Source organism: Choristoneura fumiferana, chromosome 24 (assembly GCF_025370935.1).
Source record: "Choristoneura fumiferana chromosome 24, NRCan_CFum_1, whole genome shotgun sequence".
Taxonomy (NCBI): domain Eukaryota; kingdom Metazoa; phylum Arthropoda; class Insecta; order Lepidoptera; family Tortricidae; genus Choristoneura; species Choristoneura fumiferana.
The window spans coordinates 11,477,844-11,536,101 of record NC_133495.1 but is presented as its reverse complement, the minus strand read 5'-3'; the positions used below and the strand labels follow the sequence as shown (position 1 = coordinate 11,536,101).

Sequence of the window (58,258 nt, the reverse complement as noted above, 5' to 3'; positions counted from 1 at the left end):
GATACACACTTTTTTTTGCATAAAGTACCCTGTGGCATATAATATTTCAATTATGGCATCTATGAAAAATTATTTTGTATTGTAACAATATAGATATTAAATGAAAGCCAATAGTTAGATCATTCTAAATATAAGTATCTTATAATACCTTTAACCCACCGTTTTACAGAAATATGAAAAAAAAAATGCTTTGCACTCGACACGAGCACCGCGAGAGTTTCAAAGCGACACGAGTATCATAAATATTGGACGTTTCTAGGGATCCAAGAGGGCGTGTGTATAACTCTGGACGGCGCGTGCGTGGCGCCGCTGGGCGAGGGCCGGCTGGCGCTGTCGCTGAAGGGCGGCCAGCTGTACGTGCTGACGCTGCTGGCTGACTCCGTGAGGAGCGTCCGGAGCGCCCATCTTGACAGGGCCGCTGCCTCCGTGCTCACTACTAGCGTATGTATCGCTGTCTCTCTCCTGTGTAACGCTCGACGGTACAGGGAACCTGTGAATTCTAATTTAACCCACCTTTTCTTTCAAAATGTATTTTCACATCTTATGCTCGTAAAGTTCGTGTTTATGCTGTATCAAGGCGACATAAAATTACTTTTTATGCTCTTGTGCATAAAATCAAATCTTCTTCTTCTAAGACCAACTTAAGACCAAGATAATCAGATGTTAACAGCCACAAACAAAAAAGTTTCTACACATTTTTTAAATATTTTTTTAATTTATATAAAACTAAAAATCAATCAAATCAATAAAAATAAATATTAAAATTAAAAAAATAGAATGATTATAATTTTTATGTATTAAAAAATAAAAGGAACATAGAAAGTGAATTACTGTTTCCACTGTTGCTATTTCATTTCCTCGCAATCTAAGTGAAAAGCAGAGTGTAAATCTCGAGCATTAAACCCATTTTCCCCTCGACGTACCCGTATCGTACCGGCTCGGGTGGCTATATGAACGTCTTGGGAAAAATGGCTCGTTTTATGCTCTTGTTGTACAATCTGCTATTTTTTTTCATACAAATTTTATGAGTCAGTTGTGACGCCCATACCGAGTGTATGAAAGAAACGTCACAAATCTGTTATTTTTTGTTTGGGACATTTCATCGATTGTGCACTTGATTGTGATTAGGAAACGCCATATTTTTTCTAAAATAAAAAAAGGTTTTTTGTGAAAATGCCCACTAACGCCATCTAGCGATATTTCGCCTTTCTCGACAGGCGACGACGACAGACTTTCGCCCACCCCCTGTAATGGGAGCACCCTATCCGGTCTTATAAACACACACACACACTCACACAAACATCACGCCTGTATTCCCAAATGGGGTAGGCAGAGCACACGAAACGTTACCGCTTCGGAGCCACTTTTAGCAATTAGGTTCTAAGGTTGACAAAAACGGTACAATAGTGACAGGTTGCTAGCCTGTCGTGTACCTTAACCTATCCTCAGTCGCCTTGTACGACATCCACGGAAGAAAAAGAGAGGCGTAATTCTAACCCGACACCACACGGGTCTTATATGTAAACAGTTGACCTTTTCCTTCTTCATACAACGACATAATATAATTGTCAACTCCTTTTTGTTCACAGATGTGCGTTATCGAAGAGGACTTCCTGTTCCTCGGGTCGCGTCTTGGCAACTCCCTGCTGCTGCGAGTGACAGAGAGGGAGAACCGTATGCTCTTCTCTGTCGACAAGCCACTTGAGGCCACCGTTGATTTGACTATTGAGAATGGTAGGTGCTATACACAGCGCCATCTATCCACTTTCAACCGAGCTAGTAGAGTTCTGATCGGCTATTGGGTGCTCTACTAGTTCGGAGCTTTGTGGATAGATGGCGCAACGGTGATGTTTTCCCTCGACAACTTTGCATAGCAAAAAGATGGCGAATTCATCTCTGTAACGAATATAATGAAATAAACGAATTTTACTACAGACTGTATTACAAACGCGTCCCTTTCAGAAATGTCTACTTGAATGTTGGTATTTTTTATATTACCTGGTTCTAATGATCTTCTCTCTCTTTCCAGACAAAGAATACGAAGCCCAGCAACAGAAAGAGAAGGAGAAAGAATCCGACCCGGCGGCAAAGAAGCGTCGTTTGGACTCCCTCTCCGACTGCATAGCGACAAACGTGATAGAGATAAGCGACAAAGATGAGCTGGAAGTGTACGGGAGCGACATACGGACTTCGACACAACTTACTAGTTACGTGTTTGAGGTTTGTATGAAACAGATAGATTGTGACATTTATTTTATACTCTAGTGCATAAAGTAAAATCATCGTCAGAGTGAGGCAGTCTGGTGTCAGCAGCCATAAACTCGAGCATTAAACCCATTTTTCCCTCAACGTATCTATCAACCCTCGCCGTGCCGACCGCCTATATGAACGTTTCGGGTGAAATTTGTCGTTTTATGCTCTATTATCCTTCAGGTATGCGACTCCCTCCTCAACGTGTGCCCAATCGGTGACGTGTCGATGGGCGAGCCGCAGCTGCTGTCTGAAGAGTACGGGCGCGGGGAGCCCGCCGTGGAACTGGTGGCGTGCAGCGGACGGGGCAAGAACGGGGCGCTCACCGTACTGCAGCGGAGCGTGCGGCCGCAACTCATCACCGCCTTCAACCTGCCCGGTGAGTCACTCGCCTGCCCAGTACGTCATTAAGCCATATCATCTTTATATAGATGGTTTAGTAACCTTTCCGTTTTTGATGCCTGCGTACATTACGCGTTATCATCGCGTTTTGACAGATTTTGCACGTTTTAGTCGCAAGTGAAACGCTGTAAGCTCGCGTTTGTATCGATACAAACGCACTGTGCCTCAGCGAGGGGGCGCGACGGGTGGGGGCGGGGGAGACAGACGCTACAACAAAACGCAATACAAATGCTTGCATTCTTTAAAACGTGGCGTCTTCCTTGCGTTTGTTGAGCGTTTGACTTGCGTTTGTATCGATACAAACGAGCACAAAAAAAACGTCGTGTGGAAGGTCCCTTATGCAGCGGCTATGGTGGTGCGGCATTTACGCACATGGCATGTAAGGCCGATTCGGGAGCAAGAAGGGATTTGGCAGCCAGTACAGTCCACGTATTTGTAAAAGTTAATATTTATATTTTTTGTTGTGTCTTTTTTAATACAGAACTAGTGAATAATGTTTTTTCATTGTATTTCATCGGATCAATTCTGCACCCTTCATCTATTTATCATTGTATTTAATCAGATAAGTTCGAATTTATCATTGTATTTAATCGGATGAGTTCGTGTTTATCTTGCTCAGAAAGGCAGTTAACCTTAGTGAGCTAGTTGAGAAAGTAAGATAGAGAAGATAATAAGATAGAGTGAGAGAGAAAGTAATAAATATGAACTTTTCAAATAAAAATACGATAGGAAACATTTGTTCTCGCCTTGGTAGTACTCGCCCGTTGGTTTGAAGCTCTCCGCACTGGGCGTGGGCCATAGTCCAAGCCTTCTCATTCTCAGAACGAGAGAGCAAATATTTTCTGAGCTGTCGGTAGGCCTCCAACAAGATGGAGCGACGACCTGGTTAAGATCGCGGGATCGCGGTGGATGCGGAAAGCACAAGACCTGAGTGATGGAATGTGATGATGGAATGTTGTGTGAGTGTGTGTCGTCTGTGGCAGGCTGCATCGACATGTGGACGGTGATCGGGGAGCAGGCGGAGGGGCGGGGGCGGCGGCGGGGGGCGCGGGGGGGCGCGACGTGCACCGCGACGCAGAGGGTTCCCACGCGTACCTCATACTCACGCAGGAGGACTCTAGCATGGTGACTATAAAACTATATGATTTTCATCCATCACACTTGCTCGTCAATGATGTTATTTCATGTCTGTGTACTTAAGGAAAATAGCCTAAATTGTTTTACGGGAGTTACCGTAAACTGCTTCAACTTTGCCCTCTGGCCCCAACATTGCCTGAGTTGATTTAGAGTCGATAACTTAGCACTCTTATAGGTTTTAAACTTTTATCTACACGGGAATTATTATTACGGGGGGATAAAAGTTTTAAAACAAATCGAATCTGGCAATGTTGGGGCCAGTGGGCAAAGTTGAAGCAGTTTACGGTATGGATTTACGAATAGTTTTTCCTCCCAATCAAGCTCCCAATGGTGTAAATTGTATTATTTGCCAGCCAGTTCCTTTTGTCGGAGGCATCGCATTGCAAAAGAAAATGTTTTAAGGTTATTTATTGCAACGAAAGCAGTAAGTACAGTTTTATCTTTTACACTGAGCTACGTCACTTCTCCCTTGTCTATGGTTTTAATTTTTTTATTTTTCTCCGTCTGACTGGGGCAAAGGAACTGGCTCATGCATACATGTTTATTTAACGTTTGGGCTCCACAGAAAACCAGCGTTCCTGCACATACATGTTTAGTTACAAAATTCCTGTGGGAAATCCCAAAATTTATATCGCAATCTTCATTGAGGTGCTGTTTTAAGAACAACTATCCTATGTGTTATTTCAGACATCCAGCTATCTACATACCAAATTTCAAGACTCTAAGCCCAGCGTAATCTGGCGCGCGGCAATGAATGGGTAAAGAGCTTACAGACTGCAATGCAGGATAATGAATATATTTCTTTTTACCTAAATGGCAACATTGGCATAGATAATAAATAGATCGCTCGTTTTTGGCTCGAAATTCAAACTTGTGATTTTATTTTGCTTAATATACAAAATGTACACACCAATATCATCTCAAGTTTTTCGCGATTCCCAAGGTCAAAGAATCGAATTCCTTTAAAATTCCAGAGAAATAATGCGTTGTTTGGGAGAAACGTGTCAAAATGGTTTTGTAGAGCGCCATCCTGCTCTGTCTCGTTTTTTTGTCCCGTTCTGGCGGTTCACTTTTATATTATAGATGAAAAGTGCAGTAGGCCAAAGGTATATTTGAAAAGCATGTATACGTTATGTCGTCAGATACTGCAAACGGGTCAGGAGATCAACGAGGTGGACAGTTCCGGGTTCATGACGGGCGCGCCCACCGTGTTCGCCGGCAACCTCGGGAACTGCAAATTTATGGTGCAGGTCACCACCACCGCCATACGGCTTATCAAAAGTGAGTCCATATCATCATCATTAGTGCTGGTACGTCACGTGCTTCTGCGGCACGGGCTCCTCTCATACTCCATGGCCCAGCGCGGATCGACTGGATACTCACAAGGGCCCAGATCGGGTATACATATGAATGAGGGATATCGCGTATGAATTCACCGCTAGAGGCGCTAGTGTAGCGTGAGGTCTCCGAAATGTCAAATCTCATAGTTTTTGGGTGAGCTACGCGGGTTTATTTATAATTAGAATAATTTTGTGAATATTTTGCAATATCTGAAATTAATTATGGCAAATATGCTTTCCGGGGCAATGAATGTCTGTGTTTTGAGACAGTTTTGTCTTTCGGAAACCTTTGTCCTCCCTTTTTTCCGAACAAAACGGGGACTATGCAACACTATGGCATGCTCGATATTTTTATGGCACGGTTTTAAGGTGTATTCAATATGATTTTAATCTAAACTTTGTTTTCACGCCCGTAATAACAGACTTTGAAAGCCATACTTAAAAACCTCACGCAACAGTGCGCCATCTGGTGAGACAAAAAACGATAGCCCTCATTGCTTCGAAGGTTTCCTGACGTTTCCTTTCACTGTAAAGCTCGTGGTGAATTTCAAATGTAACTTCGCACGTGAGTTTGGAAAAACTCGGAGGTGCGAGCCCGGGTTTGAACCTACGATCCTCTGCTTGAGAGGCGATAGGATAAACCACTAAGCCTTCATATATGTACATCCCTGTTTAGGGTTTCATATATATCTGAACGAAACAACTGGTGAAATTCGGATATCCCACTTCACACTAATATAATAAATTCGAAAGTTTGTCTGTTTATTTGTTGGTTTGTTACTTCATGACGCATAAACCGCTGAACCGATTTAGATGAAATTCAGTATACAGATAGTTTGCATCTCGAGGAAGGCCATAGGATAGGTTTTATCCCGGAAAATTCTATACTTCCCGCGGGATAGTGAAAACCGAATTTTACGCGGACAAAGTCGCGGGTAACGGTTAGTAATATTATAAATACGAAAGTTTGTTCGTCTGTTACTGTTACGTGTTACGTGTTTGTTCTGAACCGATTTAGATAAAATTCGGTATACAGATAGTTTGAGTTTCGCGGAAGGACATATAGCATAGTTTTATTCCGCAAAATTGCATAGCGATTGAGGCATTCGATGCAGACGAAGTCGGAAGCCCCTTTACTATGTGTGGTGTTCTATGAGGATTCATTTGATTGTATTGTATTGTATTGTATTGTAGACGGAGTGCAGTTGCAGTCAATCCAGCTAGAGTGGACCGCGCAGTACGCATGCGCGGCCGACCCGTACGTGTGCGCCGTCTCCACCTGCGGCCGCGCGCTGGTGCTCGCGCTCCGAGAGTTCCGCGGCAAGGACGGCATGGTGAGGGAACACCTTTTGATCACTTGAAAACTATACATAACTTCATAAATCTGATCTTAGAGGGAAAAGTGGAAGGGAAGCGGAAAAGAGGGAGGCCTAGGATTGACTAGAGTACGGTCGCGGTACTCTGTCACTCGCGCGTGAATATTTGACGTCGCAATCAAATTTCTGAACATTCGCGAGCAACAGAGACACATAGTGAAAGGTCGTTGTACGAAAATCTTCGTGCTCCGCGACCAGTTCTTATACGAAGCAAATAAAGGAGAAGATAGTCTTGTCGTTTAAGGAGGTTAAGGAGGCAGCTTTGAGTAGAGAGAAGTGGAGAGCTGTTCCTCGGCTACACTGACTAGAGTGTAACTCTTAAATCAGAAGAAGAAATATTTACTTTGCTGACCCTGCTAGCTTATGATAGCTCTACGTCTATGCAACAATGCGTCCGTCTCCACACTGTAAGAACACACATCCACAAACCCAACTATCAACACCACCACACTACGCCGACGCGTTTCGAACTCAACCAGAGTTCATCATCAGAGCAACACCACCGTTCACCATGCTACAAGAAATGAAATGTTTTAGTATAATGACAGCGTAGTGTGGTGGTGGTGATAGATTTGTGTGATACGTGTGCGTTCTTACAGTGTGGAGGTAAAGGTGCTGCGTGAACAAACATTTGTTGCATAGACGCAGCTATCGTAAGGTCACGGGTGAGCAAAGTAATTGTTTATAGTTCACTATTATTTATCGCTAAAGGCTACCTTTCTACCAGAGATGTGCGAGGAGCTTTTCTATTGTTTCACAAACGCATTCCTCGCTACGCATCTTCGCTCATCTTTGGTTTAAACGCGGCCTAAAAGTGCGGCCACATGAAGTCGCTCGTCGCTCGTTTGCAGCGTTAAATGTGGCCATGAACCCATTTTGAATTTTCCGCGACTCGAAAAATTAGCGTAAAGAAGGCTGCTTTCAGGAATGATCTTGGTCTTGGAAGGTGATTTCTTAATCTTATTTAGTAGCAGTCGCGGCAGTGGCACAAATAAATGGAATTTGAGTATTTTTGCCGAAATTGAAGAGGTTTTTTTTTTGCCAGCGATAAAGCTCAACGTTTTCAGCTTTATCGCTATATGTCAGGTGACCAGATTAGACGCTGGAAACGAGCGTCGAGCGACTGCATGTGGCCGCGTCTTAACGCAGGACACTGCAACTTTACCCCCATTTGACATTGTCCTCTGTTTAATACAACGTGTGTGTGTGTGTGTGTGTGTGTGTGTCAGACGGCGCGGCTGGCGCCGACGCGTCAGCCGGTGCCGCACCGGCCGGCGCTGGTCAAAGCCACGCTGTACCGGGACCTCAGCGGGCTGTTCACTTCTGCTGACGTGGACCAAGTGCAGGTACTGACATGACAATCATGTTACACTAATCACCTACTGTTTATTGAAATTAAATTTATTGCAGACAATACATAATAAGTCTGTAGGTACACAATCAATAATAAATAAATGGAACAAATTAAATTCAATTGAATTGATTACTACAGATCAATTGAATCAAATTGAATTGAATTACATTACAAAAATTGAATTGTATTGTAAAATTAAATTAAATTACAAATGGAATAATTATTTACAAATTCTTATATGAATTGAATTAAATTACAATTAAATTGAATTTGCAAATTAAATTGAATTAAATTTAAAATTAATTAATTTTGTAAATATTATCTAAATTATTTACGTTTATTTATTTAATTAACAAAAAAATTAATTTAAATATTGAATGTAAAATTAAAATTATATAAAGTAAAAAAAAATATTTAGTAAAAAATATGATTGTGTTAAAAATGAGTCACTCAGGATTTCACTTTTTATTCCTGTTTGTTTTAATTATATAAATAATCTACTTAGGACGTCCACCAACGAGATGGACGGATAATTTGGTTAAAGCCGCGGGTCCACGGTGGACTTAGGCCGCTTCCAACCGAAAGACCTGGGGCCTATGTCCAACAGTGGACGTCCTAGAGCTAATATAAAGATGATGATAACAAATAATTGCAGGTCAAAGGCGAGTTCACGGGCAAAATGAAAGGCAAGAAAAAGAATGTGAAAGCGGAAGGCTTCCTCCCAGGCACCGTATACGAGCTGAACGACGAAGATGAACTCCTGTACGGGGGGGACCAGACCCCCGCCTCCATGGCTAGCGTTAGTTATAAACATACTATTGTTTTGATTTACAGTCATTGAGTACGAATGAAAAGTCGATAACTCGAAATTATATATCCAAGCAGAAAAATGCCAAAAAAAATAACAAGGAAAACTGAGCATCTAAAATGGAATTTTGTCCCGCGGTAGACAAATTTGATAAAGTCCGTAAGAAATAATGTCCATTTTGTATTGACTTACACTCAGAAAAATTACCATTTCGACCGCTTACTTCCTCAACCTCGTAACTACCCGAATTGAAGCTCTTTGTCGCACTGTATTTAACGCCATACGCTTGTCTCTTTCCTACAGATAATGTTAGAAGAGCAATCCCTGAACCCGGGCGTGCCGCGGCGCGTGTCGCGCTGGTGGAAGCGCCATCTAGCGGAACTGAAGCCTAGCTACTGGCTGTTCGTGGTCCGCAACAACGGCAACCTCGAGATATACTCCCTGCCCGAGATGAGACTTAGCTTTTTGGTTCGGGACGTCTGCGCCGGCGAACGGGTTAGTAAGAGACAGTATACAGTAGTAGGGTAGCTCGTTTGCATTCGAGCGAGTGACGAGACGAGTCGCAAGGCAAGTCTCGTCGCGCTTCGGGAGTTGTTATTTTGGGCACGACTCAAGGGAGCTACTACGAAAATCGATGTTCGTATCGTAACCGTTCCTCTCACTAATTTCTCTTGTTTTAAACAACGCCATCTATCGGCAGTGCGTTCCGACGCATAAGAATTTTTCTATCAGAAACTCGTGTCGTAAACAACGCCATCTATCGGCAGGTGCTAGCAGACAGCTTGGAGTCAGTCCCGCAGCCGTCGCAGACCGAAGAGGAAGAGTTGAACCTGCCGCAGAGCAGCGAAGTGGATAAGCTTAAGGAGATGCTGGTCGTGGGTGTGGGGAACAAGGGCACCAGGGTGCTTCTGCTCATGCGGTGCGACGGAGACACGCTCATGCTGTACCAGGTATAGAAAGAAAGAGAATGCTATTTAATGAATCAGGCGTTTCTTTGCGGAGGTCTTCATCAATGAACTGAAAAAATTACTCTGCCCACCCGCGACCTTATGATAGCTACGTTTATGCAAGAAATGTGTGCTCATGCAGTTCCTCCACCTCCACACTGTAAGAACTCACACAAACCCCATCTATCACCACCACTACACTACCCTGACTCGTGTTGCTCTGGAGATGAGCTCTGACTGAGTTCGAAATTTCCTTGGATGTTTGAGAAAATTATTTAAGATATCTGAACTAAATGTAACATTTATCATTTATGTCACAGGCGTACAAGTACCCGCGCGGCAATCTGAAGCTGCGTTTCTCGCGCGTGTCCGTCGCGTTTCCGTTCGGCTACCGCAGCGCGACCATCACGTCGCCCGACGATAGCTACGAAGCCGCCACGCTCCGGGAGAACGTCAGGCAGTTGCGATACTTTGGTACGTGACATCCGCAGGGGAATCATCATCATCATCATCATCTCTTATCTCGGCTTACGTTGCACTGCAGAGCCTAGCCTAGACCTCCTCTCAAAATATGAGCGCTTGGAGGGTTTGGTACGTACAACATTGCGATGGTTTTGTTGCTATGTTTCAATTGGATGGGGTAAAACTGAAACAGTGTTATTCAGCAATATAATGCTGACTGTTGTCTAATTTATAATATATACAGGGTGTAACATTCATATAGGTCAGTATGGGAAAGTCTGAAACTATAAGACATACGAAGATCTGTTCTTAGGAACGATGTCTTCGATTTTAGAAGAAAAACTGCATTCATACATTTACAAAAAAAAAACTTACTCAGTTCGGGAATCGAACCCGGTCATTTTGAAAAATAAAAAATAAATTATTTCTATTTCGATATCGGTAGTGCAGGTCATAAGCAATAAATGTTACTATGAAGTACGTATATCTATATTCTTTAATAATGTAAGTATTATTTTTAAAACATCCGGGTTCGATTCCCGAGCCGAGTACAAGTTTTTGAAAATGTATGGATGCAGTTTTTCTTGTTATTAAAATCGATGGCATGTTTCCTAAGAACGGCTCTTCGTATGTATTATAGTTTCAGATTTTACCATACTGACCGATATGAATGTTCCACCCTGTATAACTTATTGTATTTGTTGTTCTCAAATGTAGGGACCGTTTGTTCTTTTCTGTGTAGGTATGAAATAACATACGGACAACGAAAGACGAGTCATGTCTAATGTCCATGTTGTGCCAGCTCCCGTAATAGTCGGGGGCTCTGCGCTAGAAGTTGTTGACGACTATGTATACCTGGGACAAACGGTCCAGTTAGGTAGGTCCAATTTCTAGAAAGAGATCAACCCGGGATAGAATCAGAAATGATGATATCCGTAGTAGAACTAAGGTTACCGACATAGAAGAATTTCGAAACTGAAGTGGCAGTGGGCGGGGCACATTGGTCGCAGGACTGATGGCCGATGGGGTCAGAAGGTTCTCGAATGGCGTCCGCGGACCGGGAGACGGGCTGTCGGTAGGCCTCCAACAAGATGGAGCGACGACCTGGTTAAAATCGCGGGATCGCGGTGGATGCGGAAAGCACAAGACCGGTCTGAGTGGAGAGCCTTGGGGGACCGTGTGCGAAACAGACAAAAACATACTTGGTCCAAACTCTTATTTTGAATGATATTTTGGCATAACGCGAAAGTGTCAGCGACTAAAGGTTCGCGGGGAGCTATGTAACGGGTGGTCGCGCTCTCTCCGTCCGTCCCCCAGGCAACGTGGGCGGCTACAACGGCGTGTTCGTGTGCGGTCCGACGCCGTACCTGCTGGTGCTGACGGCGCGCGGCGAGCTGCGCGTGCACCCGCTGTGCCCGGAGGAGGCGCCCGTCTCTACGTTCGCGCCCTTCAACAACACCAACTGTCCGCAGGGGCTGCTCTACTTTAACGCTAAGGTAACCGTACCAGCCAGAAGCCAGAACTAGATCACCAGTGGTTCAAGTACCCGCCGATAAACGCCGTGTAAACGCTGGTCAATTATGAATGTCATTTTCGTCACACTTGCTCGTAAACAGTGTCGTAACATGCAGGCTACCTTGGTTGCAACCCTCAAATAAAACCCTCAAAGTCAAAGTCAAAATATCTTTATTCAATTTAAGCTATAACAAGCACTTATGAATGTCAAAAAAAAACTACCACCGGTTCGGAAAACCTCTGTTGAGAAGAATCCGGCAAGAAACTCAACAAGGTATATTTTTTTAAACAGATTTACAATATTATTAAATTATATCTATACATCACAAGTATTTAACACAACTTTATTTTTAATACAGTAGGTTCGCTATTTGAAGGGATCGCTAATGCGGATCGGAATTATTTCCAAATATCCCTGTCCGTGATATAATCATTAACTTTATAATACGCCTTAGATATAATGTCTTCTTGACAATAGATCTGAATTTTGTATCCGTTTCATTTAAATAGTTTTTTGGAATTTTATTATAAAAACGTATGCAATTTCCCAGAAACGACTTTTTGGTTTGGTTGGGGAACTGGCGCTGCCAAGGGCGCAATAAGCGGTATCGGCAATTTTTGAAACATATTCGTTTTGTTCAGTATTGCCAGATGTCAGGAGCCTTTACCTCTTAATATTTTTTATTCACGGTGGCCACACCTTAATTGTTTCAAACTACCGACATCCGAATAACCGCTCCCCTCCACTTTTTCGATAACAAAACCAGCTGACTCGTCAGCTGGAGCGCCATTCATTCTCTATTTTTTAATATTATTTTAAGAATTTGAATTGTAACAGCCGTTACGCTGCCCAAACCTTACAAGCTTTCCTTCAAACCATAGTTTTTAAATTTAACGTAAGCTCAGTGCTGCTGCTGAAGCCTCCCTGCACCCCTGCGCTGATCTGAAGGCTAAGTACGACACCAGAGGTAAGAGTTAACAGTGATTCCGGAGGAGCTGAAGACTTCGAGCCAACGGTGCCCGTTACCGACGACGCCTAAGATCCTGCCCTGCAGCAGACGAGGAGTTCTCAGGTGAGAGCTTCCTACAGCAGCTATTTTCGCGTGCTTTTTCATTTTATTTATTAATTTGTCGCGGGACGCCATATTTTGCTTCCGGCACGTTCCTTCACCATCCCGACTTTCCTCTCGTTGCTCTTTCGAAATTTCTATACAGTCCACTTCCCCTTTCTCGCACATTTTTTGGTCCTTCGAACCGGATATTTTGATAAGTGACCTTTTTTCGTCGTTTTTCGTTGTCACTTGTTGAAAGTTCGTTTGGTGTAACTATCCTTTAAAAATTCCTTAACCTTTGTCGGGTAAGCAAAATATTGCGTCAATAAGTTGGCGGAAGGTTTGTAAAGTTCGTTACAAAATTGTCGTTAGGGTCGGATAAATTATAGGCTGGTAACCCTCATATATTGTCGTTGGAAGCGGTTACTGGTCTGTAGTATTCCTTCCCGTTTTTTCGTTGTCGTTGGGTTCGGTAGAATATAGACTAACAACCCTCATTTATTTTATTTTTCGTTGGAGACCGTTGTTAGTCCATATTTCAAATACCTTCCCGTTATTTTTAGTATATTTACTTTAAATAATAATTTTTCGTTGTCGTTGGGTCAGGTACACAATAGACTAACAACCCTCATTTATTTCTTTCGTCGTTGAGAGTGGTTGTTAGTTGTTGTTTAAATACCTTCCCGTTATTTTAATTTAGTTACTTTAAACTAAAAATTGTCGCTGTCGTTGGGTCGGGTACACGATAGATTAACAACCCTCATTCTTTTATCGCTTTCGTTTTTTTCGTTGAGAGGGTGTTGGTCTGTGGTTATCCTTCCTGTTAATTTTTTCGTTATCGTTAAAAGGTAGGTCTAATTTAAATTTGCAACCCTCATTTATTTATATTTTGTCGTTGGGAGGGGTTTTGCTATATTTAACGTTACCACCTCTAACTATTCTTTTCGTTAATTTTCGCATTTGCGTATTTAAATTACCGGTGGTAAGGACCTTGTGCAAGTCCGCCCGGGTTGGGGACCACATCTTATCCGTGAACCTGCCGTGAAATAACAGCGTTCGCGCTGTTGTGTTTCGGTAAAGGGGATAAGACAGCCGGTTTAAATTTAACTAGCACACAGAGGCATTTTATCTGTCCTCAGGGTTAGGTAGCGTATTCGAATTTTTCATCAAAATCGGTTGTATTTACGACCCCCTCCGGTTTTGTTGGCCCTATTTATTAAACTCCGTTTTTCCTGTTCGTTTTTTTAATCTCCGCTGTACATAACCGTTTACGGTGGCGGTTTGGAGGCGGTTAAGTATATTTTTTCGAACTGGTAACATTTATATTTTCCCGTGGCGGTTGTTAGTATATTTCCGTCTACCCGTAGTTATTTCATGTCGGCGCATTTTAGTTCGTTGCTGTAGCTGTGTGTAGAAGATTAAATAAATTGAAGTAAAGTAATTCCGTGTGATATTTCGCGTGTGTTTAGAGTGAGAAGTGCGGAAAATGTCGAAAACTCAAGATACAGAGTTGAGAGCTGAATTAGCCGACCCTGCGCGCGTAGCTCGAGACTACGCGTTAATGCGTCTCGAATATTTAGTAGCGGCGAACGATGGTGAGTTTGCGATTATGTTCTGATAACGATTTTGAGACAATTTCGGGCGAATATCACAGTGCTATGCGTCAGGTTTTATGTTCTATGGCCGTTAAACATGCATCGCGAAGAAGTTTCGTACAACGCAGGTATTTGACGCGAATTTGCGAGCCGTTAGAGCGCGTTGGGCTGAGTTGCAATCGGACGAGCTGTAAAGCCGGTTCAAGAAGCGCCTCCGTCTCACGCTGCTAGACTTCCAAAAATTAACATAGCGAGACTTTGACGGAAAATTAGAAAATTGGGTGTCGTTCAGACAGTTGTATGAATCATTGATTCATAAGGCGCCCGGATTTGGCCGACGTAGAAAAACTGCATTATTTGCTAACAATCGTAAAAAACGAGGCGTATGATTTAATAAAAGAATTACCCGCTCACGAACAGGAGTTACGGTGTCGCGTATAGCGCTTTATGTAGGAAATATAATAAGACGCGACAAATCGCGACCCGTTTATTTTGAGAAACTCGTGAACTGTGAACCGGTTCGTAGTTCTCGAGACTTAGACCGGGTTATACGGACGTTTACGGAGAATTTAATGATTTTAAATTCGTACAAGCTACCGGACAAAAATTTTATGTTAGTGCACTTGCTGTGGTCGAAACTAGACAAGGCTACTAAGGAACAGTTCGAATTAGAGCATAATTCCGACGGGGTTCCGGACTTTGACGTGTTAGGACAATTTATCGAAAAGAGGCGTCGGGCGCTCGAAAACGTAGGTACGATCTCACCGCCGGCGAGCATACCAACGCCAGCCGGGAATAAAACGAATTCTAAACATAAAACGGCTTTCGTGGCCGCTGCTGTGTCATGCGCGGTATGCAAAGGGTCGCACCATATCCTAACCTGTCCAACGTTTTTAAAATATAGTCCGGGCGACCGGTTCACATTCGCTAAACAGAGTAGACTTTGTATTTTATGCTTGTCGAGCGCGCACTCCGTGAAGCGTTGTCGCTCGAAGCAGCGATGTGAACACTGTCGGTACTCGCATCATACTCTGTTGCATTTTCATAAACCGGAGCAACCTAGCATTATGAATAAATCGGCTGGGGCGGCTGACGAGGCCATCGCCATGGTGGCCGGCCCGGCGACCGGACCCACTTTATTTGCGACTGCCGTAGTTTTGGTCACAGATCGAACCGGTAAACGGGTTCCGGTGCGTGTGCTACTAGACTGCGCTAGCGCTTGCAACTTCATATCGGAACAGTGTGTAAACAGGCTAGGTTTGAAAGCGAGTAAAGCGAAGCACATTGTTAGCGGTATAGGCCAGGCGCTGGCGGAACCTAGTGGGACTTTGTCGTGTACTATTTCATCCAATACTGATGAACATAATAGTACATTTTCGTTCGAGGCATATGTTTTGCCGACTATATGTTCCGATATGCCAACCGGACATATTAAACCGTCGTCGTGGTTAACGAATAGAGACCTGGCCTTCGCGGACCCGTGTTGGAATGAACCGGGTCCGATCGACATGCTGCTAGGCGTTGACGTGTTCGCATCATCGTTACGTCCAGGATTGATCCAGGGTGACCCGGGTCAGCCAACGGTTATCAAAACCATATTCGGTTGGATCGTGATGGGTGGTGGCGCATTGGATATTTCTCGTCCTCGTCGTGGCAGTTGTCATGTCACTACAAAAAATCACAGAAAACCTATCGTTAGATGACTCCATTAGGAGGTTTTGGGAGTTGGAGGACGATCACACCCCGACCAATGTCCTTCTATCGAAGAATGACGCATTGTGTGAGCAACATTTTGCCACGAATTATCGTCGTACGGAAGAGGGTAGGTATATTGTTCCACTACCCTTCGCCGACCTTACAAGTAAACCAATTTTCAACGGCTCTCGTGCCATCGCGCTTAAGCGCTTCTCATTGTTGGAAAAGAAGCTTCAGCTAAACTCGGAACCTTCGAAGAGTTATGCGGCATTCATGGAGGATTGCGAGGCGTGTGGTCATCTGGAAAGGTGTGACCCTCCGGCAAACGATAGCGGTCATTTTTCTTACATTCCTCATCACGGGATTCTGAGGCTCTCTTCAACTAGTACCCCTCTCCGCGTGGTATTCGACGCCAGCGCCAGGGACGTGCGAGGTATCTCATTAAACGATACATTGCTAGCGGGACCCAAACTACAAAAAAATATCTTCCACTTGCTTCTTCGTTTCCGGTGGCACGCCGTGGTTTTCACTGCTGATGTAAAGCAGATGTATAGGCAGATATTAGTGTTCCCGGAGGACGCGGAATACCAACGCATCCTTTGGCGTAGAAGGAAGCCACCGGAAGCTAGGATCCGGGTCAGTTCTGCCGAAGCTGACGCTTGGCCACGGTCAGCCTCCTCAGTCGATACAGATTCTTATCTCGGTGAGCAAAAACTGGTCCCTCTGGTCGCACGTTCTAGTGAAGAAACCCCATCCGTAATATTGTTGAATAAATTCTCGTCGTTAAAAACTTTAGAACGTGTGGTGGCATACTGCCTACGTTACATCCATAACTTAAAACACCGCTTATCTAAAAATAAGGCCATCACCGGCCCCATAACCCCGGCGGAGGTCACGCGAGCCCTTATGGCTTTAATAAAGTTTTCTCAAATGAATCACTTCTCGTCGGAAATCGAACTTTTGAAAGCTCATAAATTTAATTCTCTATCGAAAACTTTTAAAAAATTATCGCCTTTCGTAGATGATGCGGGCCTCTTGAGGGTGGGCGGTCGCCTATCTCGCGCATTCGTCGACTTCGATATAAAGCACCCGTTGCTTCTACCTCGAGACGACCGTCTAACCGTGCCTTTAATTGAAGAGTACCACCAAAAATTTATGCATCCGGGAGTACAAACGCTTCAAAACTTGCTCGCTAAGAATTTCTGGATACTCTCGCCAAAGCGCGCGATCCGGTCAGTCGTATCGAAATGTTTAAAATGCTTTCGCGTTCGTCCTACAAGCGCGTCTGCACCTTTCATGGGGGACCTCCCTTCTTACAGAATTAACGCATTAAAACCGTTCTTAAGCGCCGCCGTCGACTACGGCGGACCTTTCGACGTATCTCTCGGTCGTGGGCGGGGAAATAAAACGTACAAAGCGTACATTTGCGTCTTTGTATGCACAGCTACTAAGGCCGTTCATGCAGAACTCGCCACCGAACTTACGACAGAAGCGTTCCTCGCCGCACTAAGACGTTTCGTAGCACGCCGCGGACACTGCCGCAAACTAGTTTCCGATCAAGGAAAAAAAATGCATCAAGATTTCTGGGCAAGGTGGTCCCAAGAATACATGCATACGCTGCAGCAGCGAATGAAATGGCACGATAGGCAGGTTGCCCTAGAAAAGGGCGCACTAGTCCTTGTCCTTAACGAACAAACCAGCCCCATGAAGTGGCCTTTAGGTCGCATCGTAGATACCCATCCTGGAGCTGACGGCATAGTGCGCGTCGTGACCGTGCGCACCGCTTGCGGTCTTTATAAACGACCAGTCGTAAAGCTTTGCCCCCTGCCTACCTAACTCCATCGCTACTACCGCTCGTAGTAATCCTACTTTCCATCTCTTTATTTACTTTTTATTTATTTTTATCGTTTAACCTAGTTAAAATACAGCGTATTTTGGTGGGCGGAAATGTTCAGTATTGCCAGATGTCAGGAGCCTTTACCTCCTAATATTTTTTATTCACGGTGGCCACACCTTAATTGTTTTAACTACCGACATCCGAATAACCGCTCCCCTCCACTTTTTCGATAACAAAACCAGCTGACTCGTCAGCTGGAGCGCCATTTCATTCTCTATTTTTTAATATTATTTTAAGAATTTGAATTGTAACAGCCGTTACGCTGCCCAAACTTTACAAGCTTTCCTTCAAACCGTAGTTTTTAAATTTAACGTAAGCTCAGTGCTGCTGCTGAAGCCTCCCTGCACCCCTGCGCTGATCTGAAGGCTAAGTACGACACCAGAGGTAAGAGTTAACAGTGATTCCGGAGGAGCTGAAGACTTCGAGCCAACGGTGCCCGTTACCGACGCCCTAAGATCCTGCCCTGCAGCAGACGAGGAGTTCTCAGGTGAGAGCTTCCTACAGCAGCTATTATTTCGCGTGCTTTTTCATTTTATTTATTAATTTGTCGCGGGACGCCATATTTTGCTTCCGGCACGTTCCTTCACCATCCCGACTTTCCTCTCGTTGCTCTTTCGAAATTTCTATACAGTCCACTTCCCCTTTCTCGCACACACGGATTCCAATTTCATTTTATCTCAGCAATCTCTAGTAACTTGGTTATGTATATTTTTTTGCGTTTAAATAAATAAAATAAGGTCTTGTTCATTGCGCGGCCGAAACGCTCACCGCACAGTCTTTACCTGGCAGGACACGCAATGAACAGAATAAACGCTGGCATTTCATTGGTTGTTAGGGACCGCATGCGGATGCAGGGTGCGGGAGATTTATGTGTGTAGCATGCCATATACCCGCATGCGAGAACCGTTTTCATAGGTCGATGAAAAACGCATGAGGGAGATTTTATATTTAAACATGCCATCGCAAGTAATCGATGAATTTCATAGGTCGAGAAGCAGCATCATACTTGGGTCGTTATCTCGCATGCTGGGAGTCCTCGCATGCTCACATCGACCGACTTATCGACCAATCGAAATGAGCCTTTACGGATGCAGTTTTCAAAACGCCCGCGCCACCACCAGCAGCGGCCACCCCGCTCCCCGCTCGCCACTCCCACGCGGCGCGTGACATAACGATCGATTTGTCCGTTACAACATGTTGATAGAGCTCGGCGTTTAGTGGCTGTTGGCACATCGCGGGGAAATAGAATCTTTCTTTCTTGTTTGTGTTTCGTTTTATTAAACAAAACACTTTCTATCCGCAGACGTTTGTTTAAAATAATCGATACAAAACATTTTTTTTTTCGTACTTTATTAAAGCGCCACATCTGGGGAAAATTTTAGTATTTATTCATAGTTTTTTAACCCCCGACGCAAAAAGAGGAAAAGAGGGGTGTTATAAGTTTGACCGCTATGTGTCTGTCTGTGGCTTCGTAGCTCTTGAACGGGTAAACCGATTTGAACGCGGTTTTTTTATTTGAAAGAATATTTTCTAGCGATGGTTCTTAGACATGTTTTATTAAAATCGGTTCAGCCGTTTTTTAAATATTGAACTTTGAAGTGACAATGTCGGGGGTTTTAGTTGGTTAGGTTATATTGAAACATTGACATTATATAGATCGATTAAGTATTCAAATTACACCGACGTGCCGATAAAACGAGTCATTTTCATCCCCCCCCCCTTTTTTCGGGTTGGAATGTTTTCTGCTTGCCCTCTTCTATTTTGCAATACTCGTATTAAACCGCTTTACTACACAAACCCACAACAATCGAATATTTGAAATAGCATTAGGTTTCGCAAGCGGCACTTGCAGCTCTAATGAACGCCGGATGGATGCAGCATCGCTCGAACCGCAAGTGTTGCAAGCGGCAAGTGGCGGGCCCGCGCTCGCGGCTCGCGGCTCGCGGGTCGCGGGTCCAGCCGCGCCGCCACTTGTCTTCCGTCACGATGTCAGAGGGCCAGTTTCAATGCTCTAAGAAGTGATCTTTAAAATATAAATAGAGACGGCGTCACAAATTTAAATAACTGTCACGCAAAGTACCAATAACTTGTACAAAAGGTTGTTATTTAATGGTGCTTTCTTCGATGTTTGATCTAGCTACTCCATGTAAAGTCGACCAAAATGTTCTTTCTTATCACGATTATTCTTATAATTATAAAACAATTACGAGTATTACACGTGAAGAGAAACTCTTTACGAGTAAACTAAGAATTAATTGTAGCTAAATTAGTTTTACAGATGCGCTAATGTCCAAAACTAGCTTGTGTTATTTAAGTGTCTGCATTGTTTCAGGATGCGAGTGCAGCCAGCGCGCCGGCGCAGCGACCGCGCGCTCTGACGTCACCGCGTGCACACACGCGCACGCGCACACAGGTACACACGGGGACACGCACGACTAACTTGTGGACAATGATGTCATCCGCGACAACTTATATCGAACGGATAAAAAATATACTTGATGGTGCTATTACATTGTCATTACGAGAATCGCAGGTTAGGATGCTAACACACATGCTGTTAGTTTGTCTTGGAAACACGTAATTATTGCAAAAAAACTGTGAAGGATGAGTCGAACTCGAATTGAAGATGTTTAGAAGTCACTTTTGTCGCGGGGTGTGTGCTCCTCGCGTTGTTTAGTCATTTAGTTATCTTTGTAATGTAAATAATGGTGATGTAATAGCAATTTCAGTGTTACTTAATTTCTAATTTGGTCACGAGCGAAAAAAAGATTAAAGTACCGTTTGATTTTAATGTAAACTACAAATAACTCTTTGTAACAGCTTTTTTTTTGTCTCACGTTCTCGTGAAATATGTAAATGCAGTGCGTTACTAAAAAGCATTCGTTTTTTTCTGCTCGTGACTCTAAATACAATGTGCAATCCTTTATGATGTCATTATTCATGAATTTCATTTGAGTTACTCTAATTCTATAACCGTGCTTAATATTTACAACTGCCTTCTCGTACATAATTTAGACAGACCTGACAAAGTGTAGCTGTCAAGGTAATCCTTCACCCCAGACTGAAGTCAGCCACTGTTCACAGATAATACCGATGATACCGAAACCACATTAAAAGAAACCGATACCGTGGTACCGCACGGTGCCGATAAACCAATGACCGATGAAACTGGTACCACAGACAAAACCGAAGATGGCGAAAACATAAAAAAGCCCGAAAACGAAACAAAGGAACCGAAAAGAACAGTTTCATTTAACAGAGACGTACACGTGAAACGATTCGGTGAGTCGCGGGCAGACTCTTCTCGACTCTGACTCGTTCCGGCGGACTGAGGGCGTATTGAGGGGGTCGCAACTGACGTGCCAGGCAAAGCTGATGCTGCGTGTCCTGCCCGAGCCACTACAGCTAGTGCTACGAATATTTAATAGGCGCTGTAGCAAAAAAATACAACAAAGACACACAGCAGCAGTTTTGGATACATGAATGTGTAGTTGAACTTCTCACGTAATGTAAAGTCACTGCAGACAGTGAAATGGGGGTTACTGTGGTAATTATTTCGTCAATGATAAAGCGATGGCAATCAGTTACAGTTGAAATGGCAAAAAACATATTTCACTATCAGAGGTTCTCATTGCAAAATGCACCCTCAACACTTGACACCAGTCTGCCCAGCCGCCCTCACCTCACTGCGTCTTCTCGTTCCGCCGGCAATGACTCGTCTATCCATTAACCACTCACACTTACTGAAAGTGAAAAGGACGGGGATACATATAATGTTAACACACTAATTTTCAATTAACGTCTGCGTCTAATTGGTATGTCTGTGAAACTCTGACGCTTCTAATAACACTTGGCAGTTTATAAAATGTATCCTTAGTGTATTATTTATAATCGTATAGTTCTTTATACTCAAGAATGGATTTCAATTTTAGTTATGCGACTTTTTCAAACATTTTAATTCGAAAAAAAATTTCGACGACGTACAATCTCATATTGGTTTTATTAACTAAAGTGACACGGAAAATGATAAAACTTATTCTTCTTTATAATATGGATCTAGAAAACGTAGATCTAAATTTACAATTCACATCTTTGTATTTGTTCAAACAATTATCATCTGCCGACTCATGCAAAACCAAGGAAATGATCAATTCACAAATAGATCCTGTTAATTGTTGGGAGCGAACAATGCCGCGTAGCACTAGCTCAGGAGGTCCGTTGGCGGTATCGTTGCGGATACGCGGCGAATTGGGGCAGGCAGTAGACGCTGATGATGATGGAGATAAGGATAGTATTGTGGCGGCGAAACAAGGTCAGCGCGGGCACGAGGCGCGGCGCTCGGGACGGGACCTACAAGACGGTGTTGTCGTTGCACATTTTTTGTCCCTTTTGAGTCTGAATTAAATTCACTTTCCTTGTTTAAAGCATTGGAAGGCATATCAAGTGCCCTGAATTCATTACGGTTAGCTTTTTTTACTCAATTACAGAACACAATGATACTTACCTACTTTGAAAGAATTGTTGGCTATTAAAATTACTCAGCGATCGCGATTCGCGGACTATGGAAAATGTGATTCAAAATTAAAACCAAACGAGGTACTTATTTAAACCAACCGTTGTTTCAATTACTCAAGGTGTCAACGCTAAACGACTTCACGTAAGTCTTGTTGATAACCTAACAAAGTAAATTCACAAAGCCATATTCAAATGCCAAATTTGGTGTGTAAAATATTTGTGCAGCCGAGCGTCCGCGCTCAGCCTACTCCGTCCGCAAAAAATACTGATAACAAATTCAAATACTGAATTGCCCGCACAAAAACGAGGCGGTCGAGAACAATGAAAAAAAAACTGCCGTCGTAAAAAAAACATAATTTACGACATATACAACAGCAAGAGTAAAAAAATGAATAAATTCTCGTAATGATTCAGTTGATAGATGATAGACCAAAAGGTGGTAACAAGTTTGTTTGTAAAAGTAAATTTTAGTTAGTTCTTGTACTATGTAGTGTATCATTTGATTCCAGTGATACACTTACGCTGAAGTGTAAGGCAACTCCAGATTATTGCCCAAGGGCCTCTTCTTCTACCTCCTCATATTTTATGTGACAAATATCAATGAAGCTGTTTCTGTTTGTTCTGTTCGAATAAACAAAGAAGGCGTCACCGATGTCTATTTCATAAAACATGTAGAACGTTTTCAGTGTGGTCAATCAGTCCCCAAGCAGTCACGATCCAATAGCGAGATACTTCTCTCTCATCACTAGGCCTTGATTCCGACCATAACAAATATGTCTTCAATATAAAACATTTTTTAATTTTAACCAGGGTTAACAATAATATCAAATGTTCCCATACACCGATTGACGTTCAAACTTTCGATAAAAACCCTATACAGGTGCGTTTGGTTTGGTCATTGGTCGAACAAAGCCCACAACCTCCTGAATTACTCCGGAAGAATTAGAAGGCACCCCGTATAATCGAGCCTCAGGATAAGCTAATGAAGCGATGTTCAGATTCGCAAGAAGTCTTCCGGCGACATTCCTCGCGCGATAGCATCGTAATGTCGACGCGTTTTTGCGCGTCTGCGCCAGCGCCGTCGCTGAGAATCTTTGACAATGTAAGAGAAATGAGCCGGCTCAAGGTCAAGGCGTGTTTACTACATAACAGGTTATAAGAGTTTTTCTGTAAAACTTTACGCGTTAGCTCGTGTAATTTTATCTTCAACTATGATCTCCTAAGTATTAAGTATTTTTATTACTGGCGATAGCGTCTCGGTCCTTTACACTGTCTATTTATTCATTTAGTTGGGGCTTCTTAACGTAAACTCGAGATTCAAGAATAATATCGGCGAAAATACAGCTTTTGTTGTAGTTACGAGACGAAACTAGTTATACCATCGTGAACTTTAGTAAAATCTTTTCCATGTCAAAAGTCAGGCTGCTCCGGTTATATCATGCGTTGCGTCAGAGAGGCGCAGCGCTGATGCCTGGCGAACGGCACCGGCTCTGACAAAAGGTAATTATGACTTGGTCGAATTAAGTAGTATCTTATCTTCGTTGAAAATTTTCCCGAAAATGCCCTGAGGAATACAGTAATTTTTTTATGGACAATGTTCCATAGGTTCTTTATAATATTTGCTGAAATCAGTGTCTGCTGACACCTGGCCACATTTAGTCTCTGCAGTTCCCAATAGAAGATCCCGATGGAAGTCAAACTAAAATTAAAAGTTACGAGTTTTTCATAATATTCTCGGTGGCAACGAGACTTTTGAATTGTGGCTATAAGCATCAAATGAAAGTAACTAAGCTACTTCCAAATCCTATGAATATCAAAGGCATTCTCCGCACCACCCTTACCTTACCTGCTGTAAATAAGACACTTAACAAAGGTTACAATATTTTTGACAGACGTTAATTGATATTGATTGACTAATCGAACTACCGATGCATGGTTTAAATAAAGGTTTAGCCTTTTTTATTACCAACCGTTTACCAGCGCTTGTTCTCGTACCGTAATGAAGACACGCGTCTTAATAGACAACAGATATGTCAGTTTAAACACGATTGGAAGAAACCGCGCCCGATGTTTTTCAATGACTACTTTAACGCCGCTAGTCAATTGAGATGTCATTCACAATTATGACAGCTGCGATACAACATTGACATTCTCCAACATTAAAACGTCATTATGTAAATAATGATAATAATAACTACATCCATCACTGTATTTAAATGTATTTCTTTACTTATTAATAATCATGCAAACGATAATATCAAAGATTTGGTTGTAATTTTTAATCATGTCTACATGAATCTTACACGTAAATCATGCAACGCAGTCAACCGTTGATAAAAAACTGTAAATAACGATTATTAAGACACAATGTAATCCACATCCATTAAATGAATTTTAACTTAAACCAATGATAGTGTTTAATCGTGGTAATTCCAATTCATTACGGTCTCATGTGTTATGTAATCGTCGCTATAAATCACCAGTCAATTCATGCGATCATGAGTATTGCGCGCATTAGAGCATATTTCAATGACCTAAAAACTTCACCAAATACAATCCCAACAGAATTTAATTGAAATCTTAAAGATAGCAATCAAATTTATTAGCATAATAAATGATTGTTAATCATTCGGATCTGTCCGAGGCTTTTGCAAGCGATGACCACAAAAGGAATCCTGCGCAGGTCAATGCCGCGCGATGTGTGTCGCGCCCCGTCATCGGCGACGGTTTTGGTAACATCTGAGTAACGAGAAATTCAGGACGCTGGCACCCACCCGCCTGCGCGAGCGGCTTTTTGAGTAAGAGTGCCGCAGGGCACTGCCCTTGGACCTTTTTTATTACTAAATGTTGATTGGCGCGATGGCGATGTGTAATTTGAGTAATTCGATAATGCGGGAAGCTGGTTCCATCTTTTTTTTGCAGTCCGAAAAACGAGTAAACCATTTGGAACGTCCTCCTAATTTATGTAAGAAATGAGATGCAAGAGCGGATTTACAAAAATGAGTTAAGTACTTCAGACCGGTTTAGGATAAAGACTAAAGTCAAATTATTGTAATAATCGTCTTACTTACTAGATTTGATAAAACATTTCATAAGTCTCTTGATTTACGAGTTAAACGAGGTTTTGAAGATGCCTAAAATAATTGTTCTGCCATTACCAAGCTCTTCAAGGCTCATAAATTCATCTTTGTTGCATCAATTAGCATCATTTTAATTGCCTGTAACTTGTGCAGTGTGTCATCGCCTGCGCCTGCGCACTAGATGTTCGACGAAGGCAGCACCTTGTCCTTCGCATTCTCTCGCAGATATTTAGGAGCACGTGGGCGCGTGCGAACCCTGTCATTATTTGTTGTGAGCAGGTTGCTAACGTCTATTGGGGTTACGCAGGCAGCAGCCAAAAACCGTGCTCTGCATATCGACTGGTTTAAAGCAGAATATGTTCAATCACATTATTTAATAACGGTATTCGACAGGTTACTTATTAAATCTTCGTTGTAAGTTGGTCACCAGATAATTTGGAATATAATTTGTTATTATTATTAACGTTATAGGATTTTCAAATATATAATCTAACCAACAAAAAGTTGGAAAGCCCCCGGCTTTATCACTTCAAAGCTCCATATCTCAAAAACGACCATACCGATTTTGATGAAACATGTCTTATAACCATCGCTAGAAAACCTGCTTTCAAATAAAAAAAAACGCATTCAAATCGGAGTCCACCTGACAGATACACATAGCGGTCAAACTTACAACACCCCTCTTTTTGCGTCGGGGGTTAAAAATAAGAATAATTCAGCGCCATTTTTGAAGGCTTGATAAAGGTTGTCGTCTAGCCCAAACCGCCAGATGGAGATTTCGTGAATGAAAGCATTCTTGAATTGTTTTTAGCTTATATCCCATTTTCCACTAATATTATAAATGCGAAAGTTTGTAAGTCTGTGATCACGACTAAACCGCTGAAATTCTGATGAAATTCGATATACAGATAGTTTGAGTTAGGCTAGTTTTTAGTTCTAGCGATAACCTTGTTGCGAGTAACGGCTAGTAATATTATAGATGCGAAAGTTTGTAAGTATGTTTGTTACTTCATCACGTCTAAACCACTTAACCAATTTAGATGAAATTGTATACAAATAGTTTTTATCCCGGAAAATTGCATAATTCCCACGGGGTAGTGATAAACGAATTCTGCACGGACAGAGTCGCGGGTAGCGGCTAGTTTCGTATATATTTTTTCTACTCGACAAAGATGTTCAATCCAAACAAGTTTCTACTTCACATTGTTGGTAACGTAAATACCGGCTGCCTTCGAGAAGGCAGAAGGGGGCCACGGGCCCTTGCTGGCTGCTGCCGCGAAGCTACGGGCCCCTCCCGCGAGGCTGCGTGCTGCGTCCCACTCCCACATATAACATGGCGCTCGACCTTGGCAACTAGTTGCTGTTCCCACACAATGAGAGCATTGTTTAACGAAGACGAGTTTTTCTTCTGTACGAGAAATAGCCATTGCTTCGGGTACGAATATGTTATTTTACGCATTTTTAAGTTGCTTCTTTCAAGGTCGGGCCCTGAAGAGTACCAATGTGGCAGGGCAGGGATCCTCAGGGAGTATATAAAGTCATTCCGAGTGTACAACTGCCATTTGCACCTAAAGTTTATTGCAGCGCTGAATGTAGATGTCCCAAATGAACTAAAAGAATTACTTTGCTCACCCGCGACCTCAAAAAGAAAGAAAGGAAAAAGAAGGTCGCGTGTGAGCGAAGTACCTAATTGTTTCAAATCATTATATGGATCTCCGCAAAGTAACGCCTGATTCAATAAAGTAGTTGGTAATGACAACTGCGTCACAGATAGTAACATAATAGTTATTGTAGCTTTATGTGTACCGCTTTAGAGATTTTGATTTGAGGCATTTTGCTTCATAGGCATTTTAAATGTTAGCAATTTTGCCGTTTAGTCTTACAGCTGTTTAGGCGTAATCCTTCAGTCGTTTTGCGTCCTAGGCATTGTGATCAAAAAGGTCACAAAGTATTAGCGACTGCACTAAATAAAATAGTCTGCTGTTCAAAGTTGCGTGCAATTTTATGACCAGTTTACCTTATGACCTTTTGATGTCTCACTATCCTCGTGTCCGCAATTGATTCACATTCGAGGTCTTAATGACTTTCGTTAGGTACTCTTTGTAAGTTTCATTCATTATTTTCAATGAACCAATCGCATTATATTGTGCACATTGCAATTTTCCGAGCTGGTTCTTGGCATTTGTTTACCTTCGGCGCGAGCAGGAAGCGGCCAAGGCTCCGCTAATGACCTGCGCCCGCGCAGCAAGCGCCGCGCGCCGCCAAAACTGTGGCGACGATAATTAGTACGGACACTAGAAAGATTACTATCTTATATCTGACATTTTCGACGAGACGTAATTTGAAGCTTATCAGAGGTTGCCTATAGAGGGTGATTCTGGAAACGTGATCAAGAGCAACCCTAACCAACCAAGGCTAGCGTTCGTTGCCAGTAATTGGGAAGATTAGTGTTCTTTTTAGTTTTTTTTTCGTGCGGGATGTGAACTCATTCTAGCAATGTTCATTTAAAAACTAAATGTAAATGTTTTGCGTTCCGGTTACGTTGCAGCTGGACCGCAGTCAGTCTGTACTGGCCCTTACGGAGGTGCAAAGAGTATAATCCCGAAGGAATCTCTTAAGCATTATATGTTGGTCATTGTAGGTAGTTCATATTATTTTTAAACCTTTGATGCAGTTGAATGCTTTTTGCTGTTAGATCTGTAAATACATATAGTCTGAACAGTTCAATTATAGAGTTCACGATAATCGCACGCAGGAGAAAAGTCTTCCAAAGTGCGTTAGAACATGTTTTTGTACATTGTCTGTAAAGCGCATTACCAACTCTACTGTTTATATATATGTATATATTATATATACGCATATACATACACCTGTTTACCTCGTTTTAGTTAATGACATATTTGCAATACGCGATATAAATAAGTGACTAAGTATTATGGAAGCATGGTGACGCATCGTGTCACTACTACCACAGAATAAGTAATACTAAGTCATATATGCACAGGTGTTCACAAATACCTATATGTGATTAAGAACATAATAAATTATAACTCAAGGCTCTAAAAGAAGTAGTATCTACAGTCATCTAATAACTTAACAAGTAAATAAAATCTTAAGGATGGCCTTTTATAGGTATTTATCACAGAAGTATGTGTTTTCTTGTATCCTACCTACCTTCTTACTTAATAATAATTGTCTAGTTAATTACGTACCTACGGTGGACACGACTTAAAACTACTCACAATATTTTTTATAATTTGTTTGTATCTAATGAAGTAATGAATCTTCCTTGGCAATCGTTTAGAAATATAAAACTTGACCTAAGTCTTAGATACTCTTACTTAAATCATATTGACAAAATATTCCACATTAGTATGTGATTCACTTTCTTCATCTTCCAAGTACAAATATGTCAAGAAAAAAAATTAAAAAAAAATATGGTTGAGTTTAAAACTTAAATCTGTTAGGTATTGTATGAAGCCAAGTTTAGACTCGCAAGAAAAATCGTGCAAGTTGCATTACTTACATTGCGAGGCCGTAAAGCCAACGAGTTTGTAGTGGTCAATCGAGCGCCGCAATGTAATGCAACTTGCACGATTTTTCTTGCAAGTCTAAACTGCCTGTCTGCCTGGGCAATACAAATACCCAGTACCCTTAGTGTAAGTTTTCGGTTACAAAATACGTCTCGATCGCGTTCGCGTTAAAATCTCAATTTATATGGAAACACGAACAGCGCCTCTAGCGGAATGTTTGCGATGTTCGTGTTTCCAAACGAATTTAGATTTTAACGCAAACGCGATCGAGACGTATTTTGTAACCGAAAACTTACACTAAGGGCACTGCTGGCCCTATATCTTGCTGTCCCGCTAACGCTAATATTATTTAACAGGAGAGTGAGAGAGACGGTATGATACGAACTTTGATTTTCGATTTTCGTAGTAGCCCCCTGACTCCGTTGTCGGCATTCGAGAAACCTCCAACAAGTTATTAAACATATTTACGCAGCAAATAAATGGGAAACGTTCGGTACTCTAGTCTTAATACGCTGAGCAAACTTGAGTTAGATTCTAGGCCACGAACGGTAGATGCGACGGCTACTTAACCAAAACACGATGAAGAGGTAAAAATTATAAAAATAAACATCGGCTTTAGTGACGCGAGAAACCGCAAAGTTCACAATAGACTTGAATTTTTGAGTTTGTTTATTTTATATCCCACACTAAGGGGCCAATGTTTATTATTTGCACTCACTCAACTCGCAAACAATGCCAAGAGAGAATTGTGAAGAATAATGTGAATATACAAGTTCTATTGATGGTTTAAGGAGCGGCCACACCGCCGCTTAAAAAACGGTGACGGTACGGAAACGCAGTGACGTGCCGTAAACGTCACGACTTTTGGTAGAGAGCATGCGGTAAAGTCCTGACGTTTACGGCACGTCACTGCGATTCCGCTCCGTTTGCGTATTTTAACTTTTTGGCAAATTTTGGCAACGAGCAAGCGGGTCTCCTGATGGTAAGAGATCACCACCGCCCATAGACAACTGCAACACCAGGGTATTGCAGATGCGTTGCCAACCTAGAGGCCTAAGATGGAATACCTCAAGTGCCAGTTATTTCACCGGCTGTCCTACTCTCCACGCCGAAACACAACAGTGCAAGCACTGCTGCTTCACGGCAGGATTAGCGAGCAAGATGGTGGTAGCAATCCGGGCGGACCTTGCACAAGGTCCTACCACCTGCAAAAAAGCATGTAAAAAAACGGTGCGCATACTGCGACATTACTGCGATTCCGTACCGTCATCGTTTTTTTAAGAGCGGTGTGGTCGCGGCCTTATTCTCCTATTTCTATAAAAGCGAAACGTCACTGACTGACAGACAGCCTAAACCACTAAGCCAAGATATAGCACACTGCGCCGGGCCGCCTATAACCTAGGCCCGCAGACCAAGATCTGGGTTTAATATTAAGAAGTTTGAATAATTCGTATCGTGCCCATTTACGCTAATAATACGAGAGCCAAGAGTGACAGTTTGAGACGAACTTCGAATTTAAAACTTGGAAGTAGACCCCTGACTCGAAACAAATGACCCCCGTGAGCATGTCCAAATATTCATTGAATAAATTACCTAAGTAGGTATAAAAAGAACCGTCAAGATTTTTGCACATTCTGGCCCGACTGTCAAAAGGTCGGGCAGCCTCGCACTCGCAGCGTCTAAACACGACGGATACGTCACATACGATAATTAAATTAGGACGTCGGTGTTTTGTTCTGCCGCAGAGGTTCGTGTTTCTGGTTTAGTCATAGATACTTGAACTCTTTGCTTGAACTTGAATATACCTACCATCTCGCTGCTACTAATCAGAAGCAGCCGTTTGAAAACCTTGGAGAAGATTGAGTTTCGAACGGGCGAAAGTTGTTAGAAAAATTTGTTATTAACGTGAAACTTAATTATTTATTTTATCTATTCGATCCAATTATGCAAATGATTAATTATTAACTGTACATATTAAACCATGCTAATGAAATGAAGCTTACCGCTGTTCTTTGTATAAAAAAAAGTTTATCTGGATTAAGTCCGTGAGTAAACAATAGTTACGAAGGTAACGCTTACACGAACTATGTTAATCGTTAATATAGGTAGATAAATCAATGCAATATTACTGTCATGTATTTTGGCAATAACAATTTAATTTATAAATAATTTCCTTTCATAATTTGTCAATGCAATTAATTAAATGGAATAAATAGAATAATTATGAATAAAACTTTAATAATAGTGTCTTCCAATGTAATAAGTATAACTAAACTTAATCTAAAGAGTATTTAACATGCAATGCGGTCTTGACTGACTGATACAGAGTCAAGTCAAGCGATTAAGGTAAATCAGACGTCCGTGCCTTGGCTAAGTAAGTACAGTCACTTGCATAATATCCGCCACAGCGGAGCGTGCAAAAATATCTGTCGCGTCCTAGTGGCCCTAGAAATAGAGTCGTATCAGATATTGATGCACGCTTTGTTGTGTCAGATATTGGTGCTGGTGACTGTACCAGCGACCGGCATCACCGCGGCCGTCTGTTCTTGCGCGAACGAGATGAGCCGGGTTATGTCAGTTTCATCTGGTTTCCGCTGTAACAGTAACTGCAGTACTACCCGGCCATAAAGATTACACATCGGTCTTTGGAAAGTGCTCGGCTAATTTCGCCTTCGTAGAGCGTTATCACACACTACTTACTTACAGGTGCAATAGAGTACGGATGCATTTAGATAAAAATATATAATAAAGCGTGGTTGAAACCCCCCAAAACTTTAAATTGTACGATGGGATCTTTAGGAAAAAGAGGGAACTATGCCTTTTCTAGTAGTTGCAACAGCTCTCTGTAGTATAAATATCCGAAGTTTACATGTCATTCATTGACGTAAACTAATTAAAGTCCATAAAAGTGCAGTATTTATTTGATATAAAAGTCACTTAATAAATACAATGATTGATGGACGGTCGCCAGTGTTCGGAAATCGTCGTTAACAGCCAATTGTCTTTTTCCGAAGACCGATGTGCAATCTTTGTCACCGCGGGTACTGTACAGTACTATACCTGCCAATGGCAACACGTAATGAGTAGAGAAAACGCTCGCGAACAAATCGTGTGGGATCACTGTCAGGGTTATAGAACCCAAAGTCGACAACATGTCACATTGTCGTTTTGTATTGTTGTACCGCGCGTGCGCGCAGGTTGCCGACACGGATGTGCGCACGCCCACGCGCTGCCCGCTGCGGAAAAAACGGGGCGCGAATGGGTTCTGAACAACTTTTTGCAGGTGGTAGGACCTTGTGCAAGGTCCGCCCGGATTGCTACCACCATCTTGCTCGCTAATCCTGCCGTGAAGCAGCAGTGCTTGCACTGTTGGGCTTCGGCGTGGAGAGTAAGACAGCCGGTGAAATTACTGGCACTTGAGGTATTCCATCTTAGGCCTCTAGGTTGGCAACGCATCTGCAATACCCCTGGTGTTGCAGATTGTTTATGGGCACATGTGCCTCATGGATGGTTTTAGTTATGCCTCATGACAATGCCTCATGGTAGTGTAGTGACGTATCTTAATACGAAACTTAGGAGCGTCTAATGTCATTATTAACTGAACCTGTTATAAGTAGGTATAGCGTCTAAAGTACAGTTTGACGCAATTGGAGTTGTTGTCGCATAAAGACCAGTTTCATACTAAGACGCTGGCCTCCCTTATCAGATGCAAATAGCAATACTTAAGAAGGAGGTAGCATCATGACGACGGCAGCCATAACACGTAGACAGACTGAGACGTTAGCTGTCAGTGAGATGGTTCAAAGTAGCCTAGTAATTTTCCCTATGGGCGCTCAAGCAGAGGGTCGTGGGTTCGAGCCCGGCTCACACCTCTGATTGTCTCTGACATACGAAGAACTTCATTGATGTGTGCGAGGTTCCAATCTGTATGTACCGGGCCCGCGTGGAACCAACGGCCCAAGACCTCTTATTCTGAGAGGAGACCTGTACCCAACAGCGGGACGTTAACACGCCAAAGAAGTGTCCAGCATAGCCCCGAACCAGAAAACGTTTACGACATAAGTTCGTAGGTCGTCATCCCAAGTAGAATCGTGCCGACCGCTCTATTGATTTATCAATATTGTGGATCAATTTATAATAATAATAATTATAATAATAATAATAATAATTTAGTTTTCTTTTTGGCAGCAAAACCCTGAAATAATTAAGAACATTCAAAATTTCTAATTCTGACTTATACGAGTACGCTGTAGCCTTTACTACGATGTTTTTTAAGCCTGGTCGTGTGTGGTGTGGACCCCTAATATTGGAAACCACTCAAAAGCAGTCAATGAACGGCAGCACGTGACTCAGCCGGCGCGGGCGCAGCCGCTGGCGGCGCATCAATCACGCGCACAATGCGCGGGAGTCATTAACACTCACAGAGGTTTAGCTGACAAAAACTTGAAGTGTTTTCAATTAATTAATTTATTTTACAAACAAATCTACACGCTTAAGTGCATAACACAAAGGACGGCAGCGGGTCGGGAGCGGGTCGAATCGGGAGTGCGGCGGGCCTGTTTACTTACGTGACTGTATATGAACGACATTACACCGCGGCGCCCGCGCACGACCCGCCCCGGCCCCGCGCCCGGCGTCGGTGTGATTTTATTCTTAAAAGAGGTACATACAGCCACGTAAATAGGCCCGCCGCACTCCTAACCCAACCCGATGCCGCCATGTGTGTGTTTTTTGCGCTTTAAGCCGTATTTTATTTATTTTGTAGTTTTAACCAGTTACCATTTTTTAGGGTTCCGGAGCCAAAATGGCAAAAACGGAACCCTTATAGTTTCGCCATGTCTGTTTGTCTGTCTGTCTGTCTGTCTGTCCGTCCGTCCGCGGCTTTGCTCAGGGACTATCAATGCTAGAAAGCTGTAATTTTGCACGGATATATAAGTAAACTATGCCGACCAAATGATACAAATAAAAATTGACAATAAAATTTTTTTAGGGTACCTCCCATAGACGTAAAGTAGGGTGTTTTTTTTTCTCATCCAACCCTATAGTGTGGGGTATCGTTGGATAGGTATTTTAAAATCATTATGGGTTTGCTAAGACAACTTTTCGATTCAGTAATTTTTTTGCGAAATATTCAACTTTAAAGTGCAAATTTTCATTAAAATCGAGCGTCCCCCCCCTAAAATCTAAAGCGGTGGGTGGAAAAATAAAAAAAAAACAGGATGGTAGTATGTATATTAAACTTTCAAGGAAAACTATAACGGCTAAGTTTGCTTGAGAATTATTAGTACTTAGTTTATGAGTAAATAGCAGCCTAAGTTATAAAATATACCTAAACTTGGAAGATTCCGTAAGTATAAAATACGAAATCCTTAGAAAAATATTACTTAATTTTTTCGTAACGGCTACGGAACCCTATTTTAGGCGTGTCCGTCACGCTCTTGGCCGGTTTTTTTCTTTACATCTTCTATTTCATAGATAGATATAAAGTGAGTACCTCAGATAACTTTCATGTGTATATTTTGCCCACTATTATTTTCAAACTTCATGTACGTAACGCGCGTCCAGTGCCCTTAGTGTAAGTTTTCGGTTACAAAATACGTCTCGATCGCGTTCGCGTTAAAATCTCAATTTGTATGGAAGCACGAACAGCGCCTCTAGCGGAACGTTTGCGATGTTCGTGTTTCCATACAAATTGAGATTTTGACGCGAACGCAATCGAGACGTATTTTGTAACCGAAAACTTACACTAAGGGCACAGGGCGAGCGTTCACGCGCCGCCGCCTCGTGCCGCGCCGGGGCCGCTCACCGCGACGTTTCGCTTTTTCCCGCGGCTTGTTTACGTTACGCCACGCCAGTAAACAGCCCATTTTCTTTGACCCTTATCAATGAAGCTTCCAAGATTGAACGGAATTCGCAATTGATTGTGTATGCCTCATAAAACCACAATAGCCTTTATCACTAAGTTATAAGGGCTGTTTTGAAGCGGCACGCGATGACGCACGGAACGCCGGTGGCTATGATGATATGGCTTTAGAAGTTAATTGATTTTCCTTCAATTATATCAATGTGGCGTGAAAGAGCTCGGGTGTAGGTGGTTAATGGGGCGGGTAAAGATCGGTAGCGAATTTTTGTAAGACTTCAGTGAGTCTATTAAACTGTCCCCCTCTCTAATCTAATAATAGCGTGACTGTTGGACCGAAAAGCCAAAACCAAAAAAAGAACTCGTATACGTATTGATGAAAAAGAAAAACGATTAGTGTTGTAAAGTCAAAGTTTAATAGTAATAGAGTAAAAAAATAATACTGAATATTTACGGCTTAGGTATTAACTAGTATCTAGTACGGAACCTTACACGGCGCGTGGTCTGAGACACCCTCTTTGCCGGTTTTTACACTAAGAATAACCATCAGGGTTCCTGAAAAAGAGAATTTGATAGTTTTGAGTAAAAGGTTCAAAAAATACTCGAAAAATATTAAGTAACGGACCATTATAGTATATTTTAAGTATAATTACCATATAACACATCTTAGCTTTGGTCATCCGGGCTATGATTTCACACACATTAAATTTTATATCGAGTTGATACTCCCTTTAGCAATTAAAACAAAAACTTTAATTAACATACGGCTGTTTGAAAAAAGAAATTCGATACCAGATCGAATCGTGACCGGCTGAATGAGATTCGGGCCCTAAACTCAAATTAAACATTTAATTTTATCAGAGAAAAACATCCACACGAGCACAAGACCAGAATAACCCAGGCGTGCCCCGAAATAGCCCACACTAAAACTTGAATCTTACTGCCTTAAACACAATATGATATATGTCACAATGTAGAGGTATATATGTATGTACTAGACGAAAAACCAGCTTCGCTCGGGTAAAATGTAGACTCATAATAATATGTTCGAATTTTTTTTGCCAGTGTAAAGACTATCGTACTTATCGAAAAACAGACGTATATTCCCAGCCTTAATATTATCACAAACGTACTTTCACAGCTAACCTACGTATCGGTATTTCACTACTTAGTAGATATTTCTCCTAAATCTTATTTGCCCAAATAACTATGATGTCTCTGTCTCATAATCAATGAAATTAGACCTAAAGGATTCCATATACGATACGATTCGTCTGTACGATCGATCTGATGAAAATCGACGAATCGTACCGTGTGTGGGGCCCTTAAGAGGTCACAATGGTGAACGAAATGCAAACGGACACCTGTGACTCGTGATGACGTGACACTAACGCCACTTTGATGTGATGACTTTGACATGTTTACTTCGCAACGCCATTATATACTTAGTAATTTATTCAAGTTTATATCGAAAATACTCGATAATCTGAATTTTCCGCCTACAAGTTGTCGACTCGGATTGACTATTTTTTTACGCTCTTCAATTTGATGTGCATTTCGTTCGAGTCTACCGTAGACCGGTACGAAATTATTAATATAGAAGATAGATATTGTTTTAAAACTATTTTTTGCGTTGCATTGAAATTGAGAATTAAATGCCGAAGAATACGTACAATTTAGAGATCTTCAATAAACGAGTCTACCGCTTTCTCAAAGTGCCGGCAACGCATCCGTAAGTTCGGTAACTCAGCTTTATGTTAGGGGTGTCCATGGGCGGCGATGATTGTTTTTTTACCAGGCGACCCGCCTGCCCGTTTGCCCTCTATCATATAAAAAGGGAGGAAGTTGGGTCCAAATCGCAAGTTTAATTGCACCCAAGTTTATTTTTTTTAATATTGACGGGTTGACTTAAAATGCACGATTATACGCGGTCAACAAAATGTACGGTCAACAAAAGGATGCCCAGAAAAACTTATATTATTAAAAATGAAAATATAATGTTTTGTGTGACTTTCCGTAATTGCACTCTCCTGTGGCCCGGCGGAAGACCAGTGCTGGTTTTCAACCAGCGATATGCTGAGCCGGGACCTTTTTATAGCGGCAACATTTCCTATTGTTATTTTTACTTATTATGTGTCATTGCTGTTATAAATAAATTATTTTCTTTCTTCTTTCTTTCTTTCTTTCTTTCTAATAAGTATTTATTTATTTGGGAAACAAACAGCATATATTATTATAACATCGTTGAATATGGAGATAACTTAGCTGATACATAAGCCAAGCAGTTTCCACTTATAAAGAAATAACATTTTGTGTTGCTCGAGGAAGCCTTACATTACAAGTAATAGGTATGCAAAACAAATTATCAAGCAAATTGACAAACCAAACAATTAACAAAGTAACAGTTAAAGTTTATAAAATATTAACGAAAACAAAAAGAGAAAAAAAATGCTTTATCTTTAATTTTTCGTGTTGTATTCATAATAATATTCAGAACTGAGCATGTATGCAGGTATACCTAACTTAACGACCGCAAGCAATGTCCCCAAATGGACCAAAAAGGCTCTCGAAGGAATGACCCCATAAAGCCCGCGTGGCCGCAGCCACCTCCCGAAATAGCCGCGAGTGGTGACGCCACCACGAGGTTGTACATTCACTTACCCTTTGCAAATGGACAGCCTGCTTATCGTAGAGATGCCTTTGGTCTACACATCCGACGTTGGTAACTCTATTTCTGCAGACTTTCTTGTATCAGATATTGGTGCTGTTGGTGACAGTTGAAACTCCTAGAAATTTCAACATTACTTGCAAAAAGTTTACCAAAACGAATTAAAAATATATCGTCAAACGTGCATATCATGATAAAAACAAACAAACCCGCCAATTTATAATTTTGCTATCAGGATGTGTTCAAAAAAAGGTTGATTTGACAGCGTGATTAATGTTAGTTAGTACACAGACAGACTTTAATCCGCCGCCTGCCAACGGCCCGGCACGGCGGCCGCGGCGCTGGCGTCTAACATCTACCTCGAAAGCAGTACAGAGACCCTCTAGTTCCATATTTGACCACCAGCACAAGTAAAATTGTAGCGCTATCAATATATATTATTAAATTTATTACCCAAACCATTTTTTTTCTGTAACATTTTTATAACCTGTTAATTAGCGGAACTAAATTAATTATTTATTTTACGAAGCCTCATTTAGCTAATGTATTTTTGTAGTAATTTACGAAACGTGCATGAATAAAGCTATAATAAATAACATTACTTTCTTGATTTACAATTATCTATTGAACACTAATGAAACTACAACAATATATATGTATCTCCTAACCTCCGTAACCAGCTCAAAAAGATGTATACAAGTAGGTATCGTCAAGTTCGCATCTCAATCTTTACAATAATCTTAAAAGTCACGATCGACAACAAAGTATCAGCGATTATAGCTTATATATATTATATAGCCTCCTAGCATTATGAGGTGCAGGAGGCACAAGATTGTAAACATCTCTTTGAGCACAATAACTAATCCAAAATAACCATAAAGTTTAATTATTCTATTCCAGGTAAACCGCGAGAGCGGGGCGCTTCCAAGGAACCCTCTCCGTCCACTCGGAAGGAGCCCTTCACGCACCTGTCGGAGCAGGAGCTGATCGCCGAGGCCAACAAGGTCCTCGCGCAAGCCGACAGTGTCACCTGCACTTCCGACAACCCGGAGAAGTTCTACTCCCTCCCTCACAGGCGGAAGAAAGAGGACAGAGGCAGTAGGAACAGCGATGACAATAGTGACAAGACCAAATCGCCTTTAGAACGTTCTAGTAGCGATGTAGGCTCCAAAAAGAAGAAAGAACGCACTTCTCTCTCTACACTGTTTAGGAGGGCTCAAAGGAACAAAAGCCCTGATGCGCCGGTGGTGGTCGCGACCAGGCCCGCTGTCGTAGTCAAGAGGAGCAAGAGTGACGTGTCGGATCTGAAGTCAAACACGAACTTAAACACGCAGCCTAAACCGATCCGCAAAAGATCCGGCAGCGAGACAGAAGAGTTTCTTAAATCTTTGAGGAACAAGAAGAGTCAGCTATCACCGATTATTGAAAGTTCACCAAGAGAAGATTATTTCAAAACAACTCCACCGTTAGAAGTTTTCCAAAAACAAAAGCTAGCTCAAAAGGATAGCGTCAAATCTGAAGAACCAACAGCCAGTGAAAGCTCTAAGGTCAATCCGATAGAGAAGCCTCCGAGATATAAAACACCTGAGAAAAAAGAGCCTAAGCCTCCAGCTAGAAGCAAAAGAGCTAAATCGTCAGATGAGGATAAAGAAAAATCACCATCTATAAAAGAAACGCCGAAACGAAAAACCGATGTCAAAAAGACCTTTTTAGTTGATGAAATTGACTGCATAAAAGCTAAAGATATAAACCCCGTTGAAGTCAAAGACAGAATCAAGGAAAGTATCAGAAAGATTGAAGAAAACATTTATGCGGATAAAGATATGATACATAGTAGTCAACAACCTCCGGATAAGCCTCCGTTAACAAGAGGAAACACTGTAGATCATATGGTAAAGATCCTCAAGGAGGACCAGCATGCTCCTCCTCCTAAAACACATCTAATAGCACCACCTAACGGTACGAATATAAATCAGCCATTTTCTTACACTAAGCCTAGCGTAAGTCCTGATCCAAATTTGTTTGTAAGAAACACTAGTCCCGATAGAGTACCTTCACCCGTCAACAAGATGGCCGACAGGGGTGTCGTGTACGCACATGTAGTGAGAGATCTCGGAGATACTAGGTCAAATAACGTTACCAAACAAACTGTTCACAAGACTTTTACTCCTCCTAGAGACAGACATGGGCAATTCTCTGATGAAGATGAAGGCCTTGGGTATGAAGAGAGGCACAAGTTCTCTAATAATCGTGCATATGATTACGATTATAAAAATAATAATGTCAAACACAAGAAATCGGAAGGATATTCAATTATCGATTCACCTATAAGACCTAGGTTCAGAGAATACAAGTTAACAAGTTTCGATGACATTGAGCCCACATATGCCAATGAATATCCTGTCAAAGAAGATAGGTCAAGAGACTTCATTGAATCCTCTAGAGGTCGTGCAGACGGAATGGACACGAAGAAAAAACCATTTGAATCCGAAAATAAGGTGGATTTAGATTTCAATGAATTAAGCCACAGGCGTCAACTATTAGAATCAAGATTGAATGCTCGGAGAATTGACCGCGAAAGAGTCAACGTAGGAGAACCAATAACGAAGTATATTGTCGAAACTGACCCTATTTACGAAGCTGAGAAGCGAAGATTAGCCACTGAAAAGTATGTAAACGAGACGGCAAAGTACTACCGCCATACAGTGGAGCGAGATGACTTCGCTGAGAGCAGCATAACAGAAGACTACAACAAGTACGAATCTGATAATCACAAGTTGAAGTACAACACAGAATCTAGAACTTTCCATAAAGTCTCTAAAAACGAATTGGATAGAAGAGCATTCATTGATAAAATGGATTCTAAAAAGAAATTAGTTGAAAAACGAAACGGTTTCCCCCCGGAACCCGAATATGAACCTCCTAGCTTAGAGTTTAATGCCGGAAAACCAGTGCTCACACCAGAAGAGTATAAGGAGCAGAAATATAGGGTCAAAAAGCATTTGACTTCTAGTCACGACATTATCCAAAGCGGGCATAAGTATAGGAAAGACGATGGGTTCGGGAAAAGAAAAGGTCACTATGCTTCTAACCCCGAAATAGCTCAAGAAAGGGAAGAGGATTATGCAAACCTTCGCTATGACGGTAAATACGCGGAGTCATATCACAACTCTTTACGCCGAGCTAAAAACAAAGATAAACATTACAAAGAAGACTACACTATCCGTCGTCACGATTCTGGAGACAGTCGCGACTATTACCGTGACGAAACCCCGCGTCGATTCGATATCGACAATCGACTAGTCGATTCTGGGATCGAAAACGACTTTCGCAAAGATTCAAGTGGCGAAATACATAGATCTAGGCGAAGGCATGAGAGCCTGGACGATGTACGGAACACATCGCTCTTCTTAGCTAGCGAAAGACAACATACTGAAGATAACTATCCCAGTGAACAGATATACGCCAACGGTGAATACACGGCCCGGTTTGAGGACTACAAGCCCAATGGTTACAGGAAAGAGTACGTGCCCAGGGAGAGGAGTGCTGACGATGGATCGCACTTCGAGCCCCGGGTAGCGAGATACGAAAAGAGTCCAAGCCATGATGACAAAATCAGTGCGAAACCACCTAAAGTTACCAAAAAACTATCTGGGCTGGAAAAGGTAACTATAATCGCTCTCTTTATTTAAATTATATCTATCTAATACCTTTAAACGAGCAATTCTTGTTATCGGGATCTTGGAAACGGTTCCAACGATTTCGATGAAATTTGGTTTATAGGGGTTTTCGGGGATGAAAAATCGAACGCTTATTATCGAGTTTTATTCCGAGCAAAGCTCGGTCACCCAGGTACTTAATTTCAAAATTGTTAATCTAGCAGAACAATATTTTATGAATTAAATTATAATGACCGCGATAGTCTAAAATATTTTGTCACAACCATATTAGCACAATAATTTAAAATCATTTGCCTGGTACATTAGCGTTTTTTAAATTTTTGTTCTGTTGTAGATGAAACAGTTGTTCTCTCGCGACTCTTCTAAGAAGAGCAAGAAGGAGAAAGAGGTCCAGCCGAAGGCGCGCACCAGGGTGCTCAAGAGCCCGGAACATCTTGCGGAAGAAGACTCCGATTACAAAAGGTATCTGTCATCACATCCCAAGAAAACTGTGAAGGCAACTTGAATATTTCATTTGCAATAGAGTATAAATAAAATGTGAGAAATAAATATACTAAGTAAGTAATTACTCAAATTTTAAACCACGTTTGTTTTAGGTACACCGACCCTGAACCGAGTGATATTGAAGTCAAGAAGAGAGAGTATGAACCCAAGGACCAGAGGAGATACGAACCTATAGATGAAAAGAGATACGACTATGAGGACAGAAGATACAGGGGGTCCCGAGAGAACCTGGAGCCCTACCGACCGTCGGAGCTGCGCGACAGCGACCCCGAGAGGAAGTATAGGGAAACAGAAACGGAACGAAGGTAGGGTACCAATACTGCCACCACTTGCGTATGTCCGACAAACTTTAACGATGTTAACTCATAATTAATAGAAAACACAAGCATGAATCACATCTTTAGAATATTTCTAAAATTACCTTGGCGTTTTGGCCCCAACGCAGCGGCGTCAATGAATAAGTAGACAAGTTTAAATGTACCAGCGCCAGTTTTCCGAACTGCACATAAATAGTCGACTTTATTTTTTCAAATTAAACGTATAATATCCATTGTCCAATGAGGGTTACTGTGACGGACTAGTTGGCGTAAACCGAGTACCGGCAATGACCGGTTAAGTCTGTCTCTCAAAGCAATATGAACGAATCAATAACACTGATACCATTCTCCTACCAAACCAATTTTATTAAAATTTTAGCAGGTACGAAAAGACGATCAAAGAAGAAAGGAAGTACCAGGAGCGCAGAGAAGCGCGGCGGTACAACTCGTCGGACCGAGAGAGCGAGCTGCGGCCGTCCGATGAGGAGATCCGGCGCACCGCGCCCCGCACCGCCCCCACCGACTCGCCTGCCCTGGTAAGTGCCTTCAGCTTATGTTCTCCTGGTACAGTCCAGCAGACTGAATCATGTACCCTTTGTGTTTTGTCATGTTGACATCCCAAACTTTTGTCAAGGATAAAAGGTTCCACCCCTGATAACATGATCAGTTTCTTCGACTGAAAAAGGATAAACTAATAAATTAAGGAAAGAAGAAACCTTCCCTTGGTTTAGCACATATCTTGTTGTAAGGACGAAATATGAGATGTAATGGTGGATGAACGATGACAGCGCGAATTCTATTTCTGTTCTTATTATTATTATTCTTATCCTTGTCACTTCACGTCATGTAATGTCACGAATAAATGTTTTCTTTCTTTCTTTCTTTCTTTAAGTCCTTGCACTATCGTCAAAATGATCGCGGTCGTCGGTTGAAAATAACAATACAAATTTACAACATAACCTTTAGTCTGGAGTCTATAGTTGGCAAAAGAGAGCGCTGCCCAGTGTATCATGAGATTCTTTAGTCGCCATTTACCCACGGAAAGTGTCCGTCCTATTTTAAGCCAAGGTACGGTGGCAATATTTATCCAGTTATGAAAATTAGTCTCAGTTTTTCTTTGCCCAACACATCAACTGACTTAAACTCAGAAGTAACTTGATATTGTTAGTGAAGTGGTCAACGAACCGCACTTAACCAGAGTGGATTTTTGAGTGGCCCTGTGCCCAATTTGAAGATGTGTAACGTATTGTAATTTAAAACATGTAGTAACATGAATACACAAGACGATTAGATCCCGTTGCCCAAATAATTTAAATGACTTTTGATGCAAGTCCAATGATGTCACTTATTGACTTGAATATGCAGCGTCAGAGATAACATTTACAACAAGTCATGTCCCGATGACTCGGCTTCTCGGAGGGGCAGGGACTCGGCGATTACATACAAAGGACAATGTCACCTCGAGTGTCAGTGTCAGTGGCAGTAACAGGCAGGTGCTCTGACGCTACTCGAATTAACATGTGTCAAGATTTTCGGCTCCGCCGCGTTGCATATCAATTACCGTCAGCGTCCAAATCCAGTTGATTTAACTGCGTATTGTTTTGGTGAGTTCTTAAAATAAAGCCAACAAACCTGCAACGTTCAAATACTATGTACCTACCTGATGTGCCACAAAATAGTTTTAATTGTCGCATGCTCATCAGAAGCCGTGGTGGCATAGTGGTTTAAACTGTAGCCTCTCAACCACAAGATCGTGGGTTCAAATCCAGGCTCGCACCTCTGAAGGTACTCTTGCACATTGCTATTATAGTTACTAACACGAAAGCATGCTACTATTGAGCAAATGCTACCTATTTTTATACTAGCATGTGTGTATAGGACATAACATTTGAAATTTTCCATGAGCTTTACGGTGAAGGAAAACATCGTGAGAAAACCTGCACAAACCTGCGAAGCAATAGGATAGTTTCCAGCGGTATAGCGAAAACGGATTTTTGTAGATGAAGTCGCGGTCAACAGCTAGTCCTATTTTATTTGCGACTCTTGGTAACTATTATCCATGTCGGCGTTAAAGTACATCCTTCAGAGCACGCGTGCCGAGCGCGCGCTCTCTCCGCGACCCGACGGCTAAAGGTCGCCCCCCGCGTCCCTTTATCGTCGGCACTCACGCGGATACGCTAACCTCGCTCGGTACCCATTCAATAATGCACAATTACGTAATTCAATAACAAGTGAACTGTTTGTAGAAGCACCTGGCTTGCTTACGAAATCGAAATTTCGTAGGATTTCCTCGCCGCGGTGTCAGATTCCTTGACCCAGTGGTGGGCTTCATAATTTTGATGGGCTAGTATCTAGGGTTTAGCTGGCTTCCTGAGGTGCCAAAAATTAAATGAAGTAGGTAGGTACAGTTGGTCAACTAATGCATTACCAACTTTTTGCGACAGTTCCTCAATAAAAGCTACAAGGCTGATCGTAACATTTACTTGTAAGTGAAAATTAAAATATGTATGATGACCAGATGGTCCGAAAGGAAGATAGCGCCGTTTCCAATACAGGCATGCAGCTTGATAATTTGAGACCATTTCGTGACATGCGCATTTTTATTTCATTTTAAGGGTTCCGTACCTCAAAAGGAAAAACGGAACCCTTATAGGATCACTTTGTTGTCCGACTGTCTGTCTGTCTAGACCCTTTTTCTCAGGAACGCGTGAAGGTATCAAGCTGAAATTTATATCAAATACTTAGGTTTACTGTCCCTTGGAGCTGTGAAAAATCAAACTTCTAAGCCAACGCAATCAAAAGATACAGCCGTTTATGCTACAAATTTTCGACACTTGCAAGGGAATCAAAACCTACGATATTTCCCGTGAACTCAGAATCTTGAAATTTGGTACGAAGCAACGTCTTATAGCACAGATAAAGGAAAAATTGCGAAAAGCATACATTTTTAGTTACATCATACCGGGTGTGGCCTTGTAATATTAGCAAATAATTAAAACAGATCATGCTCCTCAAACTGAACGTCATTAGTATTATATACCATTTTTATTAAACTTTTAAGTTTATTCGAAGAAGCAATGTAAAGCGAAATGCTTGATGTTTGTAGCGTGACAGGCGACGTCAGTTGTGTTCTAGGATGGCGTACATTGATAGCAGTATTTATTTTGTATGAAAAAAGTAACTAGAAAAAGGAAAATTCAAACACTCCATTATTTTTAAAAGTCGCTGAACTAGTCGCTGTTCAGTTTTACGAGGACGATCTATGTTTTAATTTTTTGCTCGTTCGTATTACAAGCCACACCCGGTATAATAAATTTTTTGTACGGAACCCTCGGTGCGCGAGTCCGACTCGGACTTGGCCGGTTTTTAACTGTAGTATAGTATGTAGTACACTAGTGTAGGCTGCAGTTTAGAAGGTTGTATATCAACACGCAGAGTTTTGCCAATTTCGAATAGTGATTCCGAATTATGTGTCTTCAAAATTCGAGGCCTTACCTTACCCTCACTGTCACTGTTTGATTTAGACGACTGGACATTTATCGCCGAGGTGTCTAACCGATAAAGGCATCGTGTTGAAACAAAGTCACTATGCAGAGCTTCATTATCAAAGTTTTTTATAATTTTCCTTATATACTTTCTCTTCATCTAGGACGTTATCTAAGTTACTAACTAGTGACTGGGACACTTAATTATAATATCCTATACCTAAGCGTAAAGCAATCATAGGTTTATACATGAGTTACAACACTCGTGCCTATCTTCTCTACTATAATAATATTCAATTCACTATCGTAACCATCGTAACGCTTCTGGGTTACGCAGGCTTCATTCGTATCTTTATCTCTTAATAGCGACGTTGAAAAGGTTGAATAACGATGCATAAAAGCTAGGCATTTGTATAGAGCCGATAGAAAGCTAGAACTATTCCCAAAGCGCTAGGGCCGGTGCGGGGCGCGTTACTTTCACCGCCGGCAAAAGTGCAGCAGCGGCTCAGTGCGTGCAACATTGTTTAGATATTTCGGAGTTAAGGATCGACCACACCGCTATAGTGCCATCAGAGTTGAGGTCAAGCACACAGGAACATGTCGTGTAATGACGGCGGGATTTTGACATTAACCCATTAATTTAATTCATTCTCCTTTTGCACAATAACTTTCACTCTATAGTGGCACTACCTATACTCTGACTTAGCTCATGCGCTAGGCTTCTATGTAAATATTTTGGACTATTTAAGGGGCTATACATAGTTGGTATTTTTAGAACGTATTACGTACAGTCCACATTGCTGCTCAAAGTATACTGAAGCACCGTAAACCAAGCTACACGTCAAAAAAGTGTTGCTGTCAGCTGTGCTATCAGTTTACTGCATTTAAGCTGCGTCAGCGTTTTTTTTAGCAGCGGCGTGGACTCCACACTGCGGACACAATACAAGTAATATAGGTGTTACTTGTATTATGTTATAGATGTTACTTGTATTGTGTTATATGTGTTACTTGTATTGTATTGTGTTACTTGTATTGTGCTGCGGACGGCACTCTATAAAAGCACTGTATTGTGATAAAAGCGTGGCGCTTGCAGCACATCCTTGCGTTTACGGCACATCAGCATATTTAATGTTTACAGTCGCCGCCTTGACACGGCTTAATCCGCGCCAAACTGTAATGTCATAATCAAAGAGCCCACGCGTCGATGGTCTCGAGTGTTTATAACACAAGTATGAGGTAAACGAGGATGGCGGTGGGCGGGAGTGGGCCCCCTCGCCGGCCTTGGCGGTTGGCGTTGGCGCCATCTGCTGATGTCTCTCATCCGCCGAGTGGCCTCACTGAGGCTGCGTTGCTACCAGAGATGTGCGAGGATGTGTTGCGACGAATGTTTGTCATCACATGAACCAATAGAAACGCTTCAATTGCCTACCCTCGCTCCGCTAAACCAAATTCAAAACATTTATTCATTAAATAGGCCGCAATGGGCACTTTTACACGTCATTTTATAAACTACCAGCGCTTTCGGAAAGACCATCATTGCCAAGAAGAATGCGCCGCAAGAAACTTGGCAGAAAGTCATTTTTTCAAGGAAAAAATTACAAAAAAGAGCTGATGATCTTGAAACGGCTGAACCGATTTTGATAAAACATATATGTCTAAGATCCATCTCTAGAAAACCGGCTTTCAAATAAATAAAAACCGCATTCAAATCGGTCCACCCGTTTAAGAGTTACGGTGCCACAGACAGACACACAGACACACAGACACACAGACACACATAGCGCTCAAACTTATAACACCCCTCTTTTTGCGTCGGGGGTTAAAAAGAGAATAATAATAATACAGGGATGTATGGGGTCGCTTAGTTTCAAAACTAAACACTAACTATTTAAATCTACGTTCAGGGGAAGTGTAGAATGCTTCCACCGTCATAAATTAAAAAAAAATGATTCTGAAATATACATTTCAGGTCAAGTAACCATTAAGCTTTTGGATTCCGAAGGCAAGCTCACGCCTGCCGCCACCAAAGCACAGCCCAAAGTTAGCTCACACGCACTCATGTCATGCTCTGAAAGCAGAGCGGTACCGAGGGCATGGTATTGCTTCCGTTCCCACGAGCCCTATGGGAACTGTTTCCACTAGAGCTGTGTTTTTACAGGTTCATGACAAACGCATTCCTCATAACGCAGCCTTAGTGTTGCCACAGTAACAGCTTCACCCCGACGGCGGAGGGCATGCTCGGCGATGCTACCGCCGCTTCAAAACCGGATCTACATAATTATTGTCATTCTTAAAAGCGGTTTAACGGAAATGAGCAGCGATCATGCGCAGGCGCGAGCTCCTCGCGTGCTTCATTAAATACGTCATCATTAACTTTACACATTTATTTCTAGTGGAAATGCAGGCTCTACCGTCTCAAAAAGTTGCCTCTCCGGCCCGGTATGTTCGATACAGTGCCATCTATAGTTCATTTGCTGAACTAGATGGCTTGCTAATGAATAAAAATGATCGATGCCCGTTGACAACCATGCACCTCATTAATTCCAAAATAAAACACAAAATGTGGTGGCGCTAGTATCGTGCATCAATATAAATAAGGATGTTTAAGTTTGTTTCTCTCTGTTCATTTTGCCAACCGATCTCTCATTTTGGGCACCCAATTTCACAAGTTTGATTCATAGTAAGTATATACATATATCCATATTTTTTCTGATATTTTTTTTATTCGACTGGATGGAAAACGAGCAAGTGGGTCTCCTGATGGTAAGAGACCGCCCATATAAATCTGCAACACCAGGGGTATTGCAGACGCGTTGCCAACCTAGAGGCCTATGATGGGTTACCTCACGTGCCAGTAATTTCACCGGCTGTCTTACTCTCCACGTCGAAACACAACAGTGCAAGCACTGCTGCTTCACGGCAGGATTAGCGAGCAAGATGGTATTGTACTTATTGTATTGTATTGTAAAACTCTTTATTGTACATGAAAACACATGAAAATAACATAACACAGAATAATAAGATGTACAAAGGCGAACTTATCCCTTAAAGATGGTGGTAGCAATCCGGGCGGACCTTGCGCAAGGTCCTACTACCTGCAAGCCTGCACCTGTAATATTCTACACTCTTGACATAGTGATCGTTTTCGTCGGTTGATCAGCAGCGAACCTTTATGACAACTATCTTGGGAAAATAATGCGGTGGTCTCCCATACCTTCCACACCAGAGCTGGAGTCCGGAGTACGTAGTTGGCGATAGACAGCACTGCCTACTCTCGCATCAGGTCCAGGTCCCTAAGTCGCCTTTTTCGACATCCACGGAAAGAGATGGATCTGTCACGTTTTAAAACCAGGCACGGCACGGACTGTACTTAGAATACTAATACCTATGCGCGTTTATACCTGCTGAGCTTAGCTTAACGTTGCCAGCTCAGCAGGTATAAACGTTCTTAATAGTTAAAGTGCTGATAACGAACAAGTCGTCGTAGAATAGTAATGTAGATCAAGCATATGATATGCTGCTTGTCCGAGCCATTAGTAAGCACTGGCACTGGCAGGCCCGCAGTGCATATGAGCATTTAGACGACGCGGATGTATCGCGCGATCACAATACATTGCTGTCAATGATCAACCACGTATAAATCCTTAGCCGCGCGGCCCAGCAGTGTAATAGAACTCGCACGATGTTTACGCCGACGAAATGGCCGTCAAAGAAGGAATAAATCGATTAGGTACTTGTTAAATGGGGCAGAGCATGCGAGTCATGTCGCAGACGAACAATGGGCGATAGCGCGGCATTAACACACATGCAAACATGTGTCCGTGTCAAGCGCTCCTCATAATATGCTCACGCGCAGTACACTCGCCCTCGCGTAAACTTTGGCCATTTCAGAAAATAACTAATAAATAATTTAAGTTTATTAAGCCTTGTAATTAGCTGAATTATATGTATACTACTGAAAAATAACAATATTTGTAAATATTTGATTACTTAGGACCGGATACGAGTACACCTTTGGCTTATTGTCATAGAATTACTTTTCCACCATTTTGGTCGGGGTGCGAGGCAGTGGTGGACTAATAATGGGGCGAAAGGGGCACCCCAATCCAGAGGCCTAGAGAGGGCTAGACCCAAGAGGCCTCCAAATATCCGTAAGTTCTTCTAATCAAGTCCTGCTCTGGTAAAATATGCGAATACTAATGTTATTTTGTTCTCTTCGGAGGCTGGTTTCAATTAAAATCCACTTTTGCAAACGAAAAAACTGATTTATTGCAAATTAAAGAATATAAACTAAGGAGCGCGGCCGCAGCTACGTAAACGGTTTGGAAGCCGGTGATATATATATATATATATATATATATAGTATCCGTCTCATTCGGAACAGCTAACACCAACTTTTAAGATTGGGGGAGGGGGGCTGATTCAGCTTCGCTGCCCCGGGCCCCGAATGACCTTAGTCCACCACAAAGAGAATATAACCACTACGTTGTCCACCACTACTGGTGCGAGAAAACACACGTACATCATACCAACATCATACAAAACATTTAAGTATGTTGTCATAACCTCATTATCAAGGGGACAGCGACTTTTCAACGTACGCAATCGGCTAAAACCTTCCACACACCGTCGCACACGCATCAAACTGTACCCCTCGATTGAGATTCGATCGTCGTCCATCGATCACGGCTGCGCCGGCGTGACGCGCGGGCGCACCGATCGCAATCAGCGATCGCCGATTGATCGAGCGAGTTCCCGGCGTGAGAAGATGTGGGAGATGCGGCCGGGGTCTGATCAAGATCCTCTGAGTATGAATGAACTGCAAAATATTTTATCATGTCTATAGGTATCATTAAACAAGCATAGGTAGCATTGTACTGTGTGTAAAAAAATGGGGGATCTCAAAAACGGTTTTAATGATTTTCACAAAATTGCTCTTGATATGGGATGGATCTTGCAGAAAAAGTCGCCATCTCGAAGAATATAACGAAATTAGGATCGTATGAATACGCTAACAATCGCTTGGTTAAAATCAAATGATCATTTAATAAGAGAGGACACTGCAATGCTCTACTCCTTATTGAAGAAAATAAACTCCAAAGACGCAGAACGAAGTACTTAAAAATATTTTTGCTTGGCTAATCTATCAAAACCACCCCAAACAATAACTAATTTATGCATAAAAAGGCGAGATTTTTAATAAGCTTCACAAATATTTAAAATAAAACAAAAAGTTTTCCCAATTAGCCGGAACGAAAGCAGCTTGCAATATTTTATAGCGGCCCGAAACTCAAAGTGCAATCGAGTGCACCACACGTCAAGTGCATTATGGACGGGCAATTTTGTTTTAAATAACCGATGGACGACGTCCGATATTTAAAAAAAACAATATAGCTCAAATAAAACCATGTACTGAATTTCGTGATACTCATGACATGAATTTCGAAAAACTCAAAGGGGCGAGCACGAATTTGAACCCACATCCTCTGCTTGGGAGGCCATGAGTCAAACTCAAGAGCTAACTATACAAACTCCCAAGTTCAATGCCAACCCAGGGTTAAGTAAGTATATTCTCAAAATATATGAAACAACCTATTAACGATTCGATTTTTTAATACCACCCACGCCATGCAAGTGATTACGCGCGTAATAAATATCTTTATTTAGACCAGTGGTTTTCAACTTTTTTTGGCACTTGCATGGCGTGGGTGGTATTAAAAAATCGATACACACGTAAAATACATAACCTTTACATGGTTATACATAAATTATAAGTCAGCAACGCTCCCACTAGTTTCGCTCTTCCCGGAAGACCTTCTTCATAGGTGAGTGCGTTCACGACGGGCGCTCCCCGCGCACAAACTAGTCGGATCGCTCCTGACTTATAATCGTGAGTTAAACCGTGTAATGTAGTCATTTTATCAAATATGTTTCATGAGAGCTTGAGTAACATGTAATATTATTACCTTTGTTCTAAATCGCACCTTCACTATTAAAGGCTTGGATGCGCGTGACGTCACGCGGCGCGCGCGCAGCCTCCGCGCCAAACAGTGCGCTGACGTCACGCGGCCGTTCACCCCGCAAGACCAATGCGCGCCGCCGCTTAGGCTGCCCAATTATAATGGTTTGGGGATTGTGAGCATGCTGATTGCTGCAACACTGCATCAATATTAGAAGTTTAATTTTCCAATAGACTGCAAACTCTTATACGAGTACAAGTACCTACGACTATTTTTGGTCTACCCGCGTTTTCGGGAAGACCGTCGTTACTAAGAAGAAATGCACCCCAAGAATCTTGGCATAAAGTTATTTCTTTTTTTAAACAAATTATGATTGGTATTTGTTTAGTTACTCGAGTAATCTTCTTCTTCTTTGTCGTTTCGCTCTTGGCAATGCTGTCGTGGTCACGTTGGTGGTAGAGGATTCGAGTAATAATTATAACCACAAATTGAACATAAAATAGGTATAGTATGTATAGGTAGAGTCATTCACGATGACGCGTGCCGTGGTTCTTATTACAATGTCCTTAATGTCGAATTTTGACAAAATCAAGCGTCTTCATGGATGGCACTAGGTGTACTAAACTTAATATAAACAGTCGCAAAAGCATTGACATCTATGCAGGCGCGGTCGCAGCCTGAAATTTTGGAGGGGGTCACTAATAATATTACATCGCGGCTAGGGGCAAAAATTGCCTTTTTTATTTTGTGGATTTTTAGAAGATTTATCAACTTGACGTGTACGATTTGGGGGGGTCATGTCCCGTATGACCCCCCTCCCCCCTTTAGACCGCGCCTGCATCTATGTACTTTACGGCACTAGACTGGCTGTTTGTGAACCCTCTTCTAAGATCAATGTTAAACCCTCTTCTAAGGTCAATGTAAACCCTCTTCTAAGGTCAATGTAAACCCACTTCTAAGGTCAATATAACCCTCTTCTAAGGTCAATGTAAACCCTCTTCTAAGGTCAATGTAAACCCTCTTCTAAGGTCAATGTAAACCCTCTTCTAAGGTCAATGTCAACCCTCTTCCAAGGTCAATGTAAACCCTCTTCTAAGTCTCCACACATGACAGAGCGTCATGATCGTGCGTGAACCTCATGACGACTTCTATGGGAAAACAGTGTGGTGATTTCCCCCCTTGCCTTCCACACCGCAGAGCTTCTGTGTCCCCTGATCGCTACAATCTAGCCGTCTTCGAATCTAGGGTGAATGGGCATTTATTAGGCAAGCATACTCCATCTTAGCCCACATCTCTTACCATCAGACGTGATTGTGGTCAAACACAAGCCTATTTCTGTGCAAAAATAAATCTTGTCATAGACCTAGGCATTTAGCGAAATCCAAGAGGGTGGGTAATTCGTCATAGCAGTCATTCAAGTCACTATCAGCATGTTTTGGCGCGCGCCGTGTTTGGGCCGGCGCCGGCGCAACTGCACCTAGCTCCAAACATGGCGCGCGAATGGGGAGGCTAAATGGTCTTATAAAATTACAAACAGTACATAAGACGTTGCGTAGGTACATTCATAGTTTCCTTAAAAAAAACTTGGTATTTCCTTCAATTACATTACCTACACTACACTAATGATACTACACTTTTGCTTGTGATCTATTTATTTTGCTTAACTATTTTTAATCGACGTCATAAAAGGAGGAGGTTATCAATTCGTTAATTTATTTTTTCACTGCATCAAGGGGTACTTGAATATTGAATATGGGGGGGGCTTGAATATTTGATTTCAGTTATTAATTTCAGCTTGATACCTCCACGCGTTCCTGAGAAATGGGTCTTGACTTGACGGAGGAACAACAAAGTGGTTCCCTCTTCCCCAATCAAAAAAAGTATAAAATCCCCATTACATTCTGCGCAGTGATCCAACCGCTGAAGGTGTCTCTGTGGCCGTCGCGCACGCGTATAAACTGTGTTATTTACTGTCAAAACAGAGCATCCTTGACTTTGGCGGGTGTTACAGTCCACATCCTGTTCTAGCTGTTTGCGGCCGCCTCGCTCGTCTCAATGTGTTTGCATAAGGTTTAATGACTTTGCGACATATACGAGCAGCAGCGAATCACATCTACAGCCATAAAATTGTTTGTCCTGATTTTCTGATCTACCGACTAAGTCTAGAAAGCTGAGGACTAAAGATGTGTTTCGTAACGTACCCTAACCATAATTTTCGAAATTCCCATAGTATAAGAAACTAGTATATTTTTTTACTGTGGAGTTTCCGATTATACCGGGTGTGGCCTGTAATACGAGCAAAAAATTTAAATATATCGTCCTCGTCAAACTGAACAACATTAGTACAGCGACTTTTTAAAATAATGGAGTCTTTGAATTTTCCCTTTTTCATACAAATTAAATACTGCTATCAATGTAGGTACGCCATCCTAAAACACAACTGACGTCGCTCTGTCACGCTACAAACATCAAGCATTTTGCTTTACATTGCTTCTTCGAATAAACTTAAAAGTGTACCTAATAAACAATGTAAACAGTGCAATAAGTGTTTTACATGTGGTAGACTCTACCAGGTAGAGCCTTACTGTAGCCACTTGCTGGCTGCAGTACGAATGGGTCGGCTCGACCAGAAATAGTAGTTTTGCTACTGTGTTTCGTACGGTGAGTGGGAGATCCGGAGCCCAACTCCCTTCCCCCCTTTTACTCCAATCCCCCTTCCCCCCTCCTCTATCCCCCTCCCTTTTAGGCCGGCAACGCACACGCAGTCCTAATTATGCTGTAGGTATCCATGGGTGGCGGTAGTCTCTTACCATCAGGTGACCCACATGCTCGTTTGCCAGATATTTGTTAAAAAAAAATAAAAAAAAAAACTTTAAAAGTCGCTGAACTAATGTTGTTCAGTTTGACGAGTATGATCTATGTTTTAATTATTTGCCCGTGTTACAGGCCACACCCGGTATTAGCGATAGGAAGGGACAGCTTTTATTGTAGTAATACCTCCGTCATGTCCCTAATATATAGGAGCTTGAACGCATGCGTTTGTAATAACAGGGCCACAAAATGTTAATCCAAAAACTAAGTTTTCTCGTGATAGAAAAAATGATACCCAGCAACATGCTGCAACATGCTGCTGCAACATGCTGCAAACATGCTGCAACATGCTGCAAACATGCGAACTTGGTGTAGAGCTTAGTGTGAAGCGACTCACGTTATGATCAACTTCGCACCGCATGAAGAATGTGCTTTTGAAAGCTAATTGTATGGTAACGGCAGTTGGATCGTGTAATTGTAATTAATATGTAATAGCGCGCACAATGCGGTGTAGTGTAGTGTAGTGTAAGCCACACCGGCGCGCGCGATGATATCCATTAAGCGCGGCTTTGGATAAGGCCACGCCACGCCTCACATAAAGCGAGCATAACATTAAAAGGTTCTTCAATTAGTTATGTGTAAAAGAAAAACTATTTTAATGCAAGTTTTTCCTGACCGTAGGTACTTTTTCTTAGCTGTAGGTACAAACTTGCATTGCTATCCAAGCTACGTGTCCGTATTAATTTCTTATCGATTCAATCACTAGAGGTGTGAAATTCAACTGGCACGATTTCAAGACGAACATAAATATCGATGTTTTCAAAACTCTTGAAACGATAAAGTAGCCTGCATTTGCCTGACACATATGTGCCTTCAAGCAGTAATTCGACCTCCATTTCCACATTAATCAATTAATGCTGACACACATTTACAAAAAGTCCCACAAGCTGAAGCATCTCAAACTCTAAATGAGTTCAGCCTCAAGCTACACGAGCCCACAATCATTTCAAACAAAATAAATGAGTCATTCGATGGGGACATTTATTTATTTATGTAGATATCACTGCATATGTGCTTGTGGATTGCGGACAGCAAGATGGAAGGTTATCGAATTGATAATGCAAATTACTAATAGACCTTCTTATGACCGTACTAAGCAGATGTGTAAACACAACATTTAGGGGCTGTTTCACCACCCATTGATTAATTTAATTTGACGGATAAATGTGATGCCGTCGCCGTCTATTCGAACAAAACAAACAGAGGCGGCATCACATTAATCTCAAATAAATTTAATCAATGGATGGTGAAACAGAGGTAAGACTCTTATCTAAGTTCTTACATCAACTTTTAAAGTTTTGGAACCTCGACTCGCTCTCCGTCCGCCCGTCTCTGGCCACACCCTGTACTTGCCAAAAACGCTTTTTGCGCGTTTTCGACGAGTTGCTTATTAACTTTTTTTCATTTTTTACGAGTAATTGTACACTCGCGCCGAAATAGGATCCCACCGCGCGCCCGCCGCCGCAAAAACTCCTAATATTGCTTGCTTCAAACAATATTTGCAGGGTTCTGTTTGTTTTATTTCCTTACTTGCTTTACTAGAGTCCTAACTACTAGAAAAAGACAGTTCCATAGAACTTTAATGTTGTATTTATTTTCTCTCTTTTGAGTAGGTATTTCTGTTTTGTAATTTTCACTGTCTGCTTATCCTCTATATAACCAAATGTTTTCTCCTAACTAGGTTAGCTGGAAGAGATCCCTTTTTAGGGATAAGCTCGCCTTTGTTCTCCTCTCTGTGTATTTGTATTTTTATTTGTATGTGCAATAAAGAGTTTACATACATACATACATACATACTTTCTAAATCCCCTATTCTCCTACAAACTCTAACTCAGTCTTCCCGCAAACTCTGACGCAGCTTGTGCATTCATGCTTAGGACACCAACCAGACCAAAGGTCGTATTGCCTAGTTTCTGACGCTCGCAATCGCAATCAAATGATAGATTTTGTTTGCGAAATCTGTCATTTGATTGCGATCGCGAGCGAGAGAAACGTTAGGCAATACGGCCTCTGCAGGGCTACTCCGAAACTCGAAACTCGAAGTTCGTGTCGTGTGGTCCCTCTCGCTCTCGTATTAAATAGTATAAGTGTCAGAGGGACCGCACGACACGAACTTCGAGTTTCGGAGTAGCCCTGCTGATCCTGATCAGCCGCGATGTACCAGCCACCCCATCAGACATGCGGTTCGCGTCAGCGAGCATCTCCGATGACGCGCGCGGCGGTCGCCGACCCGCGGGCTGCTCGCATGTAACGCGATACATGACCCAAATTGTGAGGAATAAAGATCTGGTTTGCTGGGGATATTAATCTGCTGGCGATAATCAACAATTTATTTATACCATTAATAAGGCTATGTTTCCACCAGGGATGTGCGAGTGTGCGTTACTTTCCTTGTGTTTGTCATGAACCAAAAGAAACGCTATATTTACCTATCCTCGCTCCGCCGAGCTGTTTCCACCAGAGCTGATCTGAGCGAAGATAGGTAAATGAAGCTTTTCTTGCCTCACCTACACTGCCTTCCAACTGCTATACCTACCTACCCTACCTACCGAAAATACAAACTGAGATATGAATGCACAGAAAAACCAGAAAAAGGGACCAGCGCTGGGAATCGAACCCAGGTCTTCAGCATTTCATGCTGCGTGCTATAACCCCTACACCACCGCTGGACAGGAGTCTAACCACAAATTTTTCCTATGCACACATATCTCAGGTTGCTTTTTAGGGTTCCGGAGCCAAAATGGCAAAAACGGAACCCTTATAGTTTTGCCATGTCTGTCTGTCTGTCCGTCCGTCCGTCCGCGGCTTTGCTCAGGGACTATCAATGCTAGAAGTTGTAATTTTGCATGGATATAATATATGTAAACTATGCCGACAAAGTTAGTAGGTACAATACAAAATTCAAAAAAAAAGTAAGGGACGTAAAGTAGGGGTGATTTTTTTTCTCATCCAACCCTATAGTGTGGGGTATCGTTGGATAGCCCTTTTAACACAATTAGGGGATTGCTAAGAGGTTTTTTTGGTTCATTGATTTTTTTGCGAAATATTCAGCTTTAAAGTGCAAATTTTCATTAAAACCGAGCCTTCCCCCCCTACCCCCCGCCCCCCTAAAATCTAAACCGGTGGGTGGAAAAATTTGAAAACATTCAGGATGGTAGTAAGTATATCAAACTTCCAAGGAAAACTAAGCTAAGTTTGCTTGAGAATTGTTAGTACACCTAAACTTGGAAGATTCCGTATAAAATACGAAATCCTTAGAAAAATATTACTTAATTTTTCTTAATGGCTACGGAACCCTATTTTGGGCGTGTCCGACACGCTCTTGGCCGGTTTTTCAACTACGCTACTTAAGCAGCAGCACTAGCGACATCTATGTTTAGGTCTCATCGAGAGACGTAACACACTTTTGGAACTAACGCTCACCCAGACAACCCTATACCTTCCCTATACCTACACTGGCTTCGAGCCCGGGCTAGTCCCTTAAGCTTTTTCAGTGACACCTGATTAGCTAATAATGACGTGTGAATTTCATATTAGCTACAAGGTGCGTCACAAAACGATAATAGTACATTTGTGTCTTAAGGGCGGTAAATAAGGAATTACGAACGAGAGTCTATTAGAAGCCCGAAGTCGAAGACTGAGGGCTTTAATGAGTCGATGTTCGTAATTCTAGTACCGCCCGTGCGACATACAATGTTTTTCACCACATTTGCGAGTAAAATTGTATATTTGTAAAAGAAAAACTAAAAATTGCCGATTTTTTCAATAATTGCCGATACCGCTGACTACGCTGACTATGTAAGTACGTACGCGCAATGACTCATTTACCGACCGCGGGTTTCATGACAAGCACATTAAGGTCGAGGGTTTTATTTGGGGGTTGCACCAAGTAGCCTGCATGTTACGACACTGTTTACGAGCAAGTGTGATGAAAAAATAAAAACGGGTGTTTTTT

At 42.0% G+C, this 58,258-nt stretch overlaps 1 protein-coding gene across 2 annotated transcripts; it reads left to right on the top strand.

Moving 5' to 3' along the window:
- Positions 1 to 20,159: 20,159 nt before the first annotated feature.
- On the top strand, positions 20,160 to 42,616 carry blo (bloated). Of its 2 annotated transcripts, none has more exons than XM_074106277.1 (6): positions 20,160 to 20,243; positions 20,915 to 21,112; positions 38,387 to 41,151; positions 41,501 to 41,628; positions 41,763 to 41,975; positions 42,370 to 42,616. In XM_074106277.1, the coding sequence occupies exons 2-6, from the start codon at positions 20,986 to 20,988 to the stop codon at positions 42,599 to 42,601; spliced, it is 3,465 nt and encodes a 1,154-aa protein (XP_073962378.1). In that variant the 5' UTR covers positions 20,160 to 20,243; positions 20,915 to 20,985; the 3' UTR covers positions 42,602 to 42,616. The 2 variants fall into 2 exon arrangements, with proteins under 2 accessions (XP_073962378.1, XP_073962377.1); XM_074106276.1 differs by having other exon boundaries at positions 42,367 to 42,616.
- Positions 42,617 to 58,258: the final 15,642 nt, after the last annotated feature.

Excerpts from the sequence above, each read along its gene's own strand:
- blo (XM_074106276.1), top strand. The coding sequence starts at position 20,986 with ATGACCGATGAAACTGGTACCACAGACAAAACCGAAGATGGCGAAAAC. Across the intron at positions 21,113-38,386 it reads CGTACACGTGAAACGATTCG|GTAAACCGCGAGAGCGGGGC; the intron begins GTGAGTCGCGGG and ends ATTCTATTCCAG. Across the intron at positions 41,629-41,762 it reads GAAGACTCCGATTACAAAAG|GTACACCGACCCTGAACCGA; the intron begins GTATCTGTCATC and ends CGTTTGTTTTAG.